Below are 70897 nucleotides of genomic sequence, written 5' to 3' on the forward strand. Positions count from 1 at the left end.
GTACACTTCCATATATCATTAACAATTACAATTTCTTATACCATCAAAACTGTTTGTCAAACAGTACAGTTCTTCAGTTCACATAAACTCCCTTAATACAGTCTGTATTCTTCAGTTATAAACACTGTGCCACAGAACCAGCACTGATTGAACCACCTCCCTCACACACTTCCTCGCAAGCAGTACATAGTATTACATAAATGTGTTGACATTCATTGGTTGGGTGGAATGTACACCTCTCCTCAGGACAATCTTACTAATCTACAGAGTACAAACTCCCGTCTTCTTACATACAAGCAGAAAGTACATATGAGTGGACAGACAACACAGTCTTTCACTTTGTCCGTGTCTGGCCATTTCCCTCACAGGAGGAAGGAAACATGGATCGGGACTCGGCACTCACCCTGCAGCTGTTCTGTGTCTCACTCACACCACACTCACTCTGACATTTAGATCAAAAACCATGGTTTATTCATACTACACAATGCTGACAAAGTTTTCTAGCTGGAATCTTAATAACACTCATACTCTGGTCGACCAGTTGCAAACGTTAATGTTTTTCCCAAAGTCGGCTTGACACACGGTACCAAACACTTAAAGCAGATGATAATATTGAACATACAACCTATAACCCCCGTGATTACAACTTGGAGAACCCAGGCTACCATTTGACAGGCTATCCACTATATCCCATACCCGTAGGAGAGACCAACCTAGGTCCCTCCTATTGTCACCCACCTGGGAGAGAGTACTTGTTCTTGTTTCCATTCATATGACATACAGTTCCCTTTCATAGGAACTCACCCAAGGAGTCTTCCTACCCAGCTGGCAACCAAAGCCATGAGCTCACCTCCCTGGGAGCAGCACGTATGGCTGTAAACTGTGTAGGATGTCTCCTCAAGACATATGGGCTCCACTTACCATACACATACCTGGTCCACCTATGGGTGGTCCTTGTCTGTCCCTGCAGTGATCAGGTGAGGAAGGGAGTCCTTCAGAGAAATCTCAGGGTGCGCCAAAAGTGTCTCCCTCTCAGCTGGTCCTGCAGCGAACAGAGCTGGTCCCACCTGGGCCGCCAAATTGACTACAGGAATTGAACTCTATAACCTCTATAACTGATACAGTCTCCCATGACATACTTATACCAAAGCTGAGGAAGTATGGGATAGGTGATTGGACAGTGAAGTGGGTCGAGAACTGGCTGACTGGCAGAGTGCAGAGGGTTGTCGTTGGCAGTGCAGTGTCTGGCTGCAGGGCTGTAACTAGCGGCGTCCCCCAGGGGTCTGTGCTGGGTCCGGTCTTGTTCAACATCTTCATCAACGACCTTGATGAGGGGATAGTGACCACCCTCAGCAAGTTTGCTGATGACACGAAGTTGGGAGGATTGGCTGACACGCCTGAAGGCTGTGCTGCCATTCAGCGAGACCTGGACAGGCTGGAGAGCTGGGCAGTAAGACACCAGATGAGGTTTAACAAAAGCAAGTGTAGAGTCTTGCACCTGGGTAGAAATAATTGCATGCACCAGTACAGGCTGGGGGAAGAGCTGCTGGAGAGGAGCTCTGCTGAGAGGGATCTGGGCGTCCTGGTGGACGACAGATTGACCATGAGCCAGCAGTGTGCCCTTGTAGCCAAAAAAGCCAATGGCATCCTGGGGTGCATTAAAAAGAGCGTGTCCAGCAGGTCGAAGGAGGTGATCCTCCCCCTCTACTCTGCCCTGGTGAGGCCTCATCTGGAATATTGTGTCCAGTTCTGGGCTCCCCAGTAAAAAAAAGACAGGGATCTCTTGGAAAGAGTCCAGTGGAGGACCACAAAGATGGTGAAGGGCCTGGAGCATCTCCCCTATGAGGAGAGACTTAGGGAACTGGGTCTGTTTAGCCTTGAGAAAAGAAGGCTGAGAGGGGACCTGATCCAGGTCTATAAATATTTGAGGTGTGGGGGGCAAAGAGGTGAGGCCAGACTCTTTTCAGCAGTGTGTGGAGGAGGGACAAGGGGAAACAGACAGAAACTGCACCATAGGAAATTCTGCACTAATGTATGCAATAACTTCTTTACGGTGAGAGTGACAGAGCACTGGAACAGGCAGCCTAGGGTGGTTGTGGAATCTCCTTCTCTGGAGATATTCAAGACCTGCCTGGATGCTGAGCTGTGCAACATGGTGTAGGGAACCTGCTTTGGCAGGGGGACTGGACTCAGTGGTCTCTGGAGGTCCCTTCCAACCCCTACAATTCTGTGCTTCTGTGAATATCATGGGGTGGTTTGGATGGGGAAAGACTACCCCTTTGAATGACCTTTTGTCAGGGCATGTCCTGGGATTCCTAGGATCCTCAAAATGCAGCACTGCTTCTGTCACTGAAAAATGGGGCCCTGTGTGGGACGGAGGGAGGGTCCATGAGTCCCTGGCCCACCTGACTGAGTATTTCCATGGTCTTAGCAAAGACATACTTACAACTTGAGAATGACAGTTAGCTGTGTTTATGGTGGCATGGCCACTTTTAATGGCCTTGAACTGTCTGAACATAACTGAAGAGGCTCAGGCTGATGCAAATCAGCTATTGAATGATAGTGTTGAAAAATTGGAAAGACAGGTGGCAGTTTTGATGGGAAAAAACCTAATTCAATCATTCTCCTATGGAAGATCAGTAACAACTGTCTGGAGGACCATGGGGGCCCTGTACAAGGGAATCTGTATAAAATGGACTCTGTAAATGAAGGCACTAAAAGGTCAGATTTTGAGGTTCCATTTGGACTAGATCTATTTGAGATCTGACTGATTGTAACCCAAAAATGAAAAAAAAAAAAAAAAAAAAAATGCAGGATAGGCTGGTGGGAGTGCCCTGACCAGTGTCCACCCCCCAAACCCTGCTGCCCATAATACAGCAGCTGAACTGATGGATATAGTACAGTGGTTTAGACAGAAACCAAGAGAGCATGCCAGCATAGCTGCTCTGGTTATGGGACATGGAGGCAGAAAGTGCTATGGTGAATGGACTGGAAATTTCAAAACTGACATCCATTACTACTAACCCTGCCCTCAGGCAAAGACTTTATGCTCTTGTCTGGAGGGCTTATCGCAATAAAGATTGGCGGATTTGCTGCGTAGACCGGTCAGAACTCAGATCTGCGTTGTGCTTCCTGCGGCACCAAACGCCCAACAGTGGCAGTTCCGCTTATTGGCCAGCAGGTAGCAGCAGAGACCACGGAAAGAACGTCTGCGGGATAGACCCTGGGGATCCGTTCTTTTGATTATAGGGGAAGAACACAAAGATGGAAGAGGAGGGAAGGGGGAAAAAAAAAAGAAAAAAAAAAAATCAAACCACAGCAAACAAATAAAAACTTCTCCAAACGTAGCAAACGTGAATGTCTGTCAATAAATTAATGAGTAATTAAATTGATATCCCTTTCCCGCCCCCCCCCCCCCCCCCCCCCCCCAACTTCTGAGATGAAAAAAAAAACACTTCTTTTAGAAGAAAACAGAGTAGTAACAACTTCTGTACCTACGTTCACCACTCTGAGATCCTGTCTGGGTCTCCCAAGGCTTGTAAATAACCACTGGGTCGGTTCTGATGTCGCGTGATTTGTTGTCAGTTCTCTCATGGTTCTCCGGTCAGTTCTCCGGTGCCAGGATCTGCCACAGGGCATTCTGACCACGGGCATCATGTTTCTACGCTGCCGCCTGCATTTAACAGGCAATGGGACTGCCCAGCATGTGCAAGGCAGCACCTCTTTCACACCACCAGAATGTTTAAGGCTGTTGGGATTGTTGTTAGCGTCCCATTAACACTGAGGCTAGAGATACCCTTAGGATTGACATTACTATTAGCATTACTTTGATGGTGCCCTATCTGGGTCATTTCCAGGGGATGTCAGGAGTAAGGCACAGTGTCAGGAGAAAAAGAACAGACTCTGTTACTTTATAAACGTGATAATAGAGAGAGTTCATTGGAAAAAATACAACTCTTAAATAATGCAAAGCATGCTTCTGATTGGATGCAGGCATCATCTGGGCTCTGATTAATATTACTCTTAAGGTAAAGATTATTGTTACCATAATGATTTTTTTTTTGGATTATGATCAGGGTTAAGGTTCCTTTTGCTACAAACTTCTAGCATCATTTTTGTTGTTACATTTGGAGTTAGGGACGATTTTAGAATCAGGGTAAGGGTTAGGATTAGAGTTACATTGCGGGTTATTGCTGTTATCTTTACAGCTCCTGTGAGGGTTGGGGTCTGGGTCAGGTGTTTAAAAAATTAAATGAGAAAAGAATAAAAAAAATATATTGAAAGCTTCAGATTTCCTTAATCTTTGTGGGAATCATATAATGTGCAACTCAGATCTACCTCTTCGTGCAGTGACTGCCTCTAAATTTGCTAGAGCCTAATATAATATGGCCTTGTGCTTTCCGCTAACTCACCTTCATTTCATTTTCATTACATTTGCTTGGTAGTCAGATTTTGGTGTGTGGATATTTTAAAACAATCTAACTGACATTGGCCAAAAATTAAAAATAAATTAAAAAATGCATGACAGCATCAATTGTATCAATTTTTATAGATAAGAAGAACAGTTTCCCTTAGTTTTCTGTGCCTCTTTACTTTCTTACCTTCTCCCCTTGTGTGAGAAACTCTCAAAGTCAAAGATTTCTAGTTAGGCAAAGATGGCAGCGATAGCAGCAGTGCTTATTCATTATTGCAATACTGCGCGCACATCCCCTGTTGGCAAGGGAGAAACTGCACACCAGTCAGTGAAATCAATTCTGTTCTGTGCCCTAAACCCACTGCAGGTGATGCTCTCATGGCTCTCATTGGTTGAGCATCACAGGCTCACAGATTCCTCGAGACTGTTGCTAGGATTCATTTCCATATAAGGTCAATTACCAACCTCTTGTTTTTAGGTCTGCCTTGTACTTTTCTGCGGAGAGAGAAGGGCAATGTTTCCAAAAGTCAGTACATTCATTCTGTCCTGTGCTGGGCTCTACCCACCCTGTGTATTTATCTTGTGCTTGTCTCAATTCGCCCCATGTCAGAATGCCCCCAGTCTGAACTTAACTCTGTTCAGCAACTTTCTTGGTGCAAAAACTACTTATACAGCTGTTTTACAAGAGGGTTATACATTCAGTTAGGGCCTACACTATGTACTGAAAATACTGGAAACCTCCACTGCAAAAACACAATCTACCTCTCCCATCTGTGCAGCCTTGCAGACCCAGAGCATGCCAGGTTATTTCTGCTTTCATAGCATTTTCATGCTGTAGGGTGAGCACAAGGTTCTGCTGCTTGATTCTTCTGCAAGAGCTGCCTACCGGCAAATGGTTGCAGGGATGGAGGATGTGACAGAAAGCATTTGTCTCCACAAGAGCAGAGTTACATTCAGTGCAGAGAGTGTGAGAGTCAGGTTGGTGTGGAAAAGCACTGACACGCTGGGGATGATGCAGTGCTCACATGTCTAACACTCACAGACATTACTGTCAGAAGGATGGTGCTGTGTTGTGCTTCTACCTTTGGCAGCCCCTGGAGAAATGCTGTGGCACACAGAACACCTTTGTATTGCACTGAGTGCTGCCATGCAGCATGGATTTAACACACCAAATCCAGAGGAGCATGACTGCATCTAACTGCCCTGAGAAAAACTACTGTAGCTGAAGAGATGAGGAGGCAGCTGCTCATCTGCAGAACAAGCAGTACTGCCAGACATTGGGCCAGGTGAGCACCTCCTGCTGCAGCGTGATGATGACAGGGCTGGAGATGATCTGCAAAGCCAGCTTCAAAGTGGGAGACGTGAGTCAACATGGCAGGAGGACAGAGGTGTTAGGGAGCAGCCAAGGCATCAAAGAGTATCAAAAGGCTTTGAAAGGTATCACAAAGTGACAGCCAGGAAGACTGGGATATATCATGAGCAGCAACCTGGATGCTAGAGATTATTTGCTCCCATACAAAATGGTAGAGATCTTGCTGCAGACATCCCAAAGCCAGGCAAAATGGGAACCCAGAGCTCTGCCTGCACGAACCCCACAGCCAGAGTGTTGCAAGCTGAGCTGCCTTGCTGTTTGTTGCATTCATCCCAATCCCTGTGAATGAAGACTCGGAATGCAGTCAAGGCGATGATTGAGCATGAGAGTGACTTTATTCAATAAAAGACAGGAGGGCTTGAGAGGTCAGGGGTGAAGATGGGACTCCTCTTGTCAAGATGAGAGTGGCTCAGAGCTTGTGCTGCTGCCTGGTGCCTGGGACTGGCAGCCTGACTCTAAGTCCCCATCTAAGATGCTCAGCTTCACCTCACTGATGCTGCCCTGCTCCTGCATGGTGGTGCTGCTGCTGGGGCACTCGGGCTGTGCTTGGGATGGGCAGCACTGCAAAGGTGCTGGGTCACAATCCAGGCAGGTGACTGCTGTGTCTGGCAGGCTCAGGTCAGCATCTTCAGCAGAGCCAGGAGATATGAGAGCATGAACGTGGATGAGCCCCTTGTGTCCATCACTGTTACCATGTGGAAGGCTGTCATCCGAATTGCAGCGATTTGTGCTTAATAAGAACTCTCCATTGATGGAAACACACTGCACATCACTACTTGGTTTAGATCTTTGGGGTTGACAAGGGCTCGAATCACCTAGGAAGGCATAGAAACACAAGGGTTAGTGTCAAACGTTTGCAAGTTGAATCATGAAAGAGGTTGTTGATACTTGGTAATAGATTGGCGGCAGGAAGAAGCAAATAGGCTTCAAGCAACAGAGCCACTGTCTTGAAAGTGATCCTCGTGCAGGTCCAGCTCGTGTGTTGTTTCACTGTAATCCGCTTCTTTGGGTCTACCTAGTGGGCAGCAGCACTCGAGCTGTTACTGATATCATTGAAAAGAACTGGAGACAATTGTTCTATTCCTAAGAGCTTCAAGATGCCTAGAAGCACAAATAGAAACCAGCAGTATTTCATCACTTCACCAAAAGGAAGGTCAAACACCTGAGCTGTGAAGAGCAGTTACAGAACCTATGCATAAGATCACACCAGACATACTTTGTTCTAACAACAGTTATGGCACATAGTCCATTTCCTTCAATATTCCCAAAATGAAATGATGTGGAGCATTACAGGGAAAGAAACACTGCACACAGACACTATGACCCTGATTATACTCAAGCAGCAGACTTAAAACAAGTCAGAGTTTTAGATTCCAGGATATTGCAGGACCTATCGTGTGAAATTCAGTTACACAACAGTGCCTAGGTGCCTGCGTTTCAAGCAACTTTCAGATCACAGCCATATAAAATAAAAACAAATTCAGTGCAGAAATAGCAAGCCTGTACCTTAATACTCATGAGATTATCCATTTTTTACAGCACTCTGACTAAGTTCTAAAACTTGCTCATCCCAGTTCACTTCAACAAGTTCCACCAGTTCAAGCAATGCAGTTCTGAGATCCTATGTATGTTAGGCAGATAGAATTGAACAGTGCAGAAATAATCTGTGACAGCTTTAAGAGCTCCGTTCTGCTTACAAACTCTCAGTCCAAAATTATTCGCAGTTTTAAGGAAATAAACACATGAAGCAGTTGGATCATCTGCCATTTGCCGCATTCTGCTTCTTGGCATCATGATTAGCACAAAGGGTTTTCTGCTGTCCTGCAGAGATGGACGAAGTCCTGCTTACAAATGGACCAAGTTCCAGTGTACAGCAGAGATTTTACCAGACTAACAAACCACGTCATTCAATTCATTTGCTCAGGTTGTTATGCACTCAGAAAGGAAACAGAACTAACTGTTGAATTCTGAAGGTAATCTGTGGGGTCCTGTAGAGAGTGTTTTTTACAGCTAGTTAGCTGAGAAGGGTCGTAAACACGGTGCGGTTAATCAAGCAGCCATAACACCTGCAAGGACAGTGAGAACATCAGTATGCCTTATGATGGTGAGAAACTAGCCATGGTTCTGGGAACTCAGCAAGGGAGTATCTTTCAGTTGATAACAACAAGCTGTTAAGATACTCGGGGATGGTATGTAATTGGGAACCAATGATGAGCTCCACTTTTGCAATATGTATGAGCTAATTATCCGTATTATAAAGGTACACGCAGCCAAGGAATAAACGAGATTCACTGATCATGTCAATGACAGGTGTGGTCGTCTGCTTTTCTCCCGCCGTTCTGCAACATCGTTGTTGTTTAGTGTCACTGGGTTCGTTAAACTGCTGTTCATTCTCAGATTGTTGGTTTTTTTCATTTTTTCCCTCCTAGACCCACTCGCAATCTTACTTCCCTTCCCCTCTCAGCCGCGCCGCGCCGCGCTGTTAGAGAGGGGAGGTTCTTTGTTCCTTCTCTCCCTGGGTTTGTTCCCACTGTCACCGAGTGAGCTCTAGAGAGAACTCCGTGACACAAACTCATTGCAAAGTCTAAGCTAGAAGAAGCGTCACCTCAGTGTATCCCAGAAAAAGAACAGCGTTGAGATTTTAATTGGTTTTGGTTTTTTGTTTTATTGGGGGTGGGTTGTTTTTTGTTGGTTTTTTAGGGTTTTTTTTTTTTTTTTGTCTTTTTTTGGGGGGGGAGGGGGGTTGGGGGGGGGAGGGGTGTAGGGGTGCGAGGGGAAGGGAGAGGGAGGGGACAGTTGTTTGGTTGTTTTTAATATACAATAAAGTTATGCAGTTCTGCTGTCAGTTGCCTCAGAGAGTTCCCGAAGGAGCTCAACCACGTTCTGCTCAACATCGAGTTGTTCCATTGAGTGGAGCAGTGGTAGTCTTGCAGATGGAGCAATGCAGGAATTCTGACAGGATCTCCAGGTGTATCCAGTTCATCATCTGAAAGCTCCGCAACCAAATTGGAAGGGACCAGTCCTCTTGTGCCATCTGTCAGCTCTCCCTGAAACCAGCCATTCTCACCCACATCTCCAAAGACATTACGCATTGTCCGGCAGTCAGAGGCAGCTCGTTTTCTGGGTCCTCATTAGGACCCTCAACAGGAATGTAGCTGTGTCGAGCTAAGAATCTTCAAACTGCTGGTGATACCTGTCCTGGAGTATGCAGGATGAAGGACAAAAGCTCTGCTCTCACATTCAGGGCCATCCTCTGACAGAAGGCAGCACTCAGGACTGTTCCCAAGGATCTCTTTCATGACTTTGAGTTCAAGCTCCTGGTTTTCCAGATGACCTTGAAGACTTCGGGCCTCTTCAATGGCAGAATGGAACGGACTGAAGCTATTACGGAGATTCTTGTTTGACTGGGTCAGAGTCTGTCTCGTTGCCTTCCCCAGCTCCATCTGCTGCTTCTGCTGCTCTCTTTTCCCTCTTGCGTGCTCTGTGAGAATGAGTTTCAGAAAGCACTACTCACTGACAGGAAATAAGGGGAAACTTGAAAGACTTTGCAACCTAAGTCCTGGCAGTGTACTGCCAGCGGCTGATTTGGCCGTCCAGGATCCTGGCACCACAAATGCTTCATTGCCAAATGCAGCAATAAGGTGTTCTGGGGAAAGGCCAACTCACAGGTAGTTTTTGAGCACCCATATCACAGTACCAACAGCCAGCACCAGCGCAGGCAGCAGCATCACTGAGACCGTCATCGGAATGCGGCGCTTCCGCACAGATCTGTGAGCAGCATCCTCTGTGCTTTTGCCTGTGTTCATCCCTGGAAGAAATGAGACAATGTCCCACGTTACCTTCAGCTGCGCTACAGATAATCTCTCAGTGTGCTTCATGGACCCAAGAGGTCATTTTGTCAGTGGGTGCCTCCGTCTCTGGTGCCGAAGCACCGGAGGACAAGAAGGATTGCTTCCACCTCTCGTTGGGTATGGAGAGGCTGCACAGGCACTACCCGTGTCCTCCTCTGGGCCGAGAGCTGGGGCTGTACTCTGGGGTCTGGGCTTGGTCCGTGGGGAGAGCTACAGAGCAGAATCCCTCACACTTTTCCCGGCATGTGTGTCCTGAGCTCCCCCTGTGGGACGCCCCCCAGGCTGAAGGTCAGGCTTCAGCCAGCACAGGGCACATCCAGAGCCATCCCAGGGGAGAAACACTCCTGCAGGCTCCTACCACACAAGACCCTGCTCATCACCCTCAGGTGGCTTCGTTCCAAAAGGGCAAACTCTGCGATCTGGGAGCGGTGGGAACTGAGCAGGGTCACAGAGGTCTGCAAGTACCTTCCCTGGCACATTGCTGGAACAACTCTCCACACCCCACGAAGGCCAGCCATTTTCAGAGAGCCACCCCTGGCTTCTTTTACATGTGCTCTATGCTCACACGCTCAGGTCTGGCTGCTGACCTGGTGTGCAAGAGCTGGCAGCAAGAGCCTGCAGGCACGCAGTGACTCTGGTTCGTGACACCGTATGATCATAGGACAGAAATTACCTGGCATGCCGGTTGGTGCTGCCTGCATTCCTCTGTCCGGGACGGGCAGTGTGGGATATCCGCCTTCCTGCAGCACATCCGGGACCGGCAGTGTAGGATATCCGCCTTCCTGGAGTGCATCCCTCTCACTTTGTTGGTCCGTTCCTTTAGAAAGAAAGCAGGGCAGTAGGATTGGGATGTCACGTGCCCTCATCGAAAACTGAGCTTCTCCAATCCCGAGCTCAGGTAAAGTCCAGGCCCCCCCCCAAGTACACTGTGAGCCCCTCTGTTACCCAAGGGCATTTGGGCCCTCCCAGCTATTGGACAATGCTGACTCCCTCACACCTCTTGAGAAATCAGCTCCTGTGCAAGGCCCTCACATACTGTGCTGTCACCAGCCCGTCACAGCCAGGTAGCTGCAGGCTGAAATCCAAGATCTAACACACAGTCCAAGCCTTCAGAATTAGCATCTCCACCTCATTTCCAGCATTAGCAAAGGCAGCCAACCCTGCTTAGGACGCTCCTCCTGCCTTGAACTTGCTCAGCTGCACGGAGGGCTTTGGATGAACAGAAGCACAGCGCTTGCCACTTTGCCACTTGCTGCCATCTGGGTGCCAATGACTGCACAAAGCAGCTCTGACAAGTAATGGTTGTGCTGGGGGAGCAGCTGCCTCTGGGTCTTGGCTGGATGCAGACCATCTGGCAGCAGACCAGCTCTGGTGCTTGACAGCACCTGCAAGGTGATACATGGAACACGGCTGCAGCACGGCTCTGACCCATCCCTTCCTGCTGTGCAGGCTACAGCCTGCCCACACCTGTATATCACACCTCAGCTTCCCAGGTCCCACAGTGAACAGACTGAAGTATACCCACCACGCTCTTCCTTCTCCATTTCCTTCAGCAGTCGCTTCAGGAGACGGGATGAGCCCTGAGAGTATTTTCCTCGATTGGATTCATCCTCTTCTCTTTCCGGACCTTAACAGAATGTATGAAGTTAAATATCATGTGCATGAAGATCTGAAGATCAGCGGCGAGTCAGCCAAGTCAGTGAAGACAGAGTACTCACTGCTGGGATTCCAGCTGGGCTCCAGCACAGGAGGAAACCGATGACCGGGCAAGGCCCACACTGGGGGCACTTCTGCAACCAAAGACCCATGAAAAGTTTTAGTCACACACTACAGCATCAACTGAGTAGCAGAGCGTACAGGGGACAGGGCCTGCAGACACAAGTGTGATCAGACACAGGTGAGGAGAGCTTCCGGCACATGTGGGGGCCTCCTTTTCCCTGAGTGACCTGTAGGGTCTGGCGGTGGTTGGGGAATGCCACAGCCCAAATACAAAGGTCTGGGCTCCCTCAGCTGCAGAGGGGCAGCGGTAACCTTCCCACTGAAATGCTGCAGCTCTCCGAGAGAAAAGATACTCATGGCTCATCTGTGTAAACCCTTCCGGGCACAAACAGGCTTGGAAGACCTGGAGAGGATCTCCAGTAAAATTGCACCCAGGTAAACCATGAGAGCATGAACGTTTCAGCCTCCAAGGAAACAGACACTCACAACTTACCCCTGGGTTGTCCCCCAGGCACAGGCATGAAGTCCGGATCCAAAGGAGCATCCGGAAAGGGAGCACGAAGCTCATCATCTAGAATCAAGAACAGATGAGAGAAGTTCCCACTTATATGCACTATATGGTGTGATCTCCTTCTCCCTCAGTAACTGGATGTGGAGAATAACTCAGGTCATGATTTCCAAAGTTGCAGGGTGGACGGGATGACCCGTAGGCTGGCACCTGGCAGCGTATCTCCGGGCCACGTGCCACATCTCTCACAGATTACGTGGAAGAAGATGCCCATCACCCCCTACCCAGCAACACCCCCATGGAAGGCAGGCCCCAGGCAAGTGTACTACAGGGCCGTGGGGACACAGCCTGACTTCTTGCTCCCAGCGCTGCTCAGTTTGGGTCCCATCTCTACCCACTCACCTGCTCCCCGTGCTCGCCACGGAGCAGCACAGCTCTCCTGAAAACTCATGGCCACCAATAGGAGGAAGAGGACAAGGCGGGCAGGGTCCATGGCCGCCCCCACACTTGCACCACGCTTCCAACACCACCGCTGCAGCCACAGTGAGTGTCGCACTGAGCCAAGCCTGCGGCCAGGCCTTGTGAGCTCATGACGCAGCTCAGCACAGTCATAGGATGGGGCATTGTGACCTCACATCTCTGTGATTCCGGGTGGTGGCTACCCGCAGGCTGCTGCTCTTGTGATGCACTGCACCAGGGCTGTGTGGGGCTGGTGCTTACATCATAGAAATGCAGAATCATAGAATGGCTTGGCTTGCAAGGGACAGTGAAGAACTCAGAACCCCAGCCCCACTGCCTCGGGCAGAGATGCCACCCACAGAGTCTTGCTGCCCAGAGCTCCATCCAGCCTGGCCTTGAACACCTCCAGGGATGGAGCATCCACAACTTTGCTTGGCAAACTTTTGCAGAGCTTCAACAACCCCAAGAAGGCATTATTTATTTCCAGCCTGGTGCACCACCTCAGGCCACAGAGGTAGTGACGCAATATGCACAGGTTATCCACGCGTGTGAAACGTGCTGCAATTAAGCAAGCCAAGCGGATAAATCCTCTCCAGTGTGGAGGATGATGGCTGAAATACAAACACGGAGAAGCTGACCTTCCCACAGACCCGCCAAGTCAAGTGTCACGTGCTTACATTTTTGTTGATAGATCTGCAGTTTCATCTTTTTTTGATGGCTAAGGAAATCCCCTTTCCTGCACCAAGTGTATTTCCCACGTGTAACGTGCTTCCAAGTCTGATTTTAGTAGCAGATATTGAAGGCTTGCTAGTTGGCACCTCCCATCCCCAAAGTCCCAGTGAACTCACCCACTGCTGGCAACTGGATGCTTGGTGGCGAGAGAACCATCACCTATAGGATCCCACCTGGGTTTCCAGAAACTGTTGCACCTTTGGATACATGGCGATAAATACTGTGTCCATACAACACCCTCATTGAATCAGAGCCTGCCACCTTCCCTACAACCAGGCAAAGGGCGCAAAGGAAGCTGAACTGCTGAACCAGGCACCAATGGGGCTTACGTGTTTGCATCAAAAGACAAAATACCAAGCAGAGAGCATGGGAATCAGATGTTGTTTCTGGAGCAGAATTAAGATTAAAAAAATTGATTTCACAGTCTGACATCAACCCTCCTCCACCCCTCCCATTCCCCCCCCCAGCGCACCCCTCCCTTCCTTCCCTCTTTGTTTAACAAAGACTTTGAATAAAATCATCATATCAATACTACAATTGCTGGCCTGGGATTATTATCACCTCTTTCGGGTTCCTGGACAGGAGAGGTGCACCCCACTGATTTCAGCGGTCCTGCCTGGGTGGTGAGGTGACTTCACAGAATCACAGAATCACAGAATCACAGAATCACAGAATCACAGAATTGTAGGGGTTGGAAGGGACCTCTAGAAATCATCGAGTCCAACCCCCCTGCCAAAGCAGGCTCCCTACACCACGTTGCACAGCTCGGCATCCAGGCGGGTCTTAAATATCTCCAGAGAAGGAGACTCCACCACCTCCCTGGGCAGCCTGTTCCAGTGCTCCGTCACCCTCACTGTAAAGAAGTTCTTGTACACATTCGTGTGGAACTTCCTATGCTGTACTTTCATCCCATTACCCCTAGTCCTATCCCCACGCACTACTGAAAAGAGACCAGCCTCACCACTATGGCTCCCACACCTCAAATATTTATAGACCTGGATCAAGTCCCCTCTCAGCCTTCTTTTTTCAAGGCTAAACAGACCCAGTTCCCTAAGTCTCTCCTCATAGGGGAGATGCTCCAGGCCCTTCACCATCTTAGTGGCCCTCCGCCGGACTCTTTCCAAGAGATCCCTGTCTTTTTTGTACTGGGGAGCCCAGAACTGGACACAATATTCCAGATGAGGCCTCACCAGGGCAGAGTAGAGGGGGAGGATCACCTCCTTTGACCTGCTGGACACGCTCTTTTTAATGCACCCCAGGATGCCATTGGCTTTTTTGGCTACAAGGGCACACTGCTGGCTCATGGTCAATCTGTCGTCCACCAGGACGCTCAGGTCCCTCTCTGCAGAGCTCCTCTCCAGCAGGTCTTCCCCCAGCCTGTACTGGTGCATGCAATTATTTCTAGCCAGGTGCAAGACTCTACACTTGCTTTTGTTAAACCTCATCCGGTTTCTTACTGCCCAGCTCTCCAGCCTGTCCAGGTCTCGCTGAATGGCATCACAGCCTTCAGGTGTATCAGCCAATCCTCCCAACTTCGTGTCATCAGCAAACTTGCTGAGGGTGGTCACTATCCCCTCATCAAGGTCGTTGATGAAGATGTTGAACAAGACCGGACCCAGCACAGACCCCTGGGGGACGCCGCTAGTTACAGGCCTCCAGCCAGACACCGCACCGCCAACGACAACCCTCTGCACTCTGCCAGTCAGCCAATTCTCGACCCACTTCACCGTCCACTCATCTATCCCATACTTCCTCAGCTTTGTTATAAGGATGTCATGGGGGACAGTATCAAAAGCCTTACTGAAATCAAGGTAGACTACATCTACCGCCCCGCCCCCTGTCCACCCAGCTAGTGACATCTTCATAAAAGGCCACCAGGTTGGTCGAGCATGACCTCCCCTTGGTGAACCCATGCTGAGGACTGCTGATAACCTCCTTATCACCCAGTTGTCTGGAGATGGCATCCAGAACAAGCTGTTCCATCACCTTCCCTGGGACAGAGGTGAGGCTGACCGGCCTATAATTACCCGGGTCTTCCTTCTTGCCCTTTTTGAAGACTGGACTGACACTGGCCGTCCTCCAGTCTTCAGGCACCTCCCCAGTTCTCCAAGACCTCTGATAGATTACAGAGAGCGGCTCAGCAACGACCTCCGCCAGCTCTCTCAGCACCCGCGGATGCACCCCATCAGGTCCCATGGATTTATGGACCTTAATGTTTCCTAGGCACTCACAGACAACCTCTTTCCCGACTAAAGGGAAATCTCCCATTCCCCGGACTCTCTCATCAACCTCCAGGGTCTGGGATTGCTGAGGGAGAGTCCTTTCACTAAAGACAGAAGCAGATGACCCTGCGGGGTAAAAGCCCACAAAAGGCAAACCACAATTAGTACCGAGACCCTGTTGCTTTTGTTGTAGAAAATACAGCGGTTTAAATGTGATAATGATCCAGATTAGAGAAACAATAGGGTTGTGTTACCTCCGCTTTAACATGTTAACTTTACAAAATTTGTTTTTGAACATTTGCTCCCCCTCCTCGTGTGTGTAGGAACATAAGGGAAAGAGATACCTAAGAAAATCTCTTAGGATGTACATTGGCATATCAGAGGGATATTGCTGGGGAACCGGGAGGGACTCTAAGCAAGAACACCCTCATCTAATAATGTAATCATTGGTGGTTAGTATATAAGTTGGAGGACGGGTTAAAATGATCCCAAAACCAGGAAAAAGGATAGAGAAAAGATGTTTAAATATTGTGTTAGATATGGCCTAGAGATCCACTACAGGGAAAATCAATATTTGGCCAAAATATGGATCTGATGAGGGTTGGGTTTGTCAGATCTCGAATTTATATGTAAAGAACAAAACCCCTTTTCAAAGGAGGAATCAGAATATGCTGCCTGTTGGATACAAGAAATCAGCCTGTTATTAGTAAAAAGAAAAAGGCCCGGACCAGGAAGGAGAGGAATTAGAAAAAGGAACTAATCAATGGGACCCTCCTGAGAATCTCCCCCCCATATAACCCCAATGTAGCACAAAGGGAGACAGGCACTGCCCCAGTAAGAGGAAATGGTAAAGCACACAGGGACATTTCACAGAAAAGAGGGGCATGCTGGGCTCAGGAGAGAATTAAAACAATGTAAAAGGGACATAAAAATTTCTCCTTTCCCAGACACTAGCTGTACCAGCACCTCAGTGTACCCCTTATGGGAGGTCCCATTGGGACAAGGACAAATATGCTATGTAAACTCCCCACTCACTAGTGGAGAAATTAGAAATTTTAAGAAGGAAATGAAATCTTTAATTGAAGATTCTATAAGAGTAGCAGAACAATTAGATCAATTTCTGGGGCTTTCAAAACTTTGGTCCCATCAGGACCCCCTGGTAAATATAAAAGTGGGACCTGAGGGGGAAGAAGTTGTGGTTTTAGTTGATACTGGGACAGCTCGTTCATCACTGGCCCGTAAGGTGTCAGGACTCAAATTAACAAATGAGGCCTTAAAGATAACAGGGGTAGAGAGAACTGGGATGACAGTACCACTTTTTGAGAATACTGTATTAAAACTAGGGGATAAAGATGAAATTGGGAATCAAGAAAAACATGAAATAAGGCCATAAAGATAAGGGTGGAACAGCCCAAGGAACTGAATGATATGGATTGCTAAGGGAAAGTTATATGGTATTAAGGGTGTTTGTGGAAACTGAAAAATTGTACTGTTTGATCTGTGGGTTTTGAAGGGAATGGGACAAACTGCTTTGATGGTATAAGAAAGTGTAATTGCTATTGGTATACAGAAAGTATAATTGAGGGTGTGTCAAAGTGTAACTGAAGGTACAAATAGTGAAATTGTGTACAAAGGAAAAAGGGTTAAAGAGAAAGTGAGTTTATGTGTGCTGGTATGAGAGCAACCCCCTGTATTGTTTCCCCCCCCCCCCCCTTGCAAGAACTCTTGGAGTGAGAGAGAGCCGGGTACAGAGACTGTTGCTGTAAGCAGCAAAGGGGGGAGGTGGGGAGGAGGGGGCAATGGAAGTGAGAATAGCCTTCATGTGCAGAGATGTAGGAAACCTGAAATCCCAGTGTTAGCACTGGACACCTGGAGAGAAGGAGGTGAAACTGAAATAGGATGTTAGTAGTTTTTGTAATGATGAGAGTTTGGAAAGTGAGAAAGTTTGGGACAGACACAGGCTGGAGGAGTAAGGACTGGCAAGGTATAACAGGGATGTCAGGACTGAAAAGAGGTGAACGATATGAAAACAAAACAAAACTGATTGACAAACAGATAGTAAGGGAATTGGTGATAATAACAGCTGTTACTGTTGTGGTGCCAGAATAGGGCCGTAGGACCCAGAGATCCCCTCAGGGAGAGGTGGGGGGAGTGGGGGCTTGAAGTGCCCAGGGAGGGCTCCGCCCCACTGAAAGGAAAGCAGTGTGCAAACTGCAACGGGAAATTGCATCTAGGGAAGCAGGATAAAGAGATTTATTTTCTGGTGGATATGGGTGCTTCTTACTACTCATAGATGGTTTTGTAACAGTAATAGAAGCTACTGCCCAACAAGAAAAGGTTTACGGTTTTTTTTGGATTAATTAAATATAAACTAAGTAGGAATACAGAAATTCTTGTACCTGCCAGGTTGCTCTGGCAAGAAATTTAATAAAACTGGAGCTAAGGGTCCAACAATATTGACTGTTTAAAAACTGTAAGTCTGGCATTAGCACAAATGGGGAAAAACAATGTTGTACCCCAGGAGTCACAGCAATATCAAACATGATGCACTTAGGGGTGTGGGCATCAGGGCCAAACATGAAGCCCTGAATAGAAGTTAAAAGCAAGAGATTGCCCAGTCAGGGTAAAGTGGTACCCTATAAGGATACATAACTGTAGAAGGATAGAAGACTTTCTGGAGTTTGGACTCCAATTTTGCAAAAATTTTTGATAGCAAGTGCTGTAGTTTGGTACAACACTTGAAGGCAAGTAATAGAATTGTTGAATGCATACACTCAGTGGTGGCAAATCCATGCACTTTATTAACCCAGTTAAGGAATGAATAGGTGGAGTTTACCTTCTGGATTTGAAGGATGTTTCTTCTGCCTGCTTTCTGTATCACGGCTTTACAAGTCGGTGTGCAGGTTTGGAGGAGCTCTCCCCCTTGCACCCGGCGCTGCGCAACGCTGGAATAAACATACCTGCTTTACAACCCATCTCTGGATTATAGAGTTTGATTCCGCAAGTCAGCTAAACATTTGTGGTTGGTTTTTCTTTTCCCTAAACAAAGCAACCTGTTTTCTGCACTTGCTGTGCCTTACGAAAATGCACAGAAATTAGGCAAGCCTGAGACTCACCAAACACCACATGTGACATTTTGTAAAAGGTCAGTTTTGCAGCAGAGAACCACATATAATTATACCAAGTGTGCAACTACTTTTCCCATGCAGCAGCAGGCAGCAATGAGGCTGTTCTCATAATAAAAATACCATTTGAAAAGTAGTGTAATTAAGTGTATATCATGATGTACCCAGTAGCAACGAGAGCTCTGTTAACAGCTTCTGGAACAAGTAGATCACTCCCATCCCCTGCAATGACTTTGCCTCCAATATCGCATGGCTGATAAATTGCAGTCTTCTGGATATGAAATATTTGCAAGTAATTTGCAAACTGCAGCTAATCAGAACCGTCTTCCATATTGTCACCAACCACTTCAGGCAGCACTGTTCCATTTTGACATCTGGCTATGAGGCATTCATGCACGGCATTCACATACATAGGTCAATAAATAGGAGGGAGGGTGATTTCAAGTACTTATGCTTCCATCAGTTTCTTCTGTGTACCTGTGCAGTAGCTGCCCATCTCACCTGGTAGGTACGAATGCTGTTTTCTACTCCAGGTCAATAAAAGCCTCCATGTTGACATCCACATGCAGATTTGTCCAGCTAACACCATGGAGAAAAGCTTCTAAAAGTCAGTTCAAGTTTTTAATGAGATTGCTGAGCATAAAACCACATGATTCCCATGATTTTTCACAGATTGTTTTCTGCAAACCTGGATCTCACAAGCCTACAAGCAAGGAGAAAGCTTATCGGCACAGCAACAAATAGTACGATTGTGGGTTTTTTTAAATACAATCAGTATATTGTTCTATCACCAGCTGCTTTTAAGGCAATTCACTCCCATCAAACTCTCAAATATTCACCCAAGTCGGCTTTCATCCATGTTTTTACCTCCTGAGCAATTGAATCTATAGGAACTATTGGACTTGGAGACAACACAAGGACATACTGCCAGCTGAGAACCTTTCAGCTAATTCATCCAACAGCATCTAAAGGTTCGAAGCTCACTGAGGGGGAGAACAGTATTTGGGATATTAGAATTCCCCCCAAATGTATTGGGTTTATTTTTCTAAGTTTATTAATTTAAAGCTGAACTTGCACAAGTGAGGGAAAGCACCTTTCTTCCACACTGAGGAATTGACACCATCTTCTCTCCAAAGAAAATTCTTTAAAAAGGCCCAAAAATTAAGTATACATAAATATTAATGTGTATTCATGCTCTTCTCTCTGCCAGAGTTCTGCTAAGTACACCAGTCACGTGAAAAAAGCAAGCCAGGCCATCCTGAACAAGTACAGTTATTACTGCACAATGGGTAAATAGCAATCAGTCCTAGAGATACTGTTCCTATACAGGGGAGGCAAGACAAAAATAAATAAACCCTTAACCAAACCCAGTTTAAGAAAGCTTGTATTTATTTCAGCCTCAGTGGAGTCAGTTTGAAACTGTCAGAGAGACACTGTACACCTATATACAAATTTAAGAACACAACGGAGTAACTGTTACTGTTTATTAACAACCAGTTTTAATAATACGATAAAAGTATGTCCTGAGAAAGGGGAACAAACACGCTTCTTCAAGGTTTTTTAGCTGTTCTGGATCTCAGCCGTCGCTTGATGATCAGATGATCACTTTCCTTCTTTTGTTCCTCAGATTCCTGAAGAAAACATTTCAAAAGTTACTCATCTTTTCACACAAGACTGACAAGCTTTTCTTGACCCACGCAAACATATTTCTTCCCCTAAATGGATTTCAGAATGGCATTTGCTTATTATATTTTATTCAGAAAACTATGGGATACCGAGATCATTTTAATGCAGCTTAATCACAAGGAACAAATATGGAGAATGTACAAAATCCTGTTTATCTTAAAAAAGCACACACATCTGAGGAAAGCCTGAAGGCAGCTTTCATTTTGAAATACTTGTTTTCAAAAGAGTATTATAATACTTGTTTTGTGAAACATGAAGCGTTCAGAAAACATTTTTAGCCTCAATCCCTGTAGCTATGACTTGCCCAGAATTTCAGTTCTCTGTTCAGTTCCATGTTCTCAGAACTACAGTGAGAAAAGAAATTGTCTCATCTTCTTCATCCTCTAACAAAAAAAATATAACATTTTGGTTTCTGCCCCTATCATTCGTCAAATCATCAAAAAATTCAGAGGGATATTACAGTATGGGCAAATGATCACTTTGCTGAACAGAAAAAGGACTCTAATATAATTAAAAGATGCAGTTCCAACAGAGCAAGAATGTTCTTAGCACAATAGCTGCCGACAGAGTCATGAAACTGGCACATCAGATCCTTTGCAAGTTGGCTTAGACAGGAGATCATAGTTTAAGCATACCTAAAAAGCTGTCTAAGTTGTGCTCTAGAAAAGCGTGTAGTAGAATAATCCCACTTCGACACACTGAAATTATCTATGATTCCAAATTAGAAGACATCTCCATGATTGCTACATCACCTACTTAGTAAACTGTAAGCCAGCCAAACACAGAGATCTTTGAGGACAAAATAAAACAGAACAGCAGGAAGACCAACAAGAATGACTTGGTAGAATAAAGAAATACCTCAGTACTTTCAACCTCCCCCTGCAAATAGATGAAACCTCCAGTCTGTTTGGACTCATTAGTAGTTTATTTTAAGCCAAGACTACAGTATAATCGCTTACCGAAGAAGCAGGTATATCTAGAGGGCCAGAAACGACAGTTGAATACAGCTTCCTTTTGGATCGTTTTGGCTTGGTCTCTCCTTCTTCGAGACTTTCAGGTTCATTTGATTTAGGAGAACTTACTGCTGACATCAGCTTCTTGGCTAGAAGAAATTTGTTTTGATTCATAAACCAATCAACTTACTGGTTTTGTGAGTCTTTAAATCAAAGAATGCAAAAAAAGCTTCATAACAAACTTGGTTTATAAATGACACGCAAAATTTAAGCGAAAATACTCAGAAATTGTATTTGTTCATCGAGGTTCTTTATTGCTTCTATAGCTGAAACAGTTTATAGCTTCAGGTACGGCAGCTTAAAGCACGCATTAAAACGGAGTATGAAAGACAATCATGGCTCAGAAGTCGCTGGAAGTCAGAAACTTCAGCAGGAGTTAAACAACAGGCCTAACTTTCGTGCTGACTGAAGCACAAGACAGAACCAACTTTCTCTGTATACTTGTAGGTTTTCACAAATGTAATAATGAATCTCTGAAGAGACGAATAAATGCATTTACTTCATAAATTAAAGGACAACTTAACATGGCAGACGAGTTCTCTAAGAACACATACATTAATAGCCTACAGCAGAAACAAGCCATTCTACAATGCCTAGGAAACATGGAATAAAACTTATTCTACACCAACCTTTAGAGTGTATAATAGAAGGAGAGCTTTGAATAAAATCTCCAACTTTTTGCAGTGTTTCATCCTTCTTTTTAGTCAGTCTTGAAGCATGTACTCGCTTTCTCAGGAAGTAGTCTTTTCCGGATTTCTGTTCAACAGAGATGTGAACATGTGAAACAAGAGCATTGTTTAAACTTCATTTTAGTTCAACGTTATTTTAAGTTGATATTTTGAGCTTTACTACTGACACCTCTGTTCATTATGCTGATGATACCACAACGGCAAGTAATGTAGACAATTTTATACCCTTTAGGGAGTTGTCAAAATTTCAGCTATTTCAAGGCATACGTTTCTTAAAGTTTCTTAATAAGGCAGTAGTTTCTTTAAAAGTAGCTCCCAAGCTGTGGAGTTGTTTCTTACATAAGCTGTTCTAATTACATAAAATAAACAAACATACAAACAGAAGACAACAGATGGGAAAAATCTACTACTCATACTCTGACCATGCCAAGGATACTGCTATCACATGTGAACATCTGTTTATAATAACTGCCATGCATATTAATGATATGAACCTTAGTTTAATACAAGGGCTTCACTTACAAAAGCACACGATAATACACTAAAGCTTCTCTTCTCAACTATTCAGTGTGCAATATCCTTCCCTCCAAATCATTACACAGTACAGCCATGACACGCTCTGGGGACAGACTGACTTGCCCTTTGGTTAGCTTATGGAATTTAATAGGAAGAGCTCATAAGCATGTAAGATTCCCATTCAGGTATACACATAAGGATAAGACACTGCTTCTTTCGTGTGACCACACAATTACAGGAAGTCCCAAGCTAGCTTCAAAACTAGAACAAAAACCAACCATTTTCTCGTCACTTGCAGAGGGTGAATTAAAAGCCATGACAGATTTTGTATTTTTCGTGTTCTCACTTTTCACAAAATCCTGGGAAAATAAGACAAGTTTCAGCCATGATTCTTTTGGAAAGAACAATTGATGTCACAAAAGTGAACACTTTAAACACTTTTGCTAATAGTAGGGAAGTATTTGCTAGTGGTAACTATTCCACTGTAAATCAAATAATAAATAAGCATTCAATTATAAAAACAGGACATTAAGATATCAGTATTAGACATCTCATGATGTCTAAAAAGCTGATTTATGTCTACAGGTTTAAAGAAAATACACAATGGAGTTAAGAGAAATTCCCTTCTCTTAAACCATTATCACTGAGCTTGGCTATTAGTTTTGTTCATTAAAGCAGTTCATTGATTAAATTCTTCAACTACTTTACTGAGGTAGAAATAGCATTTTTTTAATGCTTAAATGAGAATGGTAAAAAGGCATCAGATATTTTGTTTTCTGTTGGGTCTAGGTCATACCTCATCCATGTCATCACTTCTTTTCTTTTTTGCCTTAGGCATTTTCACTCCTAAAGGTATCATGCTGCCGTGCTGCTTTATCTCCATCTTATCAGGTTGCAGAGGTGTCAGTGGGATTTCCAGCTCCGGCTTTGGGAACCGACTAGTTTTGCCATTTTCTGCGGACACTCCAGAAGAGTCGAGGACAGTTTCCAAATGCTCCTGATAGCACAGAAGAATTTTAAGTGCAAGTGTTAAGGTAGCCATGAGATTAAAAAGCTATAAAGCATCTGGAAAAGGATATGTAAGCATTCAATTTTCCTGCTGTAAGAACACTTGTAACAGAAGGAGTCTATTTCAGTTACAGCAGAGTTTTACCCTTTTTTCCTAGAACTTGTTACATTTAAAATTATTTCCAATCTATGATCACAAAAAAAGTTCTCCATGTTAAACTGAGCCTGATACTTTACAAGTCATTTTTTCTCAAGGGCACAGACAACTACACTTTTTTTAAATAGAGAATGGTGGTAGAACTGACACGATTTTCTTCATCTCAACTCTGCTGTGTCAGAACTGGGCAGGAACAGGAGCATTTGATTCAAGTGTTCGATTAACTTCCAGCTTAATCTTAGGGAATTTGCCCTTCCTCTTCTACACTAGAGATGTTATTTACATAAGTAAGGTCCAGCTGGCAAGGTGCAAGCCCAGTACAAGTCATTAAAGAACTCCATTGCTATCTTTTCCCTGGAGAGAATACAGACATTCAAGCAATGACACCGTACTTAAGCTGAAGGCTATCATGTACCTGCTCATGGTCAAATGGCAGCAAATGCACAGCTAAGTGACAGGGAAATGTCAGTATGCATTTCCCCAGCAGCACTTACTGTCCACAATCCACCCAATCCTGTTTTTTTCAACAGGAACAACAAAGTCAGAACTGAGATCACCTGGACTCCTCCTTCTCTATGGCAGGAATTCAGCTAGCATATCAAAAATGAGTTCAGATGCTGGTTGAACACATGGAAGACAGGCTGCTGGGGACATCAGAAAATGGTAGATGGCTGCTTCTACTGTTGCTAGTAACTAGCAAACTCCAGTGTCCCAAACACAGACTAGCAGCTTTTACTACTTACACTGTTCCGACCCCCTGAGGGGAGTCTTCTTCCTCTCAAAAAGTTACCAAAGATTGTAGAAAGACAAAAAGTAGTCAGAGCCACTTTATCAGGCTCTGCTAAGAATCTGAATGGAGTATCACCACCCACTGTATTTCCAAGAATTAAGTTGGTTAATAAATACTTTGTTTTTAAAATATATGTAACTGCTATTTTATGAAAGTTAGCAATTAAAAACTTATATAGGAATGATTAACATCAACTGCTAACAAAACAATATCCAGAAATCCTGCAGAGGAAGAAAATAAGTTCAATTTGCTGTGCCCGTTTCAGTGGCTCCATGAATTTTTTCCAAGTAACTTATCTAATCATGAGCCACTTCATAAGCATTAACATGAGGAGAGTTTTCAACAGCACGTGACAAAAATTCATCACACAATTGTTTCAACAGCTTTTATTCCTATCAAAGGCTATAAAAACAGGTGATCTGATCACCTTGAAAGGGATAAATAAATTAAAACTTGGGAATTGTTTAGAGAACATGAGATCTTTTCCTACTCATTCCTTATCAAAAGCAATACAATCACAACATTTTCAGATCTGAAGTTTCATACTAACCTCAGATTCATTTAATGAAGTGAGGCTCCTAGTACATGGAGGTGACAAATAATTGTCTTCAGCTTTGCATCTTAATGGAATACTTTCTCCAGTTTTAGTTTTGCTTTGTTGTTTCCTAGGCTGTAAATATTTAAAAGGAGTAAAGATTAGGCTATGCATTAGACCTCCAAAATATCTCGAGTTTTCTGAAGTTACAGTGTAAAACCTCAAGCTCAGACGCCACATGAACACGTAAGCTGAAACACAGCACAAGTGTGGGAAGGTAGTAACATCTATTCATTGTGTGATCTTCAGATACACCCTACTGGGTCTCACTAACAGTCTCAGGCAGTATTCTGCCTCCAAAAGAGAGAAAGCGAGACATTATTTAGGGACAAAATCTGTAACGCTGGTCGTTTTGTCATCCATTCCCCCCATACTCTGCACGCTCACAGCTGCTATGTTAGAACACCAAAGGCTAAACCTCTGCCTAATCTTCAGCATCCACATACGAATACATGGAAAACTGCATGGAAAAGTTCCATAATGTACACAGAGAGATGGTGTTCTAGTAAATAAAATATTTTTGAGAAGATGAGAGCTCATGTTTGAGTGGAAGACAAAAAGAACCAACAAGTACTCATCACTGAATATGTAGTTAAAGGACTATATGCTAAGAAAAATGATTCCAGCTCCAGTATCTCCTAGGAAAACAGAAGAACAAAAAGGGGTTAACAAGATGTTAAGTACTGACTTTCTCTAAATATAATCATACCTTTTCATTTACAGAGTCATTCCTTCTACTTTGTCTTTCTTCAAGTAAAGGTATTTCTGGCAAACACTGAGGGCTACTGTGGTTAATGTGTTGTTTTAATTCCTTTATAAAGTCATCTTTGTCAGCCAGTTCTTTTCTTAACACTTCTATCACAGTTGCATTATCCTAATAAACAGTAAAAACTGCTGAGTTGTGGGATTGGCAAAAGGAATTAACACACACAAGCAGTATTGCAATTACTTAGTAGCATCAGTTTTAGAATTGCAGGCTAGAACACTTAACTATTCAAGAACAGTAACATTTCACGGATTTGTACGGTCACTGTTACAAGTGCAGTAGTCACAGAATTGCCTGGGAAGTTGTAATACAATATATTTTGATTCTTCTATTTTACTTATGTGCTTCAGCCTTCATCTCCCTTAAGATATAATAACCCGAGCATTTATTTGTTCCCAAATCTTCGGTACTGTGAGAAAGTCGGCAGTTGTAGGGGAAGTTTTGCTATGAGAACATCTTTCTTCTCAGAGAAAGTGAATCCAAACATTCTCAAAAGAGCACAACTCATTTAGTCTTCTGTTTAGCTTCTGAAATTCTATGCTACGGCTTAGATTGGCTATCCTGATTAAAAGCTGGATGTTGAAATAAGAAATGCAACTTCCAGAGATCATCCCCCCTCTGCTTTTTGATGCTTCCCTTAATCTCTCTCCACGTCCCCTTCTGTCTTTTCAAGCCATTGTAGATACTACCTCAGAGAAAGCAAAGAAAGTAAGAAACCTGAGACAGAACTACTGTCTGAGTATTGAGCCTAGCTTGGGATCCGGAAATGCTGTGAATTATCAGAAAAAGCTACAGATGTCCAGTATGATTGTAGGATCATAAGCATCAAACTGACATCTGCTTATCTGAACTACTGAAAAAATTGAAATTTCAGTAATTAACAGAAATTCTGTTTCTGAAGAACAAAAATAAAAGCTGGTGCTTTTTTTGGTTAGTTGCACATGATGTCAATACGACAGTGTTCAAGAACAGAAGCACACCCAGAATACAAAGAGCAGGTACAGGAGTCTTACAGAATTTATGGGTAGCTAATCAGGTAGGAGGAAAGGAGAGCTGACCTTGCTTGAATCCTTTAAGGCAGATTGTCTCAGTTCTGCTATTTCTGTCTCTTTTTGTATGGCATTAGAAGCCAAAGTTTTGAGCTGTTCTTCCAAATCTTCTACTAACTGATCTCTCTCCTCACGCCACTTTTGAAGATTATGGTCCTTTTCCTCCAGCTCCTATATTTCATGTTGAAAGAAAAGCATACACAGTAGAAACAAGCAGAATCTTTAAGACAGACTAGAATTAATAAGTTTTTCATATAGCGTAAATAAGGACTCAAGCTGATAGAAAGAGTTTATGGTAAGACATTTCAATTAACATATCGTGATGTCACTCAACAAGATCAGGTTACATGCATGTATTATATATGTATTTACTATGCAGATTATTGTATTTAAAGCAATCTGCCAGTGCTCTGTAGTGACTAATTATTTGAATATCTTTCATGGTCTACCGCTAATTTCAGTTGGCCACTTTCATTTTGCTCCAATTTTTTTTTTTTTGACCTTTTTCCTGTTGCTTGGAAAAGGTGCTCTTAATTTTTATTAAATGAATGATGCAAGAAAAATACCTGTTTAAGTTGTTGGATAGTATAGTCTTTATAATCCAGCTCATCCTTAAACTGGTTATTAATCCTTTCAAGTTCATCCATCCTGTTCCTGAGGGATTCCTCCACAGAACGCATCGTGGACACCTGTAATGTAAGCACAGCTCACGGTTCATTAAAAGACTTCTGTAATCCAACCTGGCCAAATACTTCTTTGTTAAATAAAGAGGAATTCACAAACAAGTGCTGAGTAGGAAAACGACAGCAAGTGCAAGGTTACCAAGGAAGACATGAATTCATTTTTAAGCTTCAATTTTCCACCCCAAGCACACCCAATAAACTTTCAGACTAAGATCCTGCAAAATGGGTTTTAAAATATCTACTTGTTTAATAATTAAATTTTAACTATTAACATCACTGAAGCTGAAATTGAAGAAAAAAAATATACATGCTTATATTAAAGAGCCTCTGGAAATTAGTCTATTTCTCTTCAAGTAAATAGCATTCTTCTTCCCAGTTATCAGCGTTTTTTCACAAGACTTAGGTTTTAGGCTTTGGAGTTACCACGGATACCAATGGCAAGTCACCAGTAACTTAGAGATAATAACAAGTCCCCTCCAGAGGCAGATTAGCTATTCTCTTCACAAACCTTATTCCAGACTACTAACCAACTTTACTTTCCTCTGTTCATTATCTATGCGAAACCATGTTTTAACTTCTGGTCCCCTCTAGAGCTTCAATGGCAACTTTACCTAAGATTTGCTGCTAGCCACACTAGTGTGAAATTTCCAGCTTCATAGTTAAAGTTTGAGAAGTTTTAACAGCAGAAAGCCAAGCATAATCTTACAGAAAAAAATAGCTCAGTTGACTACAAACCTCGCTTTGTACTTGCTGAATTTGTTTCTCGGCATCAGAATGTTTGCCTTTTAGATCTGCATACTCTTCTTCTTTCCTCTGCAAATCTTTTTTCAAATTCAGTACAAGGGCAGAACTCTCAGAAAGAATATTTTCTAGCCTTATGATAAAAATAAAGAGACAAAGAACATTACTGTTACACATCTCATGGAAACAGCAATTACAGCTTAATCCATGCCCTGCCTGTTGGTTTCTATTTGTAAATAGACTCTTAAATCTATCTAGACCAGTGACAAGATTTAAACAATTACTTCTGAATTTCAGCTTGCTTCTCATAATCAGATGCTGAAGCAATAAATTATTCAGATGCTATTCTGAGGGATGTACAACAAAACCACCAGAAATCCCCATATTATTCTTTATTTCCTTGCACACTCCTGTTTTCCCTTGGAACTCAAGTAGCATACCAAAGCATCCTAAAGTAGTAGTTTGGCCATTGATAAGCATGCAAATGCATTAAGTCGAAGGGATGTTCCCATTAACTATTTTTAACTCTAGTTCATTCTCAAAGGGCTCTAAGTTAACTCAGTGGTTACTTACGATTCTATACGTTGCACTTTCTCCATTTCACTCTTTTCCTTTTCCCGAAGAGAATGTTTCATCTGCTCCAAGCTGTTTTTCAGCTGCATAACTTCTTGAATCAGATTTGCTTCATTGATACTTAACTCTTCAACCTTTTTGTCTGCATTAGCAGACTTCTCCTGCAGAGTTGCTGTAACTGTCTCCAGATTAACAATGATAGATTCTTTTTCTTTAAGTAATTCATTGAGTTTTGACACATTGTCTTCCATTGTCTTGGAAACCTCCAGGAGATATTCAAGCTCTCTTATTTTTACCTCACAGTTGGCAACTTCCTCCTGAAATTGTGCAATCACTCTCTGATCTTCTGCAGTCTTTTCTTCAAAGTCCTGAGTTTTCTTTTCTATTTGCTCATGTAACTGATTCACAAGATCATCTTCCTGACTAGTGTGAGTTGTAATCTCACATAGCTTCGTTACAAGTTGACGATTATGATTTTCAGCATTATTCAGTCCCGCCTTTAGGTTTTCATTGTCTTGAAGCAGTGCTTTGATGTGCTGACTTTTTTGTGAGGAAACATCAACAATACTTCTGCATACTTCCCAAATCCTTTCAAGACTATAGTTAAAGGAGAGGTCCTGCACAAGATCTGAGATGGAAGAAGTCTGTGACTGAATGCATGCAGAACTAATTTGAGATGTCCCTGGCTCACCTTTTTCAGAGTCTGAGGAATCCTTTACACTGACAAAGTCAGTACCGATGGCGTGAAACTCTAAGTGACATTTGTATAATTCATCTAATTTGGTCCGCATTTTTTTTACTTGTGACACTTTATCAATTATATATTATTTGGCAACTTCTATGTTGTTAGTTAGTTGGGCATTTTTGTTTTCAAGTGTCATATTTATAGATTTCTGTTCATCCAGTTTAGAAGCAATTCCCCGATAGTCAGCTTGACCCTGCAGAATTTGTTCACGGAGGGCATCAGCTGTTTCTTCAGAAAAAGAAAGCTCAATACGCAGGCTTGTTACCTGCTTACTGAAATCTTCTTTTTTATTTTGTTCTCTGCTGCATTGTTCTTCAAGCAGAGCTAAATGACGTTCCAAGATTTCAGTTCTTTCCCTCAGTGCTAGTACTTCCTTTCGGTACGTGGAGCACTTTTGTTTCATGTGTTCAATTTTCTTTTGCTCTACAGTGTTCTTTTTCTTTCTCTCATTTACAACTACTGTAAAACAAACAAACAAACAAAAAAGGGAAAAGGAATGTAGCTCAGATTGATTAAAATCATTATTACATAGCAGTTCACAACACCAAGTAGCAACTTCTAAGTGAAAAACTGTCACAAATATGCAAGCCATGCCCTCACATCACATAGTATTTGATACTAGTGAAGGAATTAAAGTCCTCTGAACACGTAATCAGGTGCCTCAGATTTCTATACAGAATTAAGAGCAAAAGGTTTTCAGGCTGGAAGAACACGTTTACCATGGCACTACTCAAACCTTCAACTCCACACCAGTAGAAAATCTAATTAGATTTAAGAAACATGGGAACGAGATAGATAATTCACAGCTATATTCTTTCTATCTTCCGTGCTTCAGCAATCCCTATAAGGCAGCCAGGAATCACTCCATCTACATCTAAATGGTAGATAAACAGTTCTCTAAGAAATTTCATTCCAACTCACAGTCCTCTTACTTTCAAAAGAAAGGTAAAACCCTGGACAAGTTGATCACTTAAGTGTTGATATCTGTCTCTCTTATTCAGTTCATCTCTAAACAAAATATGAGGATTCCTACTTCTGTCCACACTTACTCTTTTGCATATAAAGTTCACTCATAAAGTTGTACAAATTTGCAGATTCAAGTTTCCATAAATATTCCATTAGCTTGGGGCTGTTTTTTTCTTTAACTGGTGAGCAATTAGCTAAAATCACATGCATTTTCTTTCTATCAAAAGCGACTTCTGCTGTATTTCATCATTGCTTTAGAATCCAGTTATGTCCATTCCATAATATGCATACTTTAAGTATTAAAAAAAATAAATATAAGTCAAGACTTACTAGGGATTGGGTCACCACAACAATATATTCAATGGTGATTCTTGTACAGTCCTTTTATTACTACAACTACAGAAATGCAGAATTTTATAGCGCCCACGTGCAGCCTGCATTACATACAGATTCACATGTACTGCATGGAAACAGCCTCTTAACTCATCTAAGGAGTTTTATATACAGCCCTCAACTGATTTAAAAGTCATACTGAAGAAACAGCAGTGGCATATTCCACCCCAAACCAGGTTTTGGGTTTTGACTGCTGCTCCCAGCAACACTAGTGAGGGGAATATGATTTATAAGTAATCTAAACACTTTATGCTGAAAACAACAAGCAAGCACTAAAGCAAGATAAATAAGACTAGGGAGAAGATGTGTAATGTTCAGTCTAGAAGCTCCTTACACAGGAAGTAGGGAAAAAGCATTATTACAGAGCATAGGAAACAAGACCTAAAAGCTCAGAGAATGGTGTAAATACCCTGAACTTTAAGCTGAGATAACCTAGCATCTCCTAAAACACTTTTGCTCGTGCTACTTATATAACTAATTCTACAAAAGAACCAGCACAACATACCTGTGCTCATTGTTCTACTGTGTATATTTAACATAGCTAAAGAATATATATTAAGAGTTTTTTGAAATTGGACGCTATTAATACTCACAAATAGAAGAAAATTTTAAAATGATTGAATACTCAGTACTTCTTAACCGAAAACTTCATGCTGACATTGTGACTATCAGCTACCCATTTTAATTCCTATGTGGAGCATTGCTGTCATTAATTTTTAAATGAGAGCTTTGGTCATATGATTAGAACAAACCCACTACTATTTGGAGTATGGAGGAGTCCACATCCCTCCCTCAGTCTCTGGTAAGATGCTTATATGTGATGCCATTCAGTGGTCACATTAGGATTCAATATTTATGCCAAATAAAGGCAGCAGGGACAAATCATCCAAGAACAGCATCTCATCCAAAGAAGGCCTTGACTTTCTCCCTTGCACATATTTTGCAAGAGGAATACAAGAAAGGAAGGGACTACAGCTAAGTTTTAGATTTTCCCTTCTACATTGTATATGCCTTCCGTAATTCTAGGAACACTGATGCTCAGCTGTGCCCAGAAGTGAAGTTAAATGCATCAGAGCTTATCCAAACCATTTTGCTCAAATATTGCCCATGAGCGAGCAATTGGCAGGTCGTCAACAATTTTGATAGTTGCTTCAGGAAAAACAAAACAAACAAACAAAAAAAAGCACTTGAGCAGCTGATGCTACTCAGAAGATCAGCAACAGCAGTTGAAACAATCCTAAAGAAACTGCTTTAAAACTATTACCAAATCTGCAAGTGCATCAACAGATGAGGAAAAAGCAGCAAAAAGGAAAAAAATAGTGCAAAAACTTTTATTCTTAAGCATTCAAAAATGAACAGCATAGGACCTTCTGAAAAAGGGATATTTACATAACAGTTACTTCTATTTACAGTTTAACACAGTGGCTTTTCTCCTTATACCATAAGGTAACGTGCTTCACAGCCTTTTGCTTCCTATCCGGAATAGGAAGCAATTTATTGTTTTGGAAGACACCCTGTTCAACGATGGAAGAAACTGTACCTTTCTTTGGAGGTGGCTCTTCCACAGTAGGCTTATCTTCATCAGTACTGCGCTTTCTTCCCACTTCCAACTCAGTTTTATCTTGTTTCAGTGCTTTAACTGAAAGCACTGAAAATTGGCTGCTTTCAGTTCCTTTATTAGTGTTCTCTTCTGCCGGTTCTGCTTTAATGGTAGTTAAATGGTAGGTAGTCTTTTCCTGTATTGATATAAGATCAGTTACATTGAAGCTTAACAAAAGGAGCACTTAAGTCTCAGTAATCTTCTGTAGGCAAATATTTACACAAAACCATACAGCTAAAATATTTACCCGGTGACTCTATAGACATCAGTTACAAATCTCAATAGCAGACAGAACAAGTACACCTTCAGATAATGACAAGTGCAATACTCGGTAGAGTATACAAGGGAAAGCAAGAGCCTAGCAGGTTACAAAGTAAAAGACTTGCACACAATCAAGAGTTTACCAGTTTATCAAAGAATTTCCTGTTTCCAAGAAGTCAACAAAATTACAAACATGGTCAAAGAGCAAATGGTCAGCTCTCATACAAGTTCATCACATCACACTTCTGCTAAGCTGCTAAAATCACTTTCATCGTGACAGATATAATCCAACCTTAAAGCTTAGTCAGCTCTGTCACGCATATTTTAGATTGTGTCCTTGACCACAAGTGAAGCTTCCTTACTTACAAGATGACGATTGTTAAGCCATGCTGGCACTGCCAAGGACTGATTATTCATCTTTAGTAGCTTATGAAAAGAAAAGCCTCAGAAGTGTTCAGGCCACACAATCTCACAGATAGAGTTGGAGCCTTGTTCTTGGAAGAAGTAATAGGTGAGGACATGACTACTCATCACAGTCAGCTTTAATACCATGGAAATACTAAGTTGCAGTGATGCAGACAGTCAAAGACTAAGAAGGGTCAAGTTGCTAAGCTTACAAGGTTAGAGATCTGAGTGACAGAATTAACTATAAATGTTTTCAGAGCTACTTCAGGCTACCAAACATCAAAAAATGAACAAAAACCACCAGAAGTGGTATGCACACATACTTAATCAAGCTAGTCTTCACATATTCAGTAGCTCACAGTACATTAGTCAGGATAAAGTTTTATGGACTGCATAGAACGTGGAGATATCCTGACCATTCATACTCGTACTTCCAACTCTACTCAACATACTTTTACTGTTGCTCTTCCTCTGATGTAGGAGTGTGAGGCAGGAGTTAGTGGAACACACTGATATTTTTGTTGTTTGTGTTAACAACAACTACCTTCAGATAAATTTGAATTGTTTACAATTTCAAGCGAGTACCAGCTACATACAGAAAATCAGTTTTCCAAAAATGTGTTGATTATAAGCATAGAATTAGTGTTTTTCTTTTTTTGTATAAGGATATGGAGATGTGTAAAACTCACATAATCTTTTACTTTTTCCTCTAAATGAGATTTTAAGTCTTGTAGCTCTGTAATAATGTCATCTTTCTGCACCACGATGTCCATTAGCTCTCGAACCCTTTCATTTTGTGCATTCATTTTCTTGGAAATAAAAAATAAAAAAAATTCAGTCATCAGTTTCTAATGGAGTGTTGAGTAGCTGAATTACACAATGCATTAAAGGCAAATTCAGTTAAGCTAAGCTTGGTAAGAAATCTATTAATGGAGCCTACTGGAATAGCATTTTAAGCTACCACAAGTTGGTATTAAAACAATTTTACACAACATCTTCTTGATAAAGTTACCTCAGTTGCTTCTTTAAGTTGCTCAACAGACTCATCCAATTTAATCATCTGCATTTCAAAGTCTGTAACACACAGAAAAGGTTGTATTACATAAGTAGCCAATAGATAGTTTATTAAGTAATCAATTTTTCCAGATATTCTAATGTTTAGGTAGCTTTTGAACAGATTAATTAATTTGCATGTGGTCTTCACTTATTGGGAGTGATTCAAAAGTTTTCTATATTTCTTGGAACGAAAACATTGCATCAACAAGACATAATGAAGAGTAGAGATTACAATATAAAAGTAAAAATCAAGATATAGACATTTAACCCCATACTTACGAAAGCGTAAAGCTGCTAGTTGCAGTTTAAAGGAGAGGGAGGAAAAAAGAAAAGAAATAACCAAAAACCGTGGAATTGCTGAACCTGAATATACACAAGGAACAAACTATCACTTATCTACAGGCTATGGTTCCAAAGGTAGAACATCTCCTCTAATTCCTACTCAAACTGGTTATTTCTATTTTATATTAATGAACTATTTCTGTCTTCTACCTTTCACATCGCATAACTCACCTTTGTTCTTCTGCATTAGCTCTTCTTCAGTTTTAAGTAGTTTGGTGTTTTCCTCTGTTAGCTCTTCTTTGGTCTCCATCAGTTCAAAGTTAGTTTTCTCCAGCTGCTTTTCAAACCAGCCAGTATCTTCCTTCGGGTCCCCCAGGGATACAATGGAACTATGTGCTGCCTCAGCTTGCTCTTTAATATCCATGACATCATAATGCACAGAATCAAGAATGCCCTCAGGATCAACACAGGTGTCAGGCACTATGCTATGTTCTCCACCCTGAAACGTAATTTATAATCAGTTAAAACTGGTGAATAGCTGACTACATATTAGCTGTTATTTCTACAGATAGTCTGGATAGCCACTATGAAGACAGCCATACAAGAAGTTTTTAATTTCAGCTTCAAAACCCACCTCACAAATTCACATACAACATGACAGTGATTCATATGGGGGGAAGATAAGTGGCATTCTAGTAACAGCTAATATATTTTATAGTATTTGATGACCACGCTCCCTTTTTTTTTTTTTTTTTTTTTTTTTTTAAATATTACCCCAGATTGATCTCCTTCAAATTTAACGTACAAGTTCGGACTCCCCTTTTCTTTGTATACAGCGTAAATTTTCATTTTGTGTTGCAGAAACAAGGAAAACGCCCAAATTCCCAAAGCTTTCTGAAACTGTTCTTAAGGCTCAGCAACTATTCCTGCTAGATGAAGAATAGATGTATCTTGCTCATCATACAGCAACACAGCATGCACTTCTTTGTAAACAGCCTTGTGTTTCTGTAAGATGTGCCCATAACATTTAAATAGTAAAAAGGAAAATATTTAAGAAAAAAAAAAAGAAAAATACCAGGGTGTCATGGTTTAATAATTTTGTAATTTTGCTATCAGTATTCCACATCATAACATCATATAAAGCATGAATAATTTTACTGCTCCCGAACACTTGCAGTATATTGATGATATTGTCGTGTGGGGCCATACAGCAGCAGAGATTTTCAAGAAAAGAAAACAGATAATCCAAATTCTTTTGCAAGCTGGTTTTGCCATTAAGCGCAGCAAGGTGAAGGGGTCTGCCCAGGAAATCCAGTTCTTAGGTGTAAAATGGCAAGATGGGCATCGACACATCCCAGCAGATGTGATTGACAAAATCACTGCTATGTCTCCTCCCACCAACAAGACAGAGACCCAATCTTTTCTGGGAGTAGTGGGCTTTTGGAGAATGCATGTCCCAAACTACAGCCACATAGTGAGCCCCCTCTATCAGGTAACACGGAAGAAGAATAATTTCTCATGGGGTCCTGAGCAGCAGCAGGCTTTTGAGCAAAGAAAACAAGAGATAGCCCGTGCCGTGGCCTTGGGGCCAGTACGGACGGGACAGGATGTAAAGAACATCCTCTACACTGCTGCTGGAGAGAAAGGTCCCACTTGGAGTTTGTGGCAAAGAGCTTTAGGAGAAACCCAAGGCCAACCCCCGGGACTTTGGAGTCAAGCATATAAAGGGTCTGAGGAGTGCTACACTCCAACTGAGAAGGAGATCTTAGCCGTGTACGAGGGGGTTTGGGCTGCTTCTGAAGTAGTTGGGACAGAGGTTCAGCTCCTTCTAGCACCTCGCTTGCCTGTGGCCCCCCTGTCACGGACACAGGTAGATTTTTGTTTAAACCGTGACAACTACCCAGAATGCAGCATAAGGGAATTTTTGCCTAGAACTCTGGAGGACTATTTTTAACTCAGAAAGGTCAGAGATAGAAAGTTCACACTGATTTCTGGGTCACCAGCCTCACCGTACATCAGCATTTTTGGTTTTTAAATGATACATAAAGTTCTCAATGGCACTGCTCTGGTCGGTAGCTGCCTTTCTGTGCAGCTTGCTCTGTGCATGGCTTGTGAACCGCTATTCAGGCCAGACAGCTGCAGCCCCAAAGACCTGCCATAAATGTACAAATTCTACCAGGATAATGTCTTGGTAGTGGAGAAACAGGATGCGCAGTCATATGGCTCTCACACATACCTTGTACAACCAGCTTGGCTCTGGACTGGGCATCACCAATGTCACAGGTGTACACGTCACTGTCACTTTTCTCCAGATTTTTTATGCTCAGCTGCAGGTCTCGTCCTTTCTGTGCCATCTCGTATTTCCTGCCAGGCCTGAGCTCAGCAATGCCTTTCCTCCATATGACGAAGGATGCAGCTTTCTCGCTCTGACATGTAAAAAGTGCACTTCCACTTTCTTCAGTTTTCACATCTGAAAGTTCCTTGATAAAGTAATTAGGTTTTTCTGGAAGGAAAAAAAAAAGGATGAGGGTGTAGGACAAAGGGATTTGTTACCCCAACAAGTCCCAAGCATACAGAGGTGTCCTGAATCTCCTTTGCCCTCATTTCAGAATATCACATAGAGATGCAAAGAGTCTAAGAAGACCACAGAGTCCACCCATTTACATAGGTTTGATAATTCCAGTAGATATCTGGAAAGTTCAATACCATTATACATGCGCTGTTAGGATCTCATCTGATAAACTGCATATAGTTTTGATTACACATATTCAATATAGACTAATTCAGATTGCCATCTTTTCTTGGCTCACTAACACCCAAGATCATAGAATCATAGAATGATCACAGAATCATAGAGTGGCCTGAGTAGAAAAGGACCTCAAAGATCATCTAGTTTCAAACCCCCTCCAAGGGGTCACCAACCACCAGACCAGGCTGCCCAGATCCACATCACACTGGAGAATCATTCAGTTTCCAGATTATTTTAAGGAAAAGATTTTAATCCATCATATTTTCTGAAAACTAAGAATTGATCCTGCTCAAGGAAACAGAAGAGAAAAACATCACCCAAAGGCTGCAGATATTTACCTCGACTTCTCTACATGCCATCCCCATGTGCTTTTCAACTCACCTTGCACAGTGACCCTGGCTTTTGTTATGGAGTCCTCTGTCTCACAGGGGTACTCCCCACTGTCCTTGGCAGTAGAGTCATGGATGATCAGAATGGCCCCAGTTCCCTCCTGCTGCAAGTCGTACTTCTGGCTTTTTCTGATTGCTTTGCCATCCTTGTACCACCTGATGTTCAAATCCGGTTTTGACAGCTCACAGCTCAGGCTGATGTCCTGCCCTGCTGCTGCTGTCTTATCCTCCAGCTGTTTTGAAACCTCAGTAGGTTTTCCTGGAAGAAAACATGCTTTTTGAGTAACATACACTTAGGGTAGGATGCCTCTCTCAAAATACATGCATCTACATGCTGGAGATAAGTTAGAGAGGCACTTGCAACAGACGCCATCCTACAGCCAGCAGTAATCTGCAAAGTACAGACAATAGAATTCCAGGCACCATTAATTCTCTCTTAAATCTACCCAATTGAGGATGATGAACCATGTCTGAAAACTGCCTCTTTCTTCTCTCCACTCATCACACTGGGAGCCTCGGATGATGCTCTCCGATGCACATGTTCTAGATAGGAATTTGTTGTACAGCTAGATGGTGTGAAGGCCATCCCTTCAGCTTATACTTAGAGGATATTTGCTCCCACAGTTCCCTCAACAGATCATTCCTGATTTACTGTTAATGGAACAAGCTGTAGTGAGATGCCCATTTCCAACACTACCCCAGTGCTTTGGGTAGTTCTCACATTTGTGTAAAATGTTTCCTCCTTTTACTTATTTTTAAGAGAAATTCTCAGTGCTTCAAGGTTCAAGTAGAAGGTTGCTATTCACTTTAAACATATTATGAGTTAGCTCTCACGACAATCTTATCAGAAGACAGTTGAAGGAATCAGGCCCCAGAATCTCTCCCATCTCATTACCTTTCACAGACAGAGAGGCTTTGGAGGTTAGACCACGGGCAGTAAAAACGACTTCCCCAGCATCAGTAGGAGTCACACTTTTGATAATGAGAGTATATTTCCGACTCACGTTAGAAGCTTTAAATCGCCCACCACTTTCCACTCTGCTTCCATTCAGTGTCCACTTGAACTCATCAATGCTTTCATGGGACAGAATGCATTCAAAAGTACAATCTTCTCCCTCCTGGATTTCAGTGTTTTTCAGCCATTTGGTAATGCCACTATTCAGCTCTGGAAGGTAAGAGATAGGTTAGTATGAGGTTTATATGGAGAAAAGGCATTTGTGACTGACATGAGTAGCAGTACTGGTGTTTTAACTCAGGATTTGCAGAACATGGCTGTGTTCCTTACTGATGTATTCTCTAAGACATTCTCCACTCAGAATTACCAGAAAGCTATAAAAAAAAAAGAGACGTAAATCTCTTGTCTTTGCTCTGGAAGAACTACAATTAGAGCAGCTCAGTCCATGGAGCACAATGAAGATTCAATGAGCTACAGAGGGAACAACCTAACAGAGAGGACAACTCTAGGATGCTGCGTGAGAAAAAGGGTTTTGCCTATGACAAGAAATTAAATGTTTCTATTAGCTAATTTGTTACCATCCTACCCCTACTGGTGTTCAAACGATTTCTCCATTTTAGGGATGTTTAGAAAGGAAATATTTCCAGGACATTCTTGACATGTTTGGTGATTTTCATGGCAAAATGAGATACATTTACATCAAAAGCAATGGGAATTTTCCAGACATCACTGTGCTAAATTGCAGTAATACACTTCTATTGTGGAAACTAGTAAGGCTCGTGGGGGAATAGGTGTAAGACATAGTGACCATACTGAATGTGCTTTTAGCACTCCTTTACTTTCCACAGTACTTACCCTGAATGCCGACCTTTGATTTGGCAACATCACTGCCAATATCACAGGTATAGAAACCTGCATCTGACTTCTCAAGGTCATGGATAAGGGGACATAGGGTCTTCCCAGACTGTACCAGCTCATACTTGTTGCCAGAAGTGAGCACAACACCGTCCTTCTTCCACACTGGTTTGACCTTCTCTTTAGAGACTTCGCATTCCAATTTAATCACACCCCGCTCCTCACCAAAAACATCATCCAAGGACTTCATGAAGACAGCAGGGTTCTCTGCAATTAAAAAGGCAAAACAGAACAATGTGATACAGAAGTTGAGACATTTCCAGTTGCTTTCAGATTTTTAAAGAGGGATAAATAAATCTTTACCAGTACTGATGACATCAATATAGAACCTAAAGTGGTTTCATGTCTGTTGACTGAATGCACTTTATGGAATTCTGAACTAATCAGTAGGAGAATACAGGGAACAGGAGGGACAGCCTGCATTGCCTTGGGTGGGACTGATATCATATGAAGTAATTGGGATGCAGCTCTTCTAAAGCTGGAGAGCTGGCATTGCCCTCACATGGAGCAGAGCTCATACAGCAGGCCACAGGATTAAGAGGATTAGCTGCTGAACAATTTTGATTTTCCTGTTTTATTGACTCCTTTTATCTATCTTCTATTTCACACATCAGATGTTTATACTGGGGAAAAAACTTCCACCAAATGCAAAAGAAAGGAGAAAGAGGAAATCCTTCAAACTCTGAGCGCATAGAGTAAAAGAGCTTAATTGCTGGGGAGAGCAGATTAGAATCACAGTACCCTTAGAATTGGAGGAGACCCTTAAAGGCCATCTAGCCCAGATCCCCTGCAATAAAAAGGGACATTCACAGCTAGATCAGGTTGCTCACAGCCTGGTCATTAGTCATCCCAGAGGCAAAACACACACTGAATGATCTCTCCCTGCAGTCATAAATCCTTGGAGACAACAGCATTGACACTGCATGTTACTGAAGCAGTAAAAGAAACTGCTCTTCTAACTCTCCTTGTGCTAAATAAAATGATGATAAAAAGCAATGGAATGCTTTGGCAGGACACCAAAACCATCCTCCTTCCTTGATATCTGCTGCAATGGAACCTTCCACTGGAAGAAAGCCTCTGATGACTTGTCACCCCAGAGAGGTCAGCTTTAGAAGCAGGACTGCTGCACAATAGAATGAACTGGAGCTCCTTAGCATCTCTTACATCCAGGAGGGGTGTGATCAGACCCACCTATCACCTTCAGGCGCGCTTTCTGACACCTTGTCTGACTTCACTGTGCCAGCATCCTCAGGCTTAACCTGCTTCATTGTCAGTGTGCAGCAATTGCCAACGTTCTTGATGTCATTGTAATTGTTGGTGTAAAGGAGGTTGCCATTCAGGAACCATTCCACGTCCTCGTCATCATGGGACAGCTCGCAGGAGAAGACAGCAGAGCTCTCTTCTTCAATTTCCACATCCTGCAGGTGCTTCGTTACTTCTACATCGTGGGCTGTGGGGAAACAAGGTGAACTGTTACCACTGTTACTATAAATCATACTGGGATGTGGTAGAATGGTAGGACTAGATGATCTTTGTGTAATCTTCTCAGTGAACATTATACGTTTATAAATTTAGCAGGAGAGAATGGCAGAAATCAACCCCAAGAAGAGAAATCTGAGGTGAAATAGGACATGGAAGAGGCCACCCTCCCTGCTCATACTTTCATACTGTCAGCGTGGCCTCAGTCTCTGCAATTCCTGCCTTGCACTTGTACACACCAGCATCATCGGGCTTCAGCTTCAGAATCTTGAGCTCTGCTGAATGCTTATCCCTCTTGATCTTGTACTTCTCAGAGGGCTTGATGAGTGTGTGGCCTTTGAACCATTTCACAACCTTTGGAGAAGGCCTGAAGTCACAGGACAGGATGACAGAATGACGTTCCAAAGCTGTCTTGTCCTCCAAATTCCTGGTGATTTCTATATGGTAATCTGCAAAGCAGGGGTGGAAGAGAAGAAAGGATGAGGACAATTGGAAGAAGAGGAAAGTCTCTTGCGTGTATTCCATTCCAATTAATGTCATGTTCACAATGGTTCTTTGAACCACTCTAAAGATAAAACAAACGATTGTCTATAGGGAATGCCATTGACTACATTTCTATAAAGTAATACTGTATATTATCTACCAAATGCAAGGTCCAGCTCTTGTTCTGTGCTCCCACAAAACAAATTGCTCCCAATTGTTGAGGCTTTTATTCAAATAAGAGTGAGTTGAGTTGAATAAGAGTGAGTTGAAAATATAACAAGTACTTTAGGATGTGAATGGAGACTCTTACGCTGGGGACAACAGCAGATAAAAAGCCTGCAAGTTTCTTTCAGATGAAATCAATGACAAACTGCTTCAAATTTAGGTGCTACCAAACTTAAACTTGTCTAGTTCAGAAATACAATTAATTTCACCTGATCTGACTTCTTTGGTATAGCCAAGGACAAAACCTCAGCTCTTTAGATCTGAATAGTAAGCACATCACAGCTATTCAAACAGATCTTTTACTGAGATGCAGCTGTCTCATTGATTGTCCAACGGCTTTGAACTGGAAATGGAGCAGACCCTCCAGACACACACACAATATTTCAAAGACCCCAGTGAAGGAAGGCTGTACGTTAATTAATTCTTCATCTTCATGATGTAAACCAAGCCTGGATATGTTACCTCTGACAAGCAGATTGGCTGTGGATTTTGATTTGCCAATTGAGAACTGAATGGTGCTTGTCATATCAGTGGTGGTTTTCGGTATGGTCAGCTGGTGGATGGTGCCTTCTTGCTGCATAATCAAGTTTCTGCCAGCCTGTAAGACTTCCCCACGTAGGAATACCACTTGGGAGGTTTCACAGAAGGAATGGATATCTCGCATTGAAATTTGGCTTCTTCAGGCTCAGTCACATAGTCATCACACAGCTCCTTCACTAGATTAATGGATTGCTCTTTAAGAAGGATGGAACAAGAGAAAGCAGAGATTTAGAAGGAATGTAAAAAACCCTTACATTATCACCCCACTTACTCACGTCAGCATTACTGCACATGAACACTACACCTATCAGCTCAGAATGCCTTAAAACATCATTAAAAAATAATAGAAAGAAAAGAATGTTGTTAAGAAGTCAGAGAATAAGACTGACAACCTGAAAAGAGCCCAGATCTTCTGATTCCCAGTCCAACATCCAAATCAAACCATGACCTTCCCATCCCGATATCAAACTCCTCGCATTACGAAATGGAAAAGAGGTTCAATGAAACACGGACATTGATAATTACTTTGGTTAAATACAGCAACTTAGCTCTGAACAACAAGTTTTCACCTAGTAAAGGTCTCTGTAGCTCAAATGTAATGACTCTACTTAGGAGAAATTCATTTTCCAGAAGTTCTTGCCCTTATAATGGTAACAGTGGCAAAGGTGGGGACTGAACTCTTGAGTAGTGTGCTAACTCAAATGTCTCCCTTTTCTTTATCACACTTAACATCATATATATACCCTAACATTGTATATATTAAAAAAACAAAAAACAACCCTGTGCTCTTTTCAAACAGCAAGAGAAAATGAAGAAAAAGTCAAGCTATGTTTTTTATCCCTCAACGTTCAAACACAAATCTGAAGTCTAAACGTAGAAAATCAACCTCCTAAGAAAATAATCTGTTTTACTTAGCGAAAGTAAATTGCAAAAGAGAAGCTGGATATTTTGTGGGCAGAAAGGTAGGTAGGTAGGAGTTTTTATTTCTGTGAAAGGTCCTGGTGGTGTTTAACTTCCTTGAAATTAAAGCAAAGGATGTTAGCTCATTTATAACATAATTTAATCAAAATTGTCATGAGAAGCATAATTACCTTTAACTGAAAGATGGGCACGAGATTCTGCCTTTTCTGCTAGAGATTTTATTTCTGCTGCATCCTTGACTTGGACACGTGTGTAAGTCAGCGAGTAGCTCTTTCCTGAAGCAGAGAACCACAGAGTCACTAAGGCTGGAAAAGACCACTAAGGTCATCTAGTCCAACCGCCAGCTCATCCCTACCAAACTGTGCTCTTGAGAGCAAACCCACAACTACACTTGGCTTCCTTGAGCAAAGAGCTCTGAGGCACGTGGCCAGGCTGAGCATCATCCATCTGGTTTCACAGCATCACTGCCTGTTCTCTCATGTCAATGAAACCACCCATTCCTCCACGTCCACATCCCCACCAAAGTGTAATCTAAACATGGCTTCTACAAGGACTGACCAAATGTGGCCACCGTCACCTTCAAAGTACCTGATACAGAAGGATCACACTCACTGTCAGACAAAACCTCTTTGGAGAGGTGAACTGACTGCCCTGTTCACCCCCACTTTGGAAATAACTGCACTCATTTCCTACCTGCTCCCGGCAGTGTGGGATGGTGGGATAGCATCACACTTCCCACACTAAGCATCCCACCATGTCACTTGTTCCACCCTAACCTCAGTCCCAAAACAAAAGGGGAACTCCCTTCTGAACCTTCTTCATTTCAGATGTCTTATATGCTTGATCTCCAACCCACCCCCCACTCAGGAGAAAGATCCCCCTCTTACACCCTACCATCTTGCCGCATACTGATGTTGTCATCAGCCTTCAGCTTGTTGTCATCTTTGTACCACTGGCTCTGAACCTCATCGTGTGAAATCTCACAGACAAAAGATGCACTCCCATATTCATTCACTTCCACATCTTCCAGTGCTTTAACAATCTTGATATCTCCAGCTGTGAAACACTAGAGATATATTTGTCAGGGTATTTCCAGAACTGAGTGCAGCATCTTTTCCTTACACATATTTGCATAGAAAATAAGTAGGATTATGTTTTATTCTAAACCATCATCCATTCCTGAGTCATTTCTCTCTTCAACACAGTCAATGCATTATTGCCATTGAACTAAAAGATAGACTTACTAGCTACAATGGAGCTCCCTGCAAACAGTTTTCATGGAAACCAGAATCTCATTTATTCTAAAACCTTTCAAGCAAAATTAAGGGTAGAAAAACAATAGAACTGAATGAATCTTTAAGGTCATTTAGTTCCAGTCCCCCTTCTATAGGCAGGGACACCTCCCTCCAGACCAACTCTTCTCCTCAGGGTCAAGGCTTCTCTCAAATCATTCTCCTCTAAGCCTGTGCCTGTGCTTGGGATTGCCCTGACCCAGGTGCAGGGCCTTGTACTTGGCCACACTCAAGTTCATGAGGCTGCCAAGGGCCCACCTCTCCAGCCTGTCCAGGTCCCTCTGGGTAGCATCCCTTCCCTCTAGCACATCAACAGCACCGCTCAGCTTGGTGTCATCTGCAAACTTGCTGAGGCTGCATTTGATTCCACTGTCCTTGTTGCCTACAAAAATGTTAAATAACACTGGTCCCAACACCACCCTCCACCTGGACACTGAGCTATTGACTGCAGCTCTCTAAGTCTGACCATCCAGACAGTTCCCTATCCTGCAACTGGTCCATCCATCAAAACCATTTTTCTCCAGTTTGGTGACCAGGATGTCATGCAGGACAGGATCAAATGCTCTGCACAGGTCCAAGTAGATGATGTCAGTTGCTCTCCCATTATCCACTGATGCTGTTACTCCATCATGAAAGGCCACCAAGTTTGTCAGGCATGGCTTGACTTTGAGGAACCCATATTGGTTACCACCAATCTCCTCATCTTCATTTTCCAAACTATGCCAAGGAGAACTAGACAGAACTCTACAATGTCGTGTCACTACAAACCTGTCTGAATCATTGGCTTCTCTGCATGCTCATCACTAGTCTCTCCTTAGCTTGTGTGCCCACAGTGTATAGGGAATGTCAGCCACAAATCTTACCTAGGGGACATCTTTGCTTCAAAATCCCTTGAACATCACACAATCCCTTTTAACTCTCCAGGTCTGCACTTATTTGTGTCAGAATCAGACCATATTTCTGTGCTGCTATTTCCCTTTCCTTCTGAAGGGCCTGGATACAACTTGGATTAACCAGAGGAGCAGAGTTCCTGCATAAAACAGCCTGTACTGAAACAGCAACCCAACCTGGTTGCAGACTGAGAGAGAAAATGAGAGTTCACCACCTGTGAATAATGAGACTTCTCTTATTTCCCTGGGAAGTAATGCCCACCTTTTTACTTTGACGGAGCTCCTTCCCATCATAGAAGGGAAAATATCAAGTCAAATCTACATTAGTCCTTCCATCTCTGCACTCAGCAAAGGGAGCCTTCAGATCTATGCTTAATTCACCCAATTCCCTAGAATTAATGGAACTGTACTTACTGGAACATATGCTGAAGCTTAAGCACAGTGCAGTGTTTTCAACATGTAGGAATAGCTATAGAACATGCATAAATTCTGGCTGACCTATGACAGCTTAAAGCACTGCGGAGGACTGTTAACAAGCCCGTTTGGACATCACCTTGAATAAATGACGTTATCCCCAAGTAAGGGAAGGAACAGCTGAGCACCGGGGAGGTGCACAAAGGGCCAGAGCAAACTCTCACACTGTCAGGTGCAAAGAAAACTGAGATTTCACCCTAAAACCCAGTTCACAACAAGGCTACAAAATCCTGGCTGAGAATTTCTGAATGCTCACCAGTTGTTTCCAGCTCGAAGGTCATCTTCTGGCCAGCAGCCTCGCAGATGTATTCTCCAGCATCTTTCTTCTCCAGCTGCTCCACAACCAGACGCCGTGTTTTGCCCACAGATTCCATTCTGAACTTTCTGGAGGAGGCAAGCAGTCTTCCATCCTTGTACCATTTTACTTTGGTTGTATCCTGTGCTACTTCACAGCTGAGGGAGGCACTTGCTGCCAGGGCAGCACTCACCTCTTTCTGCACCTGCTCCTGGTTTATAAACACAGGTTTTGGCTCTGAGGGAAGAAAAGAAAAACAGAAGGACTGAAATGAGACCATCTTGCAGGTTTGTATGTACAGGTTGGAACAGGTTTAAGTTACCACTTGTGCCCAAACTAATAGCCTTCATAGAGAATATCAGCTCTTCTGTTGAAACAAAGTGTCAAATCTAGGCAAGAAAGAACCTAGGAACTGAAGGAACCAAGAGGGTCCTTGAACACCATCCCATGGTTGCAAGTCACTATGCAAACATATTGAACCCAAAAGAACATCTGTCCTGCAGGCAACCAAAACCTGAGTTCCTTTTACTTAAGACCCACTGTGAAACATCAAAACACATAAACATGTGATAGTCAAACCACTGGCTGCCTTTTCATGACCCAGAACAGTACTCCTGGCTTCCTGAACAGACTCCTCATGGCCTCTACCACTGCCACAACTGTGACTGTCAAAGGCACAAAGGAAATATGCTCACCAACGCAGTCCTTTGTTCTTTGTGTGTGATTTGCAGATATCTATCTTACTTTGAGCTCTGGGAATAGTCAGCTCTACCAGGTCTCTTACTGTGAGTAGCAGACTCACCTATCCAGATGCAGCCTCCAACATAAAGGCATAGTAAAAAGGCAGTGTACTACTAGGAGAAGTTCCTGCTTCTCCTGCCATGAAAGGCTGCACGTAGAACATGCACTCCAGCCTCACTGCACATACTTATCTTAGTCAAATGTTTCGGTGAACAAGAATTACAGTTTGGGATCTCAGGCACAGGAGAGATTTGAATAATATCTTGAACACTGCTTCCATTGTACATATATCAGTAATTATTATTCTACAGACAGACTGAAACAGGTCTTTGTGCCATACTAAAACCAAATACTTGCTACAAACCCAGGCAATCAAGTATAGGGGAAAAACCTCAGCACAGACTACTGCACCTGGAGCACTGTATAATAGAAACTAGATTTTACTTTACTGTTCTCTGCTGTATTTCAGACAACACCTGTCTTACCTGTGACATGAATCTTGAAGGTGAGTTTCTGGCCAGCAGCCTCGCAGCTGTACTCCCCTGCATCTTTCTTCTCCACCTGGCTCACCACCAGCCAACGCTGTTTGCCCTCTGACTCCACCCTGAACTTCTTGCTCCAGGTGATCAGTTTCCCCTCCTTGTACCACTTCACCTCCGTCTTCTCCTGGGTCACCTCGCAGCTCAGCGTGGCATTTTCTGTTGGTGCAGCCTTCACCTCCTTCTGCAACTTCTCCTTGTTGATAAAAGCATCTGCTGCTTCTGGAATTGAAGGCAAACGGGCAAATTTAAGACATGAATCTTTTCTACACAGCCTTCCCCAAATGCCCAAATTAGTCTTTGGACTGTACCGTTGAGGACAGCTTTCCCACTCACATTTCCTGACAGTGCTATGAACTGAATGCCAACATCTGAACTATATCAATTGCCAGTGAAGAACTTCCTCCCTGCCAGACCAAAACAGCTTAGATAGCCCTAAACTTGTTTTCATTTCCACCAGTATCATGTTCCAAAATCTTCAAAAATTAAAAAACACCCCTTTCCCCACTGTCCAGCAGCACACCAGCATACGCAGTCATTGAAAAGTCTGTTTCATACAAGGGGACAGGCATTACATTGTCCAAACAAGCTGACAGCTGTAAGTTGCTTTGCCAGCAAAAGCCAGGTGAGGGTCAAGGTTAAATTCTGTTTGTGATTAAGTCATAGTGAGGAAATGTATTTTTCTCACCTACTTATTTCTGAAAACAGTTCTAATATCTCCTGAGTTTTCATAGGCAGTAATAAAATGGTTTCCCCTATGGAATCATAGAACGGTTTGGGTATAGAAGGAAGCTTTAAAGATCATCCAGTCCAACCTCTTGCCGTGGTCAGGGACATCATTCACTAAATGAGGCTGCCCAGGGTCCCCATCCAGCCTGGCCTTGGACACTCCCAATGATGAGTCACCCACAACCTTCACCGGACAATCTGTTCCAGTGTATCACCACCCTCATCATAAAGAACTTTTCTCATGTCCAAACTGAGTCTACCCTCTTCACTTTTGAAACCATTGCCCCTTCTTATGTTGCTATAGACCCTGGTAAAAAGCCTTTTTCCACTTTCTTATCAGACTCTCCTAATAAATAGAATGCCTGTCTTCCTCCATTTTGGAAAGAAAAGCACCAGCTTGAAGGCTTTCTATTTTTAAGCATTTCTTTTGCACCTGCTATAGGGAAGAAAACAAAAGACAATACGGGAAAACCTTTTTAGTTGCAGGTTTCTTTAATTTTATAGAAACCACCAATGCCGCCTTCTAGCATTGTGACCAAATGCTGTCTCTGAGACTATTTAGGAAGAAGCATTTGCAGGGGTGTGCTTTTGCCCTGAAGATATCTTTAATATTCTTCAATTTCCCCTGTAATTATTGACTTCTCATTTTGCTATCACTGCATCTACTTGAGATCCCCAGGGAAATTCCCGAATTATTTCCAGCCTGTCTTAAGCTGAGGCTACCCAAGTCCTCTGCTTTCATAGCTTCAGAAGGCAAAGAGGAATGTACACAAATTAAACAGAATTTAAGGACTGTCTACATCACTGAATGCTGGGGTTAAATGTGTCAAACCACTTAACTTTCCCCTCCTTCTTTGTTGGGGGGTTCAATACAGTCGAAACAATTTCTCTCATCTGTGACATGAATCTTGAAGGTGAGTTTCTGGCCAGCAGCCTCGCAGCTGTACTCCCCTGCATCTTTCTTCTCCACCTGGCTCACCACCAGCCGACGCTGTTTGCCCTCTGACTCCACCCTGAACTTCTTGCTCGAGGTGATCAGTTTCCCCTCCTTGTACCACTTCACCTCCGTCTTCTCCTGGGTCACCTCGCAGCTCAGCGTGGCATTTTCTGTTGGTGCAGCCTTCACCTCCTTCTGCACCTTCTGCTTGTTGATAAAGGCATCCTCTGCTTCTGGAATTGAACTGGAAAACATTGGGTAAAATATACATTAGATATGAGCAACTTGTGACTGGAAGACATTAAAAGTTGCTTCTATGTTGTATTGGACCATTTCCTGGAGCAACTCTGCTTCACAGTGTTTATCACACATTATAATGCATCCTCAGCACAGTCCCTATGGTCATCCCATCCCTCTGGGTAGTCTTTACTATCAGCTTGGACTCCTAATTTTCAGATTTCTTCTAATGAAGACAATGACAGATCTTCATCTGTGTGTCTTTTTGATATTGCTCCACTCTACACTGGAGATCAGCCAAATACAGCTCAATTATGAAGTGAAGACCTCAAAATCAGGAAACCATAGAAATTTAAGAGCAGAAAACCATCTTTTGACTCTACCCTATGGCAATGATATAGCCCTTAATATGGTGAATATTTGGCCTACATTAGGTTTTGTAGCTCGGTTTTATGCATAAAGCATGGTTTTGTGCTCTCAGCAACCCCTGATTCTTCAGAGAACTGGCTGAGGTCATCTCCTCTTAATACCTAACACATAAAGAAGAAAGTGTTTAAAGCCCACCTTACCCTTTGTGTCAACAAATGGAGTTAGCATCAGAAAGATAGCAAGTGTAATTAGTTAGCCATACACACTTTAGTTAAGGTGATTCAGTTAATCACTTTGCTAAGTGGGATCGATTGATACATTGAATCTTTTATTGATTACTTTAATGACTGTTTTATCTGATTCTCCTTTTACCAACAACTGGTCGCTGAGAGCGTTCATGCTAGTTCCTATTTGAGTCGTGGGAGAACAGATAAACCCTAAATAAATGGGCTTCCATTTCTATTCCATGGTTTGCCCTACAAAAGGCTGTAGAAGTGCAGAATATTTCTGACGCACTTACATCATGGACTTCTCTAGTGCTAGCCAGCTTGTAACAGCAGAGCAATTTTGAATAAGCTTCCTGTGCTTGTTTGGGTCCCAGGAAAGATCCCAGGGTCCTGATGCTGATACCAAGACAGAGGCTCCAAGCATGAATGCAGGACTATCAGGTGTGAGGGGGATTGACATTGCCTTTTATTTGCAGTGGAGACATGGAAGACCACTCATTCAGATCATTCATGCAAGCATATTCAGGCATACCCAGCTCAGGTGACCGGGAAGGCTCCTGCTCCCCAGCAGTCATGGCAAACCCTTCCATGACCTGTCCCCTATCTCCTTCCTCCCCGCTGTCACTCTGTGAAGCCTTCTGCTGCCATCCCTTTCCCTTCCTTCATGACTTTCTCCTCTGCATGCTGTCTGAATTCTGAGTGGCAGCAGCTGCCCAGGAGGGTAAGTTCAGGTCAAGTTCCTGTGCTGCTGACCGTTGCAGTACGTGCAATCCCAGGATTCACACCACAGCTCTACCACCAGCACTGCAGTCCACTGAAGGCGAGGGAGCAGGGCAGCAAGCCAATGCAAGAATGCAGTTGACACACTCTACATTTGATCTCCCTGTATTGACTGCAGAAGCATCATTCTCTCCGCCCATCTTCAACAGCCCCTGTTCTGACTGATGATTTTCAGGGGAGGTTCAAGTTGGATGTTAAGAAAAACTTCTTCTGAAGAGGAGTGGTGATGTGGTGGCACAGCTTTGCAGGGAGGTGGTGGGGTCACCATCCCTGGGAGTGTTCAATAACCATGGAGATGTGGCACTGAGGGACGTGGGCAGTGTGCATGGTGGGATGGGGTGAGGCTGGATGTGGGGATCTTTGTGGTCTTTTCCAACCACAATGATTTGATGAAGGCTTGCTTATTAGCAAGACAACAAACATGGCCTAGACCAAACAGGTGATGCAAAACTTCTCACAAATGCAATGGAGCTTTGGCCCACTTCAAATAAGGATTTCAGCATGCACCACAAATACTGAGATAATGAGATGGCAGAATCAGCCCTTTTTACTCTAGTTTTCTATAGGTTTCCAAGGTGTGCAGCACTTGTTTCTTTTAAGCAAGAAGGTCTAATCTGCGTCCCGTAATGCTCAACACTCAGCACCTAACATTCAACATGTCCTTAAAATGGGATTGTTCTGTGCTACCAGTGGAACCCTGGGGTAGAGGAACCCTGAAAATCTTTCTGAGTGCAATGGTAAGAGGAGAAATTAAGACTCAGAAAGCCATTGCACTTTGGGAGAAGCTAGTAAGATGAGGATTTCTGTAGTGAAAGAGCCAACCACTCCAAGAGTACTCATAATCCCTCCTGACTTTCACACCAGATCATTTTGCAGTGAGGGCTGGACTTGCACATCATGTTACAGTGAGAAATACATGAGAAATACAGCAACAGTAGCTAGGCAAGCACTCTCCACGTATGGCAGAGGAGGAGGTATTACATTACCCTGTGCAGCCATGAGCTCATCCGGTCTGAAAGAGAACAGAAAACCTTTGGTTTCTGAGGCAAGCAGCTAATAATAGCCCTCAGCTAGCAAAATTCAAGTGTAAAAGCACTACATTTCTGGGTTTTCTCCCTACACCTCTGCAATAAGACGTGGGCTGGCTTTGGCTGCTGAGGATTAACTTGGTTGATTCCAGCTGTTGCCATAGTCTTTCTGTCAACGTTCATGTTTCATTTGCTCTGACAGATACCTCCCAAATCTACCCTTTCTGTAATCCACTCTTTGCTGAAACTGCCAGTTTCCTGAGCCAAAAGCATGAGCGACACAACTCACGGAACAGATCCAAAGGCCCCAGAATCACATCCACGTGGTGTGGGAACAGTAAGAGCTGATAGTTTAGAGTCTACACCACAGGCAGCAGCAAAACTGTCTACTACAGGAGCAGAGACGTATTGCACACCAGGGACTGAAGGAGCAGAATGCCCCAAGACGGAGAGAGCAAAGACTGTGACCTTTACAAGGGAACAGAACGCAAGCTATGCCCTGCAAGGACACCAGGTCTGTGTGAGCAGAAAGGCAGTAGACTCCCAGTACAGTTGCTCCTCCACATAGCTGATCAAATGCCAAACCTTGACCAGGATTAAGCTCCAATGTGTTCACTGCCATAAGAAAGAAGAGGAGAAAACAGATTCCCTGTCCTAATCAGCTCAGAATACAAGATGAGAACTGTAAAGTTAACAGAGAACAAGATGACTTATGAGCAAAAACCTGTAGAGTGCAGCTACAAATAAAACAGAAGACAAACCCTCGTCATCAGCCAGCTCACTAATGGTCACTCAGAATGCAGCTGATGTGCCCATGGCTATCTGGAGTCTAAGTTAAAATTTACCAGATCTTGTGCAAAATATACTGACACCAGAGCAATCTCTACTGCAGCTGGAGTGAGAGATCTACCTCCGTGCTAAACTCTCAGACTAATGAGAAATGTACAATTAGAAAGGTATCAATGGATTCACGACTGATCATTACATTTACAGAACATGGAACGAATGGTCGTCAACGTGGGATTCAACAAACCAAAGGCAAGTGCAATGCCTCTGACTAAAAGTTCTTAGGACACCGACAACCAAACCTCAGTGCAGCCACAGTAGAGATCTGTAACTACTACTGTTGAAATATCAACTGGCAGAGCAGTGTTGCACATTGTACAAATCACAGTTGGACATCCATGGACAGCTGATGATAAAAGTAGTCCTAGGGGAAGAGCTGGATGAAACACTGTTAAAAACAAATAATCATTTTAGCTGCATGTTTGTAAGCATTTATTTTCATCCTCCCCAAAACAGTTTCATGGCAGAATAAAGAGGACACGTTCACACAGACGTTTCCACAGCCAGACTATGGAATAATCAAAGAATATCAACCAAAATGTGTTTCCTACCAGTTACATGAATCTTGAAGGTGAGTTTCTGGCCAGCAGCCTCGCAGCTGTACTCCCCTGCATCTTTCTTCTCCACCTGGCTCACCACCAGCCGACGCTGTTTGCCCACTGACTCCACCATGAACTTCTTGCTCCAGGTAATCAGTTTCCCCTCCTTGTACCACTTCACCTCTGTCTTCTCCTGGGCCACCTCGCAGCTCAGCGTGGCATTTTGAGTCAGTACAGCCTTCACCTCCTTTTGTACCTTGTCCTTGTTTGTAAACACGTCTTCTTTCTCTGCAGGGACATCACAACAGTCACACCGTTTTGCTGTAGTCTGCTGCAGAGCTTACTCCAGCTCCCCGTTTTCACTATACTTGCCCTTCACATTGAGCATTGTGATGCCTCATTAAGACAGGAAAATACTTTCCCCTCTATTTTGCTTTGGGAAATGATAGGCATATCACTTCATATCATATCATATCCTATCATATCACATCATATCATATCAGAAAGCTAAACATTTCGCAGTCTGATAGCAGATTTGGACATGAGATTTAGAACACATGCATGCACTGCTGAACCTCCTCCCTTCTCTTTTTTTCTTCTGATGTCTCTCTACATTTCCAGAAAATCGGAAGGGAACGGCCCTCTAGAACAGGTTGCCCAAGGAGACTGTGGATGCTCCATCCCTGCAGGCATTCAAGGCCAGGCTGGATGTGGTTCTGGGCAGCCTGGGCTGCTGCTTGGCAACCCTGCACATAAGAGGGGGCTGGAACTGGATGAGCACCGTGGGCCTTTGCAACCCAGGCCATTTATGAGTCTGATTATTGGCATTTTCCACCTCATTGTGTCATTCAAATTTTGTAACCAGATCTCTTCAAACACCTCCCCTTTTCTCACTCCTTGCATGCCTCATGTGCTCTTGCACTGTAACCCTGCAGACACAAGCTGACTACAAGAGCTGCACAAGTTACCCTCCTTGCCTATTGTTTGTTGCAGTAATTCATTCCTGGATGGAAAAGCACATGTAGAAAAGTGTAGCTATGACACTAGATGACAAAGAAAGTCCTATAGCCAAAGTGTTTTGCACCAGAGAGGCTGTAAGTTGATCCTCCAAATGCAAGACACACCAAATGAAGCGTTCCTTTATCTCCGGGATTTCAAGCATTTTCTCACCTCTGACTTTCACTTGGAATGTTGCTTTGTCATCTTTTGTTTCACAGCTGTAGCTCCCTTGGTCTTTCAGGGTCACATTTTTGACCATGAGCTTGAGGTGCGTCCCCTGGGAGATGATGGTTGTCTTCTGGTCCTGCTTCACCTCTGTTTGATCTTTCTTCCATACGACAGCTCCGCTTGCAGCTGACACCTCACACACCAGCTCCAGGTCTTCAGAAGGACTGACTGATATTTCTGGAGTCGTATTGGGCTTGTTGACAGAATTAATGGCTTCATCTGAAAAAAAAAGAGAAAGTGGTTTACATCCTGACTCAGGCTTATTCAGCACAGCAAGAAGATACAGTTAGAACTGATTGTAATGTCTCTGCTCATTACATTTGGGTGATCGAGTTTCACCTCTGGGGGTACTCACATACAAACGTCTGTTTGATTCTCCTGTGTAAGGAAAGAGTAAGTTCTATGCAGACATTTCTTATTTCTTTTAATCATTTCTGTATTCTGCACATGTTCTTCTGAATCTAAAATGAAGGTAGCTAAGTAACGTGTTTGCAATACATGAACAAACCTATTCAACACTTTATCTCTAAGCTACCAAGCAGCGTTTGATGAGCGCATCAGTATTTCATGCCCTTCATTCCATCCACACAGAACCTGCCTGAGGAGCAAGCTGATGGCTGTCAGCTACAGGCAGACCTAGCTTAGTATTGCATTTCTTAGAGCAACAACTGTTGCTTTCAGTCACTGAATATAACAAGGCCAATTGCTATGCCAGGCACATTTATGGCATCAGTGAACAAATAATTCGTTAAAAATTGTAATAGACAGGAGCCATCTATTCTTTTAAAACTAGGTGACCAAAGAAGAACAGTCCCTCTAGAGTCAAGCTTTGAACAACAAATAGCACCAACCAATATCACATAGATAGATTACTTCCCTGCCCTAAGACCATCTTGTGACCATTTGGTGCTCCTAATTAAGCCCTCTTGATGGCATTTTGTCTGAGCCATGTGACATTTTGTGATAGGAGTTACTGCTAGTGTTCCCTTAACCCAACACCAAAGTAGGAGGTATCCATTCTCAGGGAATCATGCAGGCTTCATCTGTATTTGATGCTCAGAGACAGCCCCAGAACTTTTGAAATCTTAGCTTAGCTCTCATCCAATAATGTTCATCAAACAGTGCAACTTGTCCTTTGGGGATGCCTTTGTTCTGCATCAACCAGTTCCAACGGAGTCTTCTTGCTTGTTTTAGATCAGTTTTTCAACAGATAAAGCCAGAGTCTTTGAATTACAAAGTGAAATTGCAGAATGCATGATTCTCAACCAAACAGAGCAGGAGGTGGGATGCAGGGTGAATACCTGAGCCAACACCACCTGCAAGCAATCCTTCAATATCTTAGGAATCTCTAGCCATCCCAAATCCAGTGTTGGGCTTGATCTATCATCTCTGCTGAGTTTTTAGCTAGCTGATGGTGAGCATCATGGTGGTGATGGGTGAGCAGTCGGACTAGAGGGTCTTAATCAACCTTAAGGATCCTGTGATCAGAGGAACGTGAATGTGCTGTTAGAGGTCACAAGCGCTGCGCTGCAGCATGAGCATACACAGCGAAAGGCTTTCAGTAGAGCTTCAGTTCATAAATGAAAACTGGGTTATGGAAAATAGGCTCAAGATAGAAACCAGAAAACAGATCTTAACGCCAGGTTCTGTGAATGCAGCCAGCTGAATTTCACAGATCTTGAATTTCAATGACAATTTCTTGTGTTATTTTACCCTTCAGCTCCACCCTGAACAGGAACATGTCAGTGACAAGCATTACTCCTCCAGGCTTGACCTGACAGTGCTTGACTTGTACTATGAGCTAATGCCCGGAACTGCAGGAAAAGAGTTTCATCCACGTGCCTTCTCCTTCCTTAGTAAAACCAGTGTGAAACTGCAGCCACGTCAGGCTGAAGGAGGCGTCTCAGATGTCCTGCCTGGATGCAGGAGGTCACGTGTCAGAGGATGTCTGGCACGTCAAGTCTCATGGCAGTGCAGTGCATGACAAACTGCAACAACACTTTCCTGTGGGCTCCTTTGGGCACGAGGCCCAGCGGGTGACACACCTCTGGCTGCAGCTCTTCAGAGCCTCCCAGCAGCCACGTGATGCCCATGGGAGAGACACAGCTGACCCGCACAGCAGATGATTTACCAGCTCGCTCTGATTTACAACAAGAGAAGATACAAGTGGCGATGCTGAATGGTGAAATACTGCGAGTGTGTGGCATGGGTATAAGATTGGTGAGCCTGAGGATGTTCAAAGTCAGGCTGGACAGGGCTCAGAGCACCTGATGGAGCTGCGGTGCCCCTGTTCATTGCGGGGGGAGTCCAACTAGCTGACCCTTAAGGGTCTCTTCCCTATCTATGAGATACACGAAAGCTGATTCTGCAGTAACCAAGCTACCAACAGCAGTTGTTTGTCTTAAAGTTTGCCAGCACATATATTAAAATAACAGCATTGATTACTCATTTGATAGTCACATTACAGTGCAAAGCACATGGAAACGTCCACCAGCTAATTCAATTAATTCTGGGGGCAGACCTGCCAGTATGAAATATTATGCTAACATGACAGAGAGAGAGAAGAAAAGCAAAATTAAGACTAGCTGACAAGCCTTGGCAGGAAGTTCTGCTCTCCATCAATTTAGTCCCATTATTCAATTCTGTTGGGAGATGTCTCCATGCCTCTCTGGAGTTTGTTCTTTGAGAAGAAGCAATTAAGTAAGCTCTCCAATGCCAAAGTGCATACACTACTCTAGGGCTTTGTTGTTTCTCCATGGACCAACAAGGGTGACAAGACAGCAGAATATGATGAAGAGCCTCATGCATACTCAGTGTGAAAAAAAAAAAAGCCAACTGTTGCTGGGAAGAAGGTTCATTTGCATTTGTGTCATCTGCAGAGGGTACTGCAGAAATGGAAAGTCTTCCACTGGAGCAAACAAAGGGCTCTCATTTATTGCAATCAAGGCCCAGCGTGTGGATCTCAGAGATCAGACCTACACCCTGCAGCAAAACAGAGACCTGCGTGGGAAAGTTCAGTTTCTCTCTACATCCGTGTCAGAAAAAGCCCACCATGGAATGACAGCTAAGTAAACATCCCTGTGACTCTTCACAGGTCTCTTCTACATTTGGGATCACTGATACAAAAAGAGATGTTGACATCATCTCTCGTGGCCACCCTGAGAGAAGAGCAGGAAGGCTGGGATGCTCTTTTTCCTCTCTTTCCCTTGACTTCCTCTATATCTTAGGGACGAATCACAGCAGAGAACACAGAAATCAAATGGCTCTACAAAGCAGATTGGCCAGTTCAAGTCAAAACAGCCACTGAAAACACCCCAGATGCTGTCTGACAACAGCTGGACTGTCGGGGAGTCAGGTGAATGCAGTCTGCTGGCCCTGGGCCGGAAGAGCACAGCCCAGACTGTCACATACCTTTCACTGAAAGCTGATAGAGCATTTTATCCCCCTCACAGATGCACTGACAACTTCCAGCATCATCCATTGAGACGCTGTGAATTTTCAGGGTGTGTTTCTTCCCCTCAATGTGCAGTTCATAATTTTCACTGGCCTTGAGCTCCTTCCCATCCTTCATCCACTCCACAGTAGCACCTGTGTCTGAAAGCTCAGCCTGCAGTTTGGCTTCCTCACGCAGCCGAGCGCAGATCTTTTCTACATCTTTGCTCTTATTGGTAAATCTCACTGCAGCACCTGTCAGGAGCAAAGGCCTCGTTATTTCAATTGATATCAGGCTAACGTGGTCAATGTTTGCTGCAACATCTCTGAAAAAGTATCACCTTCTGTTCCTGCACTCATCATTGTGTCAGTGCTGAGCAATTCAAGATATTTCATTTGCTCTTCTTGCCGGATTTACTAAGTAAAAATCAACCAAACATCTCCTTCTACTGATTAAGAATGCTCTAAACATGCTTCTGCAGAGGTTTCCACCCAATGACAAACAGCTCCTCCCATCATGAATGTTTATTTGTTCTACTTTGTCATGCTAAGCTGATTGATAGAGATATTATTGGAATGATTGCTCCCCTACTTCTAAACTATTCCAGTGCAATCAGAAAGGCTGTCTGAACCTGGAGCTGAAAGTACTGCCCTATGGTGATGCAGTGGTAAACCTGCTGACTGAATGCACTGGCCAAGAGCTGTGAACTGCAGACATTCATCAGCTGGCATGAAGCAATCTGGTTCAGATACCAAGCAGCTGGGTAGATTGGCTTACCCTACACTCAGTGCTATCATGTTTAGGTCATTACCAGGACTCACGTCAGTCCATGGGATGCAATTTCAGGTGTTTGGTACAGTCAGTGAATGCCTACAGCCCCACTTCTAATCATCAGATCACAGCAACTATGCCTTGACTGTAAGAGGAAAGGAGAAGGATCAAAGCAAATACCTCTCACTCTCATCTTGCTGCTGACATCAACATTTTTGGCAACAAATTTCACTTCTGCTCCATCATCGTTCTTGGTGACGTTCTTTATGATTAGGCTGTGAGTAGTTTGGGTTCTCTTGATGATGCAGGTCTCGCTTTCCTGTAAGACTTTACCACTGAGGTACCAAGTGCCGCGACACGTTGTTGTAAGGTCAATAGTAAACATGGCATCCCCTCCAGGTACAGCTTCACCAGCTGTTAGGGGGGATTTCACAGCCAGGACTGGGTCTGAGGAAGAACAACGTTTGTCTTAATGCTCTTTAGATGCAAGTCTGGTATCTCATTTAGAGATGGAAGATTAAATCATAGGTACATTTCTACTTCTCCCTTTGCATGAGTGCTGGAAGAAGCACTTCTGTGCTTAAGATCTGTTACAGAAAGTTCTGCCTCTTGCACATGTGACATATCAAAAGATAAGGATATTCATCTCTCTGTCACAGAAACATAACTCGTATCACTTTAGTGGTATCTGGAGGTTGATAGGAGATAAGAGAACTGGGAATAAAGGAAAGCCTTTGGTGTGTTAATGCACTACTGTCCTTAAAGTCAAAGGAAACATCTTTAGGGAACCAACACAGATGCTCAGCACACACTGACCCATTTCCATTGGGGTTTTTGTGCTTACCAAGGTGCACGCTCCCTGGGAATTCCAGATACAGGCTCTATCCATGTGCATTGACTGCAGACACTCGGAACTGATCATCAGCCTCTTCAGACAGATTGCTCACCGTGAACTCTGGGACGGGGACATGAGACTCGTGGCACTCACCCAGGTGAAGCCAGTTAGTTTATTGGGTTCCACATGTAGCCATGGATTGGAATGGGGAGGTGCATCTTCGGAGGGGACCATGCCAGCGTCACTGAGCTTTCTGTTTTATTTTTCACCACGGGGTCAGCTGGGGGCTGGGTGGGAGGTTTTCTGGGAGCTGAACAGAAATAAATACAGAAATATTAGCAGAAGGTCATGTAGGCTGGAAAAGACCTTCAAGATCAGCAGACTCAACTTGCAGCATGACCTACTGAGTCCCACCATTAACTACTGTGCTACCTGAGGACATACATGACAAGCTTATTCCTGCAGGTATTTGCATAGTGAATATATTGACCCTCTGGTTGCTTTGGAACATTTTATAGGTTAAAATCCCATCAGACTTTTTCACTGTGTGCAGCCACTGATACAGGCAGGAGGCTGGGAATTACCTGATAAGCTCTAGTTACAGACTACTGACACAGTAAAGGATTGATTTCATTTCATTTTGGCCATCAGAAAGTTTGGTGTCTGGTTTAAGTCATTCATCTAGACTCCAATTATAATCATATGGAGAACAGCACATTTAAAAGAACTCATCTCACCTTAATAAACCTGAATGAAATCACAGAATCATAGGATCATGGGAGGGCTTGGGTTGGAAGAAACCTTCAAGATCATCAAGTTCTAAACACCCTGCCATGGGCTGGCTGCCCACTAACCAGCTCAGGCTGCCCATCACCTATCCAACCTCGCCTTCAACACCAAGGACAGGCATCCACAGCTTCTCTGGGCAGCCTGAAATGGAAGCAATGAGCCACATGTTGAAGATACTCAAATATTCATGACTGTAGAGAGAGCCAAATACTCCATACATATTGCCTGCCTGGTAAATGGCATTAAAATGCCAACAACAGACTCATCCAGCTCATTGAAAATGGTGTGAACATGGCGTACAGGATTCTTCCAGCAGCTAGTTAGATCTGCAAAGTGTAAAAACATGAAATCTCAATGCGATACCATTTTCCCTCATAACATAAACAGACACATAACTGCTTTGGGGTGCACTGTTACCAGCCTGTCAGTTGCTGTTGGTCAGTGCTAGATGCCAAAGGTCCCACTAACATAGCATGAAGCCGAAAGCTAGACGCTAGAATCAGATCTCCTGACCTTACCATCAGAAACTGAGATGTCATATTTTGCTCAGAGGTGCCTGCTTGTAGGAGGGACAGCTTCCGAGCTTTTTCTGCTCCAGGAACCAGCTCCTGCTTCAGAATTTAAACAGCAGTCAGAAATTAAACTGAGCTTTGTCACCTCCATCAAATAGAAGGAGTGGCCATTCTATGACTGTACAGTTCCATACTGGAACAAATATAAAATGCTAACTATGTAAAGCATGGAGTCAAACCTGTGTGATTTGTCCACACCAGGAGGTGATTAGAAAACAATTTGTAAGCTACAAAGCTGCTTGCATGAAAGGAAAAGAAAATGATACTACAAAAAAAAGGGAAAATATTTCTTCCTGAAAATAGGAAGAATAATGGACCTGACATGAAATTTGGGTGAAGCTGCCTGATTTTATGAAGCTATTCCCATTATTTTCTTGGTGCTGTGTTTCCCAAATGAGTGGTTTCTGGCTCTGCTTCAGCACCAGTCTGCATGTGAACATCAACTCCATTCACCATCTGGGAAGATTAGGACTTCCCTTCTCCCACCAGCACCACTGAATTACAGTTACTCAGTGGTTAAACAAAGGAATCCTTAAAGAATGGTTTACAGCTGTCGTGTTATCTGAAGTGCTTGGGGCATTCTGATGCTATTAATCTCTATGTATTAACAAGTTCAAATAGAAAAGGTAGGCATCTGATTGTTGTGCCAGTTTCTAAGTTATTTGGAAAGCTGTACCACCCAACCACTCCTTCTATTTGATGGAGGTGACAAAGCTCAGTTTAATTTCTGACTGCTGTTTAAATTCTGAAGCTCGAGCTGGTTCCTGGAGCAGAAAAAGCTCGGAAGCTGTCCCACCTACAAGCAGGCACCTCTGAGCAAAATATGACATCTCAATTTCTGATGGTAAGGTCAGGAGATCTGATTCCAGCGTCTAGCTTTCGGCTTCATGCTATGTTAGTGGGACCTTTGGCATCTAGCACTTAATGATCTTGAAGGTTTCCTCCAACCCAAGCCCTCCCGTGATTCTATGATTCTGTGATTTCATTCAGGTTTATTATGATGAGATGAGTTCTCTTGAATGCGCTGTTCTCTATATGCTTATAATTGGAGTCTAGATGGGTGACTCAAACCAACCACCAAACTTTCTGATCGCCAAAATGAAATGGAATCAATCCTTTACTGTGTCAGTAGTCTGTAACTAGAGCCCATCAGGTAATTCCCAGCCTCCTGCCTGTATCAGTGGCTGCACACAGTGAAAAAGTCTGATGGGATTTTAACCTGTAAAATGTTCCAAAGCAACCAGAGGGTGAATATATTCTCTATGCAAATACCTGCAGGAATAAGCTTGTCATGTATGTCCTCAGGTAGCACAGTAGTTAATGGTGGGACTCAGTAGGTCATGCTGCAAGTTGAGTCTGCTGATCTTGAAGGTCTTTTCCAGCCTAAATGACCTTATGCTAATATTTCTGTATTTCTTTCTGTTCAGCTCCCAGAAAACCTCCCACCCAGCCCCCAGCTGACCCCGTGGTGAAAAATAAAACAGAAAGCTCAGTAATGCTGGCATGGTCCCCTCTGAAGATGCACCGCCCCATTCCAATCGATGGCTACATTGTGGAACCCAATAAACTAACTGGCTTCACCTGGGTGAGGTGCCACGGGTCTCATGTCCCCATCCCAGAGTTCACGGTGAGCAATCTGTCTGAAGAGGCTGATGATCAGTTCCGAGTGTCTGCAGTCAATGCACATGGATAGAGCCTGTATCTGGAATTCCCAGGGAGCGTGCACCTTGGTAAGCACAAAAACCCCAATGGAAATGGGTCAGTGTGAGCTGAGGAGCTGTGTATGTTCCCTTAAGATGTTTCCTTTGACTGTAAAGATAGTAGTGCATTAACACACCAAAGGCTTTCCTTTATTCCTAGTTCTCCTATCTCCTATCAACATCCAGCTACCACTAAAGTGATACAAGATATATTTCTGTGACAGAGACATGAATATCCTTATCTTTTGATATCTCACATGTGCAAGAGGCAGAACTTTCTGTAACAGATCTTAAGCATAGAAGTGCTTCTTCCAGCACTCATGCAAAGGGAGAAGTAGAAATGTACCTATGATTTAATCTTCCATCTCTAAATGAGATACCAGACTTGCATCTAAAGAGGATTAAGACATAGTAATAGTAATAGTAATAGTAATAGTAATAGTCTCGTGCAGGTTGGAAGGGACCTTAGAGATCATCGAGTCCAACCCCCGGGATTCGAGCATCTGTGCTGCAGAGCGGCACTTCTACCACTTGTGCCACAGGGGGGATTCGAACCCGGGGCCCTGGTGTTGCAAGGAAGCATTCCTACCACTTGCGCCACCGGGGCACACTACATGTTGTTCTTCCTCAGACCCAGTCCTGGCTGTGAAATCCCCCCTAACAGCTGGTGAAGCTGTACCTGGAGGGGATGCCATGTTTACTATTGACCTTACAACAACGTGTTGCGGCATTTGGTACCTCAATGGTAAAATCTTACAGGAAAGTGAGACCTGCATCATCAAGAGAACCCAAACTACTCACAGCCTAATCATAAAGAACATCACCAAGAACGATGATGGAGCAGAAGTGAAATTTGTTGCCAAAAATGTTGATGTCAGCAGCAAGATGAGAGTGAGAGGTATTTGCTTTGATCCTTCTCCTTTCCTCTTACAGTCAAGGCATAGTTGCTGTGATCTGATGATTAGAAGGGGGGCTGCAGGCATTCACTGACTGTACCAAATACCTGAAACTGCATCACATGGACTGACGTGAGTCCCGGTAATGACCTAAACATGATAGCACTGAGTGTAGGGTAAGCCAATCTACCCAGCTGCTTGGTATCTGAACCAGATTGCTTCATGCCAGCTGATGAATGTCTGCAGTTCACAGCTCTTGGCCAGTGCATTCAGTCAGCAGGTTTACCACTGCATTACCATAGGGCAGTACTTTCAGCTCCAGGTTCAGACAGCCTTTCTGATTGCACTGGAATAGTTTAGAAGTAGGGGAGCAATCATTCCAATAATATCTCTATCAATCAGCTTAGCATGACAAAGTAGAACAAATAAACATTCATGATGGGAGGAGCTGTTTGTCATTGGGTGGAAACCTCTGCAGAAGCATGTTTAGAGCATTCTTAATCAGTAGAAGGAGATGTTTGGTTGATTTTTACTTAGTAAATCCGGCAAGAAGAGCAAATGAAATATCTTGAATTGCTCAGCACTGACACAATGATGAGTGCAGGAACAGAAGGTGATACTTTTTCAGAGATGTTGCAGCAAACATTGACCACGTTAGCCTGATATCAATTGAAATAACGAGGCCTTTGCTCCTGACAGGTGCTGCAGTGAGATTTACCAATAAGAGCAAAGATGTAGAAAAGATCTGCGCTCGGCTGCGTGAGGAAGCCAAACTGCAGGCTGAGCTTTCAGACACAGGTGCTACTGTGGAGTGGATTAAGGATGGGAAGGAGCTCAAGGCCAGTGGAAAATATGAACTGCAAATTGTGGGGAAGAAACACACCCTGAAAATTCACAGCGTCTCAATGGATGCTGCTGGAAGTTTTATCCCCATCTGTGAGGGGGATAAAATGCTCTATCAGCTTTCAGTGAAAGGTATGTGACAGTCTGGGCTGTGCTCTTCCGGCCCAGGGCCAGCAGACTGCATTCACCTGACTCCCCGACAGTCCAGCTGTTGTCAGACAGCATCTAGGGTGTTTTCAGTGGCTGTTTTGACTTGAACTGGCCAATCTGCTTTGTAGAGCCATTTGATTTCTGTGCTCTGTCCTGTGATTCGTCCTTAAGATATAGAGGAAGTCAAGGGAAAGATAGGAAAAAGAGCATCCCAGCCTTCCTGCTCTTCTCTCAGGGTGGCCACGAGAGATGATGTCAACAGCTCTTTTTGTAGCAGTGATCCCAAATGTAGAAGAGACCTGTGAAGTGTATACACTTTGGCATTGGAGAGCTTACTTAATTGCCTCTTCTCAAAGAACAAACTCCAGAGAGGCATGGAGACAGCTCCCAACAGAATTGAATAATGGGACTAAATTGATGGAGAGCAGAACTTCCTGCCAAGGCTTGTCAGCTAGTCTTAATTTTGCTTTTCTTCTCTCTCTTTGTCATGTTAGCATAATATTTCATACTGGCTGGTCTGCCCACAGAATTAACTGGCACAGGCTGCCCAGGGAGATGGTGGGATCCCTGGAGGTGTTCAGAACTGTGGAGATGTGGCCCTGATGGATGTTATCAGGGGACATGGTGGGGTGGGTTGGGGTTGGAATCAAAGGAGGACCCCCATGTATTTCATCGGGAAGCACTACTGGTAATAAGACCTTTGGAGCAAATCCTGGTAGGGCCACGCTCAGCTGGTCCAGTCCGGAGGCTGTTCCTCCTTACTGCAGTATCTGCAGTGAAAACCAGCAGCTGCGTTTGTGTGGCTGGGCTCACATCCAGCAGTGGTGAGGGGACTACAATGATAAGAGACAGTTCCTGAAAAAATGAATGAAATTTGACAGTATGATAGGATGGAGTTAAATGTATTGACAGGATCTCAGTCATCCCAGTGTCCATCAGCTGGCTCTCGAGCTCCTAAATACAGGCATTCTGTAGAACGTTGTTGAATTTGTATTATACATGTGTGTTCTTGGAACTGCAGAACAAATGCATGCATAATCCAGACTTTGATTTTAGCAGCTCTGACTGCGCTGTCTCAACAGACCCAACTCAGTTGTGTGCGCTGTTTTGAAATGATATGTTAACAAGAAGTTGGAAAACAAGCTCAATTACCCTCAGTAAAATAGGACCGTGGACTTAGGCTTATACTTTTGGCTAAGACAGTGGTGAGATTTTGAATCTTTGAAGTCAATTATTCCACTGTGTGTTAATAGGGGCCAGTTTTATCATCTAACTTTTGCACTCCAATTAATTTCCATAAAGGAATTCTTTTTTTTCTTTTTTCTTTTCAGTCCTAAGTGATATCTCCATCTTTTAGGCTCGATTTGTTTGCCAGGGGGTTACAGTGCAGTAATAGATACCCCCTCCATTGATTTCCTTCTAGTTTGCTTGTTCCAGTTCTTTCCTCAGTTTTCCTATTTTAGACATTTTCTTGAAGCCTTGGGCTTCTTCCTTTGGCTCTGTCCCCTGTCCAGTGTATGTCCTTCAACTTGTGGAGATAAGGTAATCTGGTACGTGGTTTATAAAAGCTGCCAATTTGCCAGCTTCTGAATTAGAATCTAGCAATTAGAACTAGGACTAAACGTGCACGTTTGATCTTATGATAAATGAATGCCTCATGGTCACAAATGTCCCTGCAGTTCTTTACCATCATATGTATTTTGAGTGTCCATATTTTGTTTCAGCACTGGCAGACTTCATAATCAAAGAGACAACTGGAGGAGTTATCAGGGCCGTTGCTGGAAAGCAAGCTGAATTTGTTTCTGAGACCTCTGAAGCCAATGTCATGGTGAAGTGGTACAAAAATGGCAAAGAAATCACGACCAGTAAGAAATTCACAATGGAAGATAAAGGGAAACTGCATAAGCTTGTGGCTTCAGCTGTAACGAAAGAAGACGAGGGAACATACATCTGCAAAATTGGAGATGACACTCTGATTTTTGATTGGAAAGTCTCAGGTAAGTTTGTGAGGCAAACACAGGATCACAATCCATATAAAGCACTTCAGACTTAATTCATTTGATTTGTCCAACCCTGTGGGTTTCCAGTATTTAGGACAAAGATTGCATATCTCTATTGAAGTAATTCTGACCTTCCTGTTGTCCCTGTGCAAATCCACAGTATGAGCAAATCATGTAACTGTGTTGTGATGAATTCAGGACAGCCTTAGCTCCAGCTGGGGCTGGAGTCACGACTTGAGCCCTGACATCTGGGCTTCATTCTTCTAGTTCATGAATTGCCTCAGCACTTACATCATCTTTAAACCTATGACTGAAATGTTCCTAAGTTCTTAGCATGGGAATCCTGTCTCCTCTTTTGACAAATTAAACTCCACATTTGGAGAGTTGAGTGTCTCCTGCTGTACCCGAAGGACGTTGTGATCTCTGAGGTGTCTCCCTGAGGTGCTGTAAGCACAGCCATTAGCTCATAGTGCAAGTAAAGCACTGTCAGGTCAAGCCTGGAGGAGTAATGCTTGTCACTGACATGTTCCTGTTCAGGGTGGAGCTGGAGGGTAAAATAACACAAGAAATTGTCATTGAAATTCAAGATCTGTGAAATTCAGCTGGCTGCATTCACAGAACCTGGTGTTAAGATCTGTTTTCTGGTTTCTATCTTGAGCCTATTTTCCATAACCCAGTTTTCATTTATGAACTGAAGCTCTACTGAAAGCCTTTCGCTGTAATCTATCTATGTGATATTGATTGATGCTATTAGTTCTTAATAGCTTGACTCTAGAAGGACTGTTCTTCTTTGGTCACCTAGTTTTAAAAGAATAGATGGCTCCTGTCTATTACAATTTTTAATGCATTATTTGCATGCATTATTAACCTGGCGTTAAGATCTGTTTTCTGGTTTATTTTCCATAACCCAGTCCTCATTTATGAACTGAAGCTCTACTGAAAGCCTTTCGCTGTGTATGCTCATGCTGCAGTGCAGCTCTTGTGACCTTTAACAGCACATTCACGTTCCTCTGATCACAGGATCCTTAAGGTTGATTAAGACCCTCTAGTCCAACTGCTCACCCATCACCACCATGATGCTCACCATCAGCTAGCTAAAAACTCAGCAGAGATGATAGATCAAGCACAACACTGGATTTGGGATGGCTAGAGATTCCTAAGATATTGAAGGATTGCTTGCAGGTGGTGTTGGCTCAGGTATTCACCCTGCATCCCACCTCCCGTTCTGTTTGGTTGAGAATCATGCATTCTGCAATTTCACTTTGTAATTCAAAGACCCTGGCTTTACCTGTTGACAAACTGATCTAAAACAAGCCAAGAAGACTCCGTTGGAACTGGTTGATGCAGAACAAAGGCATCCCCAAAGGACAAGTTGCACTGTTTGATGAACATTATTGGATGAGAGCTAAGCTAAGATTTAAAAGGTTCTGGGGCTGTCTCTGAGCATCAAATACAGAGGAAGCCTGCATGATTCCCTGAGAATGGATACCTCCTACTTTGGTGTTGGGTTAAGGGAACACTAGCAGTAACTCCTATCACAAAATCTCACATGGCTCAGACAAAATGCCATCAAGAGGGCTTAATTAGAAGCACCAAATGGTCACAAGATGGTCTTAGGGCAGGGAAGTAATCTATCTATGTGATATTGATTGATGCTGTTAGTTCTTAACAGCTTGACTCTAGAGGGACTGTTCTTCTTTGGTCACCTAGTTTTAAAAGAATAGATGGCTCCTGTCTATTACAATTTTTAAGGCATTATTTGTTCACTGATGCCATAAATGTGCCTGGCATAGTAATTGGCCTTGGTATATTCAGTGACTGAAAGCAACAGTTGTTGCTCTAAGAAATGCAATACTAAGCTAGGTCTGCCTGTAGCTGGCAGCCATCAGCTTGCTCCTCAGGCAGGTTCTGTGTGGATGGAATGAAGGGCATGAAATACTGATGTGCTCATCAAACGCTGCTTGTTAGCTTAGAGACAAGGTGTTGAATAGGTTTGTTCATGTATTGCAAACACGTTACTTAGCTGCCTTCATTTTAGCTTCAGAAGAACATGTGCAGAATACAGAATTGATTAAAAGAAATAAGAACTGTCTGCATGGAACTTACTCTTTCCTTACACAGGAGAATCAAGCAGATGTTTGTATGTGAGTACCCCCAGAGGTGAAACTCGATCCCCCAGATGTAATGAGCAGAGACATTACAATCAGTTCTAACTGTATCTTCTTGCTGTGCTGAATAAGCCTGAGTCAGGATGTAAACCACTTTCTCTTTTTTTCTTCAGATGAAGCCATTAATTTTGTCAACAAGCCCAAAACGACTCCAGAAATATCAGTCAGTCCTTCTGAAGACCTGGAGCTGGTGTGTGAGGTGTCACCTGCAAGCGGAGCTGTCGTATGGAAGAAAGATCAAACAGAGGTGAAGCAGGACCAGAGGACAACCGTCATCTCCCAGGGGACGCACCGCAAGCTCATGGTCAAAAATGTGACCCTGAAAGACCAAGGGAGCTACAGCTGTGAAACAAAAGATGACAAAGCAACATTCCAAGTGAAAGTCAGAGGTGAGAAAATGCTTGGAATCCCGGAGATAAAGGAACGCTTCATTTTGTGTGTCTTGCATTGGGAGGATCAACTGACAGCCTCTCTGGTGCAAAACATTTTGGCTATAGGACTTTCTTTGTCATCTAGTGTCATAGCAACACTTTTCTACATGTGCTTTTCCATCCAGGAATGAATTACTGCAACAAAAAATAGGCAAGGAGGGTAACTTGTGTAGCTCTTGTAGTCAGCTTGTGTCTGCAGGGTTACAGTGCAAGAGCACACGAGGCATGCAAGGAGTGAGAAAAGGGGAGGTGTTTGAAGAGATCTGGTTACAAAATTTGAATGACACAATTAGGTGGAAAATGCCAATAATCAGACTCATAAATGGCCTGGGTTGCAAAGGCCCACAGCGCTCATCCAGTTCCAACCCCCTTCTTCCTATGTGCAGGGTTGCCAAGCAGCAGCCCAGGCTGCCCAGAACCACATCCAGCCTGGCCTTGAATGCCTGCAGGGATGGAGCATCCACAGTCTCCTTGGGCAACCTGTTCTAGAGGGCCATTCCCATCTGATTTACTGGAAATGTAGAGAGACATCAGAAGAAAAAAAGAGAAGGGAGGAGGTTCAGCAGTGCATGCAGGTGTTCTAAATCACATGTCCAAATCTGCTATCAGACTGCAAAATGTTTAGCTTTGTGATATGATGTGATATGATATGATATGATATGATATGCCTATCATTTCCCAAAGCAAAATAGAGGGGAAAGTGTTTTCCTGCCTTAATGAGGCATCACGATGCTCCCTGTGAAGGGCAAGTATAGTGAAAACGGGGAACTGGAGTAAGGTCTGCAGCAGACTACAGCAAAATGGTGTGACTGTTGTGATGTCCCTGCAGAGAAAGAAGACCTGTTTACAAACAAGGACAAGGTACAAAAGGAGGTGAAGGCTGTACTGACTCAAAATGCCACGCTGAGCTGCGAGGTGGCCCAGGAGAAGACGGAGGTGAAGTGGTACAAGGAGGGGAAACTGATCACCTCGAGCAAGAAGTTCAAGGTGGAGTCAGAGGGCAAACAGCGTCGGCTGGTGGTGAGCCAGGTGGAGAAGAAAGGTGCAGGGGAGTACAGCTGCGAGGCTGCTGGCCAGAAACTCACCTTCATGATTCATGTCACAGGTGAGAGAAATTGTTTTGACTGTATTGAACCCCCCAACAAAGAAGGAGGGGAAATTTAAGTGGTTTGACACATTCAACCCCAGCATTCAGTGATGTAGACGGTGCTTAAATTCTGTTTAATTCGTGTGCTTTTCTGTTTGCCTTCTGTAGCTATGAACACAGAGGACTTGGGTAGCCTCAGCTTAAGACAGGCTGGAAATAATTTGGGAATTTCCCTGGGGATCTCATGTAGATGCAATGATAGCAAAATGAGAAGTCAATAATTACAGGGGAAATTAAAGGTTATTAAAGATATCTTCAGGGCACAAGCACACCCCTGCAAATGCTTCTTCCTAAATAGTCTCAGAGACAGCATTTGGTCACAATGCTAGACGGCAGCATTGGTGGTTTCTATTAAATTAAAGAAACCTGCAACTAAGAAGGTTTTCCCATATTGTCTTTTGTTCTCTTCTCTATAGCAGGTACAAAAGAAATGCTTAAAAATAGAAAGCCTTCAAGCTGGTGCTTTTCTTTCCAGAAATCGAGGAAGACAGGCGTTCTATTTATTAGGAGAGTCTGATGAGAAAGTGTAAAAAGGCTTTTTACCAGGGTCTATAGCAACATAACAAGGGGCAATGGTTTCAAAAGTGAAGAGGGTAGACTCAGTTTGGACATGAGAAACGTTCTTTATGATGAGGGTGGTGATACACTGGAACAGACTGTCCAGTGAAGGTTGTGGGTGACTCATCATTGGAGTGTCCAAGGCCAGGCTGGATGGGGACCCTGGGCAGCCTCATTTAGTGAATGATGTCCCTGACCACGGCAAGAGGTTGGATTGGATGATCTTTAAAGCTTCCTTCTATACCCAAACCATTCTATGATTCCATTGGGGTAACCATTTTATTACTGCAGCAAACAGCATGGGCTGGTTGTGAGCCAGGTGGAGAAGAAAGATGCGGGGGAGTACAGCTGCGAGGCTGCTGGCCAGAAACTCACCTTCAAGATTCATGTCACAGGTAAGACAGGTGTTGTATGAAATACAG

General features: G+C 43.3%; 5 protein-coding genes across 5 annotated transcripts; all 5 read right to left on the reverse strand.

Moving 5' to 3' along the window:
* Positions 1–8534: 8534 nt before the first annotated feature.
* LOC146759753 (uncharacterized) lies at positions 8535–10961 on the reverse strand. The gene is made up of 3 exons (XM_085509643.1): positions 10311–10961; positions 9453–9594; positions 8535–9267 (listed from the first exon to the last, which is right to left on the reverse strand). The coding sequence occupies exons 1-3, from the start codon at positions 10501–10503 to the stop codon at positions 9171–9173; spliced, it is 432 nt and encodes a 143-aa protein (XP_085365769.1). The 5' UTR covers positions 10504–10961; the 3' UTR covers positions 8535–9170.
* An 8812-nt stretch (positions 10962–19773) lies between these two features.
* LOC146759754 (kinesin-like protein KIF20B) lies at positions 19774–28222 on the reverse strand. The gene is made up of 10 exons (XM_085509644.1): positions 28090–28222; positions 27238–27360; positions 26681–26842; positions 25566–25730; positions 24812–24931; positions 23103–23303; positions 22585–22665; positions 21731–21857; positions 21048–21190; positions 19774–20033 (listed from the first exon to the last, which is right to left on the reverse strand). The coding sequence occupies exons 2-10, from the start codon at positions 27349–27351 to the stop codon at positions 19953–19955; spliced, it is 1194 nt and encodes a 397-aa protein (XP_085365770.1). The 5' UTR covers positions 27352–27360; positions 28090–28222; the 3' UTR covers positions 19774–19952.
* A 452-nt stretch (positions 28223–28674) lies between these two features.
* LOC146759755 (kinesin-like protein KIF20B) lies at positions 28675–37878 on the reverse strand. The gene is made up of 7 exons (XM_085509675.1): positions 37507–37878; positions 36613–36879; positions 34608–34875; positions 34051–34112; positions 33728–33847; positions 32313–32508; positions 28675–29872 (listed from the first exon to the last, which is right to left on the reverse strand). The coding sequence occupies exons 2-7, from the start codon at positions 36643–36645 to the stop codon at positions 29493–29495; spliced, it is 1059 nt and encodes a 352-aa protein (XP_085365801.1). The 5' UTR covers positions 36646–36879; positions 37507–37878; the 3' UTR covers positions 28675–29492.
* A 437-nt stretch (positions 37879–38315) lies between these two features.
* LOC146759756 (obscurin-like) lies at positions 38316–40615 on the reverse strand. The gene is made up of 3 exons (XM_085509307.1): positions 40576–40615; positions 39325–39591; positions 38316–38679 (listed from the first exon to the last, which is right to left on the reverse strand). The coding sequence occupies exons 2-3, from the start codon at positions 39572–39574 to the stop codon at positions 38345–38347; spliced, it is 585 nt and encodes a 194-aa protein (XP_085365433.1). The 5' UTR covers positions 39575–39591; positions 40576–40615; the 3' UTR covers positions 38316–38344.
* Positions 40616–41870: 1255 nt separating this feature from the next.
* Positions 41871–47299, reverse strand: LOC146759757 (myosin-binding protein C, fast-type-like). The gene is made up of 4 exons (XM_085509676.1): positions 45945–47299; positions 43927–44098; positions 43203–43307; positions 41871–42305 (listed from the first exon to the last, which is right to left on the reverse strand). Exons 2-4 carry the CDS (start codon positions 43937–43939, stop codon positions 42154–42156), a joined length of 270 nt encoding a protein of 89 aa, XP_085365802.1. The 5' UTR covers positions 43940–44098; positions 45945–47299; the 3' UTR covers positions 41871–42153.
* Positions 47300–70897: the final 23598 nt, after the last annotated feature.

Source organism: Coturnix japonica, chromosome 9, assembly GCF_054131305.1.
Source record: "Coturnix japonica strain WE chromosome 9, WE-NBRP24, whole genome shotgun sequence".
Lineage (NCBI taxonomy): Eukaryota > Metazoa > Chordata > Aves > Galliformes > Phasianidae > Coturnix > Coturnix japonica.

Coding starts and splice junctions, on each gene's coding strand:
- LOC146759756 (XM_085509307.1), bottom strand. CDS start 39,574: ATGAAGTCCTTGGATGATGTTTTTGGTGAGGAGCGGGGTGTGATTAAA. Junction 38,680..39,324: donor ATCAAAGGTCGGCATTCAGG/GTAAGTACTGTG, acceptor CTTACCTTCCAG/AGCTGAATAGTGGCATTACC.
- LOC146759754 (XM_085509644.1), bottom strand. CDS start 27,351: ATGCGTTCTGTGGAGGAATCCCTCAGGAACAGGATGGATGAACTTGAA. Junction 23,304..24,811: donor CTTCATTAAATGAATCTGAG/GTTAGTATGAAA, acceptor CTGTGCTATCAG/GAGCATTTGGAAACTGTCCT. Junction 21,858..22,584: donor CTGCAAGTGACGAGAAAATG/GTTGGTTTTTGT, acceptor TCTGTTGAACAG/AAATCCGGAAAAGACTACTT.
- LOC146759755 (XM_085509675.1), bottom strand. CDS start 36,645: ATGCCCAGTCCAGAGCCAAGCTGGTTGTACAAG. Junction 32,509..33,727: donor AGGAAAAAGTAAAAGATTAT/GTGAGTTTTACA, acceptor ATATCAATACAG/GAAAAGACTACCTACCATTT. Junction 29,873..32,312: donor AGAGCCACCTCCAAAGAAAG/GTACAGTTTCTT, acceptor TTTGTTTTACAG/TAGTTGTAAATGAGAGAAAG.
- LOC146759757 (XM_085509676.1), bottom strand. Junction 42,306..43,202: donor TGCCCATCTTTCAGTTAAAG/GTAATTATGCTT, acceptor TCCTTCTTAAAG/AGCAATCCATTAATCTAGTG.
- LOC146759753 (XM_085509643.1), bottom strand. CDS start 10,503: ATGAGGGCACGTGACATCCCAATCCTACTGCCCTGCTTTCTTTCTAAA. Junction 9,595..10,310: donor AGCACCAACCGGCATGCCAG/GTAATTTCTGTC, acceptor CATTTCTTCCAG/GGATGAACACAGGCAAAAGC. Junction 9,268..9,452: donor TGGGTGCTCAAAAACTACCT/GTGAGTTGGCCT, acceptor TCATTCTCACAG/AGCACGCAAGAGGGAAAAGA.